Genomic DNA, 71,920 nt, shown 5'->3' on the forward strand with positions numbered 1-71,920 from the left:
CATCAATTTTTCCACCTTGCTGCAATCATCAGAACTACATTTCAAAGCATTTAAAACAAGTCAAAATTCTTTATATCTCCATAAACTGAAGAGCAAAAACAGTAGGTCTTTAGCATTATAAAAAAATATAATTTTGTTAATTAAAAAATGTTACTAGCTCAATGAACAATGGCTTCTTATATTTTTTTTAAAAAAACCTGGAAAAATATCATTGTTTTGTAACTTTTTCTGTTTAACCTTCCATCTTGCTGACAAGCACTAAACTGAACCTGTTTACCATCCTTTAAGATGAAACACTTATTTCTCATCTTTTCTTTAATCAAAGGGCCTTTTCATCATTGTAAAGGCAGGATTAAAAGAAAAGTTTTAAAACCCTCTGTTTCAGGCAAAGAACAACAACAATATCAGCCAACAATAACAAGAACCAAAAACGCCAATCGTTTTCTTTCATTTCTGGTATTTTTTTTAAAGATTTTTTTTTATGTGGACCAGTTTTAAAGTCTTTATTGAATTTGTTACAATATTCTTCTGTTTCATGTTTTGATTTTTGGGCCGCAAGGCATGTGGGATCTTAGCTCCCCGAGCAGGGATCGAACCTGTACTCCCTGCACTGGAAGGTGAAGTCCCAACCACTGGACTGCCAGGGAAGTCCCTCATTTCTGGTACTTAAGCTCATATTCGTCGATCTAACTTATTCTGTGGAACATTTTTCTTATTCTGTTTCTTAAATAGTGTCAGTTTTCCCCTGGCTTTCCTAAAAACCTTCATTTCCCCCAAAGTTTAAATTATCCTGCTTTCCCGAAAAGCTTATATTCTCTTCTAAAATTCATCTCTATAACCATAGTCCAAGTGCCACTTCTTTTTTTTTTTTTTTTTTTTTTTTTTTTTTTACCAGGGAAGCCCCCAAGTCCCACTTCTTGATGGCTTTCACACTTGAGATTCCTTCAGGTGTACAGCCAGCTCTGGGCTTAGCCAAATTGGCTTCGATTTTATAATACATGCCCAAAATTGCCTGGAGAAATATTGGTGCCCGGAACGAAATCCAAGCATTACTTATTTTTAAATTCCATATTCCTTTTCATTTAAGAACTCCTCTTCCTCTCCCTTCATCCGTTTCCAAATTAAATCAGCTTTCAAGTTAGGGCTCATTTTAGAGCCACAAAGTCTTGTTTATCCTAGAAACTTGGCCAGCAGGTTTTGAATTCTGAACAGTATGCCCTACTTAAGAGGGGAGTTTAGGGGAAGAGAAAATAGCTTTCCCAGAAACATGTGGCTAAAATTTTTACCAATCTACTTTTAAAATTTGGAATGATTTCTTCCTTCCTTAGTTTCCAAGAAAGCCAGGTTGAAGGCCATTGTTGCTTGATGACTTCCAAAAGCAGCATTGTCCTATGTTTGTAAACAGGTTGTTTCTTACTAAAGACCTTCATCCTCTATCTAGTCCTCAGTATCTCCTGCCTTTGGCCATTCATCAGTAGTTTATATTATATTTCTTGAAGGAAATTGTGATCAGATACTTGTATTGTAATAATTGAAAATACAAGTCAGCTCTAAAGAGATTGATGATTTCCTTCTTGGCGTTCTGCTTGTGATTATAGTTGACATTTCCAAGGAAATATTGGATCCTTGTATTTGGCAGTGATCCCCAATTGTAAACTTGCTCCAGATGTGATTGAAGTAATCAGGGTGATTTAACAACAAAAAGTACAAATATGAGCATAACTTTCCCACTTCCCCCACAACTATTTTGCTTAATATAAATAAATATTTGGAGTAAGACAAAGAAATCTATTCACCAAGGTACAAGTTAGGCTCTCTTCTCACATTAAACCCAAGCATGAAATATCACCATTTAACTATTATTTCTCCCATCAAGATTTTTTTAAACTTCTTCCATTTAGAGTTTGGAAATCAAATGCCTAACCATAGCTTCTGCCTGTCCTGATTACATCTGCCTTCACAGCAACTATATTCTTCATTTAATCACCTTGCTATTAATTCTAATCCTCTAATAAAGGACTCTTTCATGGGGTTGCATCCTGATATTCCTAAAGTCCAGATTTTTTCTCTGTGTTTTCTTTTCTTAGTTCCCCAAATGGAGAAAACTAAAGAACTTATTGTCTTGTAATAATCTCTTCTCTGTCAAGAAAAAATTCCTAAGAAGCCACATCTTCAAAGAACATGTCATCTCTTCCCAAGCCTCTTAATTTCTGTCCTATTTTCTATCTCTTTATTTCTCTGCAGTGCCGTCTTGGAATATCTTCCAATTTGCTTTCCAGCTCATCAGTTTTCTCTCCATCTATATCTAATTGCTGTTTAACCTATATATTTCAGGTTTTAGTTCAAGCATATTTGTCATTTTTAGAAGTTATATTTATTTTTCAAATCTGCCTCTTTGAAAAAATAGTACCTTGCTATTTTCTTAGGATTTCAAGTCTTTCTTTCAAGTCTTTAATTATTTTTACAATACCTGTTTTTTTAAGACATATTTTTAGTTAAGACATATGTTGTTGAAGTTGAAGTTCAACAACTGAAGTTCTTGGGCATTCCTACCCCTGCTGCAGTGCCTGCTGGTTCTTGCTGGTGGTAGATGGCTTCCAGAGCCACCCCAACACATAACTCCAGGAGCTTTGTTCTCATCACCGTGCATGTGCCCCTGCTGTGTGCAACACACAACCTAGGCAGGCACCTGTGGTGGGCCTAATGGGGTCTGCCTTGTTTGATACATTTCTATTGGTAAATTGAATGGGATATGGGATATTTTTTCCTGTGGTAACCCCATAGAAGTTGCTTTCCGGTTTCACATTATTTCTGCCAAGCATTCCAAGAGTATTATCAGGGATCTATTTTTTATATTATTTCTCACCTTGGGGGTTTCTGGACAATTCAGGTGGTATCAGTTCAACCCTCAGATCTGTGCAAGGTGAAAGACAGTTTCAGTTTCTTGGAAGGCTTCTCAGGAAACAGACTCAAGCTTCCTTTCATTTCCTTGAGTTGGGAGATTTCTTTCTCTCTTGTCATTCTTACACTGTTAGACAATACACTTCTATTGTTTAAGCCACCCAGTTAGTGGTACTTTTGTTATGGCAGCTCTAGTAAATTAATACATTACTATTAGTCCAGAATTGAAAACAACCCAAGTGTCTATCAAGTGGTAAAAGGATAAACATATAATGGTACATCTGTACTGTGGAATACTACTCAGTAGTAAAAAGGAATGAACTTCTGATACATGAAGCAACATAAATGATCTCAAAAGCATTCATGCCAATTGATATAAGCCAAAAACAAAAGGCTGTGTGTCACACATTTTCACTTTTATGACATTCTGGAAAAGGCAAATCTATAGGGACAAAAGTCAGATCAGTGGTTGCCAACAGCCAATGAAAAGGAAAAAGGGATTAACCACAAAAGGGCACAAGGGGACTTTTGGGGAGCAAAGGAAATATTCTATATTTTGATTGCAGTGTTGGATACATAACAATGTATTTGTCAAAACTCACACATAAAAGAGTAAATTTTATTGTATGTAAATTATACTTCAACAGCCTGACCTTTTTTTTAAGTCTAAAATATTTTTTAAATTGAGGTATAGTTGATTTACTATATTATATAAGTTTCAGGTGTACAACATAGTGATTCACACTCAATAGCTTGACTTTTAAAAATTAAATTATATTGCAAAAAAATACGAAGATGAAAACCACAGTATCATGTAATCTCATCACCTAAATATAATCACTATGAACATTTTGCTATATATGTCTAGCTTTTATATATAAAAATAGGTTTATAAACTTAGGTTCACATTGTATATACAGTTTTATAATTTATTTATTTCATTTAATAAAATATTGTAAATACTAATATTCTTCAGAAACTTTATTTCTGACTGTTCTACTTTATGGTATATGCTTTTTTCAACCAATTCTCTATTGTTGAAAATTAAGGCTTTCCCTGCAGTGTTTTGCTGTTATAAACAATGCTTCAATCAATATCTTTAAAACTTAGTTGTTATACACATTTAGAAAAATGGAATAATAATGTTTATTAAACAATAATTATAAAGGTATCATATGATATACTGATGTAAAGCTACTGGTTTAAAGTTGATCTGTTTCGTATATATCCCCATTGCTCTACACTTTTAAGTACTGTCTTCTTCCTGAGAGGAATTTAGAGAGGCTGAATAGCACAGTGGAAATTACATGGGTGCTGGAATCAGGGCACCTTAGTTTGTGTCCCCGCTCTGCCTCTTTGTGACTGAGTGATCAGCATGCACACTAGATTTCCCATCTGTAAAGAATCCTATGTGGTCCACACTGTTGGTTGGCTAACCAGATTTCCTTGCCAAAATGCTTCACTCTTGCTCACCTTCACTATAGATGACCTGGAAAAGCTGAATAGTTGCTTTCCCACTCTCCTTTGCAGCAAGGATGGCTGAGTGACACAGTTCTGGCCAATGAAAGGTCCTTTGGGAAAGTTTTCGTTTTTCTAATAAAAGCAAAGATGTTCCTGGTACCTGCTCCTTTCCTTATTCCTTCCAGACTTAAACACCATTGTGATGTCTGGAGCAACTGTCACATTATGAGGGTGAGAGGCCAACATTCTTATCAGAATAGTGAACTGGGAGGTAGAAGGAACATGTGTCCTTGATGACACTGTTGGGCCCCACACCAGTTCCAGAATGCCGCATCCCAGCCTCTCGTTAAATAAGAAAAACAACCTCCATCTATTTAGGCCAAGTTTCCCATTACATGTAGATAAAAGGATTCTAACTGACATATATTGTTGTGAAGGACAAATGAGGTGTGTATGGGATTGTGCTTTGGAAAATGGGAACCAACATAAACATTTCAGATACTAGTTGCTGGTCAATTAAATATAGAATTAATAGCATACAGACCATCTTTATTTGGGATCTTTTTTCTCTCTCTAAGCCTCTCATTCATCAAAAGTTTATATTACATTTCTTATACTCTTTCAATCTTTTTTCAGTTATTTACTACTGATTGATTATTTTCAGAAACTTTTTATGATTAAACCAAAGTATACTGTGCATTACAATTTTTGGAAAAGAAATAAAATTAGTTGCCTTATTCAGTGAAATGAGTGTTGTAAACAGTACCATACCTGTATCATTAAAAGTAAGATTATGAATTCCATTGTCAGATGAATGCATAAAGAAGATGTGGTACATATATACAATGGACTACTACTCAGCCATAAAAAAGAGTGAAATAATGCCATTTGCGGCAATGTGGATGGACCTGGAGATTATCAAACTAAGTGAAGTCAGTCAGAGAAAGACAAATACCATATGATATCACTTGTATGTGGAATCTAAAATATGACACAAATGAACCTATCTACAAAACAGAAACAGACTCACAGACATAGAGAACAGACTTGTGGTTGCCAAGGGAGAGGGGGTTGGGGGAAGAAAGGCCTGGGAGTTTGGGATTAGCAGATGCAAACTAGTATATATAGGATGGATAAACAACAAGGTCCTACTGTATAGCACAGGGACCTATATTCAATGGACTGTGATAAACCATAATGGAAAAGAAGATGAAAAAGAATATATATATATATAAAGCAGAATCACTTTGCTGTACAGTAGAAATTAACACAACAGTGTAAATCAACCATACCTCACTACAATAAATTAAAAAAAGAAAAGAATTCCACTGTCAAAAGCAAAGATCCCGATTGCCAGTATCATCTCAATCCCAACAGTTGAGTCAAACCTCTTTAGGAGGGTGGTGCAGCCAAACAGTCCTAAACTGTTGCTCCGAGAACATCATTTCCTGAGCTAGGAATTCTCATTCCACTTCCTTAGATGAGAAGTGTTGGAAACAAATGCTGATTATGATTTGAGGATGTAGAGCCCCACATTTATCATCATTCTTTACAGGGTGTTTAAAGAGAAAAGATGAAGACTTTGAACAAGCCTGTAGCCACAGAGGCTCAGCTTTCTCACTTTAATATAGGATTGCGGTTGAGGTATTTATCTACCTACCCTGAGGGATATCATTAAGTGTCACAGTAATGTAAATAAAGTCTTGGTACTTACTGGGTGCTCCTTAAACAGAAGCTTGGCTTGCATACCAGGAAAGGTAGCTACCTCTGCATTCCTGAATATCGCAGCTCAGATCCCCTTTATTTAAATCACCCTCATTGGGTGATCTTGGACAAAGCCTCACATTTCTTATCTGTAAAATACAATGATAATAATAGTACCTACTTTATAAGCATGTTGTGAAAGATTAGTGATGTGATCCTACTAAAGTGCTTAGCATGGTCCCTGGCACATGGCTATGTTTAATAAGTGTCAGCTGTTATTATCATCAGTACTTACCCTTCTGCTCTGTTGGTGCTTTCGCTTTAGCGTATAAACACATCAAGTTTTCTTCCATCTTAAACTAAAGTAATAGACCTTAGATATTACCTCTTATTTTTTTCACCTGTCCAGTTAATTCTTCTCTGTTCATATCCCCGCCCTTGCCCCTAGCCACATACACAGAGACTAGGTGAAGGCAGAGTCAGTCCCGCCTACCTGACCACAGCCCAGGGCCAGGGCAAGCACAGGGGAAGGAAAGGAGGTTAAGAGCCAGAGGGTCATCGCTCTGAATCTTGGCTCCACAACTTTCTAGGTGTGTTTACCTTGGGCAAATTTCTTGTCATCTCTGAACCTCAGCTGCGTCGCCAATAAGTTGGGGATGTGAACATCTGCCTTGCAGGACTGCATGCAGTGAGGTTAAAACAGATAATGCAAAACAAAACAAAACAAAACAGGGACTTCCCAGAGGTCCAGTGGTTAAGACTCCGTGCTTCCAATATGGGAGTTGCGGGTTCGATCCCCAGTCAGGGAATTAAGATCCCACATGCTGCACAGCATGGCCCATAAAACAAAACAAAAACAAAAACAGATAATGCACATAAAGTACACAGCACAATGTCTGGAACATAGCAGGCACTCAATGAGTGGTTAGATATAATTATTACCTAAAATATAAAACGCATTATAACTTGCAATCTATATCCGTAGATATAGAGCAGAAGGAAGGAAAGAACCCAGCTAAGACAGAGGAGAAGCAATCAGAGGGGCACAGGAGACGCAGGGAAGATGAGTGTTGCTACAAGAGTGAAGCAATATTCCAGAAACAGTGCAGAATCAATATTAAATGCTGTAATGATAGAAAAGAATATAAAATCTTTAAAAAAAGAAGAAAAGCAAAGTTATATTTAACTTGGCTGTGCTATGTTCTTAGTTTTATTTTTTCTTTGTTTCTGTTTTTAGCAGATTTACCTTTTTATTCAGTCTTCCTGGTGCTAATAGTAAAATCATTCTGACTTCCCTGACCACAGGCTAGCTAGATTTCGTGGAAAAGTTGCCTGAGAGATTGGGAGCTTGTTTAGGAAGCTCACTGGACCTGAGATACAGCTACAGATAACCTGCAAGACACATAATTCCCAGCAGGATGCTCAGGGGTCTTTGACATAAGGTCCTTTCCTGATTTGCCGCATTCGATATTTTTTCACTTTTACGTAGGGCAAAAAGCCACAGGAAGATAGCTCTTTCTTTTGCATCCCCCTCCTCCCTCCCTGGAACATTGGATATAACCTAGCAGCACTGGGTTTTTAAAGGACAAACTGTTCTCCCTTAAACCCAAACTGCCAACTTTAAATGAATGTGTGTGTCTGCCTCCGTGGCATTCTTTCATCATTCAGTTTTGCTGGTGGCAGATCACAGTTCCATCTTTAAAAATAAAATACATTGTAATAGTTTCTTAATTAAAAACCCTTTGAATCATGCTTACTGAAATCTATTACATGGATTTAACTGATCGGCAGGGAAGAGATTTTCTGTTCCCAGTGGAATAAAAGAATTCAGAAAGGAAATGAATGGCTGAAAGTGTTCCCACAATGAAATCCCTCTCTTTAACACATGTCACACTGAGAAATTATCGACTGGAAAGTTTACTTAACTTCACTCAAGTAAGAAAGAACAAACTGGTCACTCAGGGAGCCCAGGCCCTGGGGAAGAGTTGGGTGCACATCCCAGCTCCCATTCTTACCAGTGCGTTTTTCTTTGAGACTCAGAAACTGAATTTATTCAAAAGTCATGTGGGGAAATTACTAAGCGTCTAATAGGGTGGTTGAAAGGATGATTGCACCTAGTGTGTGATCCGGGCCATTTTATCAGGAAATAATTCTTAACTCTTGTATCATCCAGTCTCATAACAAGAATTCAGGAGAAACTTTCATCCTTATGGAGCCCCTTTGCTCCACTAGAGGTACAGGTGAGTGATAACGAGCATTAAAAATCCTGATGCTATGCTCTCAAGGTTCTCGGTCTAATTTGGCATCTGATCTTGACAAGAGCTTTTTCTGAAGCATTTTAAGTCCAGAGAAACTGAGGTATGACCATTTGACCAGTGCCCCAGGGACACAAGGAGTGAACAGACCAGGTAGAGATATCTAGGTCTCATTTTCTTTTGGTTGTAATATACTGACTCCTAAAGAGCAGAAATATAAGGAATAAATAAAAAGATTGGAAGAAGCTTAAAAAAAATTTAAGATAAGTTATTTAATAATCACTTAAAATAAGTTCAGGTTGATTATTAATCTTCTACTCTTAGACTAAAAGCAATACAATGGGAATATTTCAATAACTTTTTAGCATTGTCTATTGAAAACATTCTGCTTTTCTGTGAAAGTAAAGTTTATACTAATTACCTGCCAGGAAAAAAATCAGTATAAATTTAATATAGATCAGGGCTAAAATTGCTTAACTTTTACATGATTTCCATGAGGTGGAACAGCGGGTGAGTAGAAGCATGGGAGAATATGGGAGATGCCATGGTGCCGGGGGGGAGGGCGGTGCTAGACTCTGTAACCCATTCATGGATTGACAAGTCAATCTCCACAGTTTCCTCCTTTGTAAGATGGGGTTAATGGCACTTATCTCTCAGGATGGTCATAAGGTTCAAAACAAAAATGAGTTGGTAAATGTAAAGATATGTTTACATACAGAGGTACTATTCAGAGAAATAAGGCAATATTTTATCTATTTATAAATGTTCGCAAAAGCCCACAGTTTTTGCTCATGTGTTTTTACACACCAAGCTCAGTCCATCGTGTTGCTCTTGTGGCACGGGGCTCTCTGAGACCCTCATCACCCCTGCACTGAGTACTGACCATTTATTTAATTAACAGTAGATCAAGAACCACCTTGACTCCACCCCAAAGATCACACGTGGATTGTGCTCCATCAGTAATTGATAACCTTTTAGTGTATGAGAAGCCATATATACATGGCTTTATATATATTTATATATAGAAACTGAATCACTGTGCTGTGCACCTGAAACCAATACAACATTATAAATCGACTACACTTCAATAAAATATAAATTAAAAATAAAATAAAAAAGAAGCATGCTTTTCTTCTTTGATGCAAGCCATGAGAACTCAGCATTTTCCTACAGAAAAATGTAAATGATAAGTAGAGGCCCCCAAAACCCATAAAAGTCTATGTTACCTATGTTCTTACTATTGGCTATTGTGTACCCAGGTTTTTTTCCCTCTATGTGGGTGAGAAGGGAAGTCTAAGTCATCAGGAAGTTGTCTCTGTCTTCCCCTTTGCCCCTAACTTTGAGATATCTGTCCCATGCCTAGCACAGTCCTGCACACACAGGACTAGATGTCCCTAGAATATTTATTAGATGAATGTCCCACCATGTTTCCTTCCATGGTAATAAATATTGCCTAAACACGGTGAGGAAGATATTACTTTGGGGGCACTGAACTAGAGTTGCTAGCTATCTCTCACCAACTCACATCTCCTTCTAAGGGAATCTTTTTTGCCAGCAGTCTTTTCTTTTCGTTTTTTTCTTTTTAACATCTTACTGGGGTATAATTGCATTACAACGGTGTGTTAGTTTCTGCTTTATAACAAAGTGAATCAGCTATACATCTACATATATCCCCATATCTCCTCCCTCTTGTGTCTCCCTCCCATCCTCCCTATCCCACCCCTCTAGGTGGTCACAAAGCACGGAGCTGATCGCCCTGTGCTATGGGCTGCTTCCCACTAGCTATCTATGTTACATTTGGTAGTATGTAAATCCATGCCACTCTCTCACTTCGTCCCATCTTACCCTTCCCCCTCCCTGGCTTTTCTATTCTAAATAGTCCCCTCATCCCCACCCCCACGCAAAAACAAAACAAAACAAAAAAAAAACCACATAATTAAACGGATTGAAGTTGAATTTCTGTCTCAAGGGCAGAACTTCGGTGGGCCGCTGGACAACGTCCAACTGGTGTGGTCGGCTTGAATGAATGAGCTCAGCCAATCAAATCTCTCAAGAACATGGTCTGGGGCACTTCCCTGGTGGCACAGTGGATAAGAATCTGCCTGCCAATGCAGGGGACACGGGTTCGAGTCCTGGTGCGGGAAGATCCCACATGCTGTGGAGCAACTAAGCCCGTGTGCCACAACTACTGAGCCTGCGCTCTAGAGCCCGAGCACCACAACTACTGAGCCTGCATGCCACAACTACTGAAGCCCGGGCACCTAGAGCCCGTGCTCCGCAATGAGAAGCTACTGCAGTGAGAAGCTCGCACACTGCAATGAAGAGTAGTCCCTGCTCACCGCAACTAGTGAAAGCCCGCGCGCAGCAACGAAGACCCAATGCAGCCAGAAATAAATTAATTAATTAAAAAAATAAAATAAAATAACGTGGCCTGGGAAACAGAGACTGAGTCAGTAAGCAGAGCTGAAAGGCCCTGTGCTAGGAGGTAGGCTCAGGCCTGGGCTGACCATGGGGGACCAGATGAAAGCTGAAGTCAGCAGGAAGATACTGGTAAAGCAGAGAACAGAGCTGACACGCTGAGAAGCAGAGCCACCATGAGTAAGAATTCGCAGCTCTTGAGAAGCAGGGAAAGTAGCTCACCTGGTCATTTTTCAAAAGGTCAGTTTCAGTTTCAATTTAGGGGAACACTTCTCATATCCTGCTTCCCTACCCACCACTCCCCTCACACACACCCTTTTCTTTTCTCCTTGAGGAGACTTGAATGGAAATCTGTACCTTGAAACTAAAACAGGAGAATTTCTGTGCTCAACCTAAGGAAGAGTTATACCCTCAGCCCTCCCCTCACACATTTCTGGAGCAGTCTTGGATTGCCCTCAGGGTTAGTCCGGGACTCCCCGGTAACATCGCAGGCCACAGAGCAGCGGCTCATGTTTCTTGCGAGAGGTTAAATAAAACGATGTATGTGAAAGTGTCCTGTAAACTTTTCAGCCCTTATTCAGGTATGTGTCTTTGGCTGAGTGATAAAGAATTGAACAAGGAGTGTCAGCTCCAGGGAAGTGCTCAGGCTACATCTGCTCTTGTTTTTAGTGTCTGATGCTCCCCCTGACAGAAGCTGACCTTCAGGAAGAATGAGATTCCATAAGGTAAGTCCATTAAGGCGGAGCTAAGAAACCAAACACGACCAATTATGAGACTTGTCCATGTGAAAATCCCAGGAGAGCAAATAATAATGGAAAATGAAGTTTTCCCTTGCTTTTAACTTCAGGGGGAAAAAAATGATGAGAGGGGCTTCCCTGGTGGCACAGTGGTTGAGAGTCCGCCTGCTGATGCAGGGGACGTGGGTTCGTGCCCCGGTCCGGGAAGATCCCACATGCCGGGGAGCGGCTGGGCCCGTGAGCCACAGCCGCTGAGCCTGCGCGTCCGGAGCCTGTGCTCCGCAACGGGAGAGGCCACAACAGTGAGAGGCCCGTGTACCGCAAAAAAAAAAAAAAAAAAAAAAATGAGAATCAATAGTCAACGAGTAAGGAAAACAGCTCAGAAAAAGACATTTCCAAATCGATAATTAAGTACCTGTTCCTTAGGAAGGAACTTCCATGGAAACTTGAAGGAAAAATGGGAAAAACATAAAAAGCATGATCAGATCAGATCCCAAAGTGGATCCTTATTTAAAAAACAAAACAGGGGCTTCCCTGGTGGCGCAGTGGTTGAGAGTCTGCCTGCCGATGCAGGGGACACGGGTTCGTGCCCCGGTCCGGGAAAATCCCACATGCCGCATAGCGGCTGGGCCCGTGAGCCACAGCCGCTGAGCCTGCGCGTCCGGAGCCTGTGCTCCGCAACGGGAGAGGCCACAACAGTGAGAGCCCCGCGTACCGCAAAAAAAAAAAAAAAAAAAAAAAACAAAACAGAAGCAGACAGTGTCACGGTGCGGAGGCGAGCTCAGGAATGTAGGGCAAGAAAAGAACAACAAAATTCTCCAAATGCAGGAAGCAAATGGGGACAGGGCAGTCTTTCATAACAGAAGGTGATGAGGTAGTTAAACATGTTCATAACATCTCCCTGTGTCAGGAGACACAAACAATTGACTGGGTTAAGTCAGGCTTTTAAGGGAAAGATAAAAGAGCAGAGAGTAAAACAAAAGACTGTTTATAGACACCTAGAACATTGAGTGTATTCAAACCAGCAAGGTCTGATGGCAGGGACCCTAAATCTTTTTTACAAGTCCAGTTTTCTTAGGAAATCTCAAGAAACTCTCAAAAGAGACCTAATTTTAATTATTCTAAATTAAAAATAGATACAAATATGTGGCATATAATTAATTTAGTCAGGCATACAAGAATACTGTATCCAGCTTCTGATTGGTTAGAAATCGTTAGAAATCACTGTCCGACCAAGCCTAGTTCTTCTACCCTGATCTATCACAGCCCTTGTAACACAGGCCCGATGCTCTTTTTCAAACTGGGCTATTTGGTCTTTTGAAAGTGTCTCACTTTTTCTTTCTGTCCTTCCTTTCATATCTCCATATCCCACCCGCCAATCCCCTATAGAAATCCTACCCATCAATAGCTGGGAGAAAACCAGCTTAACATGCCATATAATAAGGCTTCATGGGATGTTCATGGCACTAGTGGTAGAATCTGTAGGATGAAAATTGCCAACAATGTTATTGTGATAACTTAAGTGTGGTTTGACACTATCTAGATGCTAGCATGACATTTGGAGCTCTCAGAACTGCCACGAGGGCTGTCCCTATATACATTCAGGTCTCATAAAAGCCTTCCTCTCCAGGCAGGGACAAGCTCCTGGGCTATACTTTGTAGCTGCAGCTGCTGGGTCCTACCCTTGTAAGTCTCTCTCTCTCCCAATAGGGAGAGGATGCCCCAGTGCCCAGGGCCAGCTCCCATTGGACAGCACCAGACAAGCACTGGATAGAAGAGAATGTGCAGGGCTCAATGGCTTAAGATCCACATCCCCCCCCCCAACCCCAGGCTTCCTGCTTTGGGTCAAAGGGTGGTGGGAGGCAGCCACAGAGGAAATAGACATGCTTAATCTGAAAGTGATTCCGCATGGCTTGTCATTAGACACAAGGTACACTGAAAGAACCCAAGGCAGACCTATAACCAGTCGCAACACGAGGACCTGAGCAACTGTTAACATGTCATCTCTTTAGGTCTCTTTACAGATGCATCTCCCCTGTGAAGCCCCCCGTTCACGAAGGACACCCACCTCCCCTAGGCTTCTCCAGCACTTAGGTTACTCCACCAGCCCCACCCAGCGTTACAGCCTGAGAGATCCTTAAGGATGGGGTCCACCTCCTACATATTCCTGTGTATGCCACAGCCCTTAGCACACAGTATGTTCTTAATAATGAATCACTTCAATGATGAACCACCTGGGAAACAGAGGAAAGCTGCCAGGTGGAGAATGGTGCCTTGAGCTCCCCAGTTAAGACTGCGTCTCATCAGTCCCTTCCCTGGTCCTCATTTTTGTGGTAGTAAGTTACCATTTTAATTCACCAGTGTTTTGTAGTAAGCCTCCTTATCCGTAGTGAAATAAAGGCATACATAAAATAATCCCAGTTGAGGCTATGTGTGTGCATTTGGGGGAGAGGAGTGTGCCCCCAGCAAAGGCTTCGTCTCCAGCTGGGAGAGCCCTGCTGGCAGACCCCAGGGTGGCGCCCAGAGGGTCCTGAGCAGCCCAGAAGATGGCACCATCCATGGCTTTACTCTCATGCCTGAGGGCTCTTTTGTGTTCTATTTCTGCTTGAATTACGTACCCATCCACGAATCCATTGAAAATGTATTGAGCGCTTATATCTGCCTGACCCTGGGGACAAGATGGTGAGCCAAGCGGTCCCAGCTCTACCCTCATGAAGGTTCCAGTTTCTCGTGGAAGAACTGCAGAAGAAAACCAGTAGCCAACCAGCTTAAACCCCAGGCTAAAAGAATGGAAATAAACACAACCTCGAAACGAATTATGTAACGGATGCTCCTTAAGCATGCCGCTCCCTCGTGCCCGCTGCTGCCCCCATCTTGCACGGAGGCCCCAGGCCAGCGCCTTCCGTGCCTGCTCCGGCCACAAACCTAGCTCTGTGGGCGGCCGGACGCACGCCCTTCCGGCTGCCGGGAGCACCTGAGCTGGAGACTCCCTGGCTCTACACTCCGGAAAGGAAATGCAACTGGAACACACAGTCTAACGGCGAATCTGGAGTGGGCAGGGTTTCGTCAGAGGGAAAGGGGTCTCCATGTCCAGGGTTCCAGGAGGTGGAGACTGGCGCGGGGAGTCGGGCGCTGGAGCGGGGAGGGTGGTGAAAGGCAGCTGGGTGAAAAGGGCAGGAGGAAGCCGACCACATGTTTATTGCTGTTCACGGGGCTGGAAAGTTTCCTGTGTCTTCTAGTGAGCCCTTTTCTCTGCTTTTAGGAAAATAACTCTATTTCATGAAAGGATGCAGTTTTGTAAAATCAGCTGTGAAAACTCAAAGGTATGCATGTGTTTGCTTCACAGAAGGCCTTTATTTAATGGGAATATAGGAAGCTAGCTCATTTCCTAGAGCAGTGATTCCTTGAAGAAGTGACTGGAGTCTTTCACGTATTCTGAGCAATTAGTGGGCCCTTGGGTAGACTAGGCTTAGGCGAGAAGATGGAAAACCTTGGAATCTGGAGACCTCGGTTTTCTTTCTGGTTCTGCCACTCATTGGCTGTGTGACCTTGGGCAAGTCCCTGTCCTTTCTCATCAGTAAGTACCCTGGTGGCTCGAGTGTTCCATGAGGGCTTTGAGAGGGAGATGCTAAGAGCGGGCAGCAGACAGAGCTCTGGCAGTGAGGTGTAAATAGGGGTCGTGATGACGGGTCAGGGGAGGAAGGCAGAATGTGAGGGCCTGGTCAGTCCTTATCATATCTGGCTCCAGGGGGAAGACGGGACAGTGAACCACAGTGATAGAGAAAAGGTCAATGAACCCAGCAGCCACATTTCTTTCCCTAAGCACAGTGGCATTTGCCAGGAACCATGCAGAATGTTGAGAATGTTTGCTTTTGCCTGGCAGTCAAAAACTGGGTTGGTCCAAGCAAAAATGCCAGGGATTGTTAAACTCTTCACCCCTGACAGGCACCCACACAACTCAACAGTGACTGGCCTGCAGCTTAGGGGAGATAAAGCAAAAGAGAGGGCTAAAGTGTGGTTGAAAAAGACAAAAATTCACTAAAGGGCAATGGGAACTGACTGGAAAAGCCCCGGGGAAATACAGATTGTGTGCTCCTGGATTATCCGAGGCAGTGCTGTATCACAAAAAGGAAATCAATTCAAGGGAAGTCAGAAAACCTGATTTCTAGTCCTATGTTCTTCCTTTACAAGCAGAGTTATCCTGAGCAAACCGAATGCAGCAAAATTACTTACGTTTCTCTTTATCCAGAACTCTTTTCCTCCATGGAGTCGGCAGCCCAGGAACGATCTTAGTCCTTTTAACGGAAAGAGAACATTCCTAAGAGTAAAGCCAAACAGATTTGAATCGGTTCTTGCTGACTATAAGATATTTTAAAAAATCATTTTGGTAATGTTTATTACCTGATTCAGGAACTGAGAATAGTACCCTTTAGTCAGCAGTAAACAGACACCCACTTGCAAGTGTCTCAAGTTCAAGTCTAACTTTAGAACCAATCAAATAAGAATAGAATTTTTAGAGCAAAATGTATTTTCTCAATCTCGAGCAGAGACTGCCAGGGCACATCTGAAATATTATATTTACTTCAAAAATACTGAAGATGGGCTTCCCTGGTGGTGCAGTGGTTGAGAGTCCGCCTGCCGATGCAGGGGACACGGGTTCGTGCCCCGGTCCGGGAAGATCCCACATGCCGCGGAGTGGCTGGCCCCGTGAGCCATGGCCGCTGAGCCTGCACGTCCGGAGCCTGTGCTCCGCAACGGGAGAGGCCACAGCAGTGAGAGGCCCGCGTACCACAAAAAAAAAAAAAAAAAAATACTTAAGATGTTATTGGTATCAGACAACATCAATTGCTTAAATGCAAATGTTATTTAAAAAGTTACCTGTGAGGCTGCTGCACACGTTCTGATTTGTGTTGACCTCGTCTTGGCATATTTGGTGGGGTTTTTGTTTCTCTTTAGATTTATTAATATAAAGCATGGATTATTAACCTAGGGTCCAGAAAGCTCATGAATTTGGATGGAAAAAAACTACATCTTTATTTTTACCACTTTTGAAGTAAAATTTGGGTTTAACATTTCCTTCCATATGGATCTAGTCATAAATCCAAAGTTGTGTTAGCAGTACCTGCGACTTTGTCACCACCAACAGAGATCACAGACATTTTACATTTCATTACAGTTGTTGCAGTTAGCATGCAATAGTATTTACGTGCAAAACTACTTTGAAATTAGATACCCCCCTGCTTGACCTTGTTTTTAAGACGTTAATAAAAAGGACATGTATATTTCAATTAAAAATTTTTTGATAGTAGTATTTCAGTATATGTTTCCTTTGCAATCCTATATATTTTATACATTTAAAAACATCTTCCTGGGCTTTCCTGGTGGCTCAGTGGTTGAGAGTCCACCTGCTGATACAGGGGACACGGGTTCGTGCCCCGGTCTGGGAAGATCCCACATGCCGCAGAGCGGCTGGGCCCGTGAGCCATGGCCGCTGAGCCTGCGCGTCTGGAGCCTGTGCTCCGCAACGGGAGAGGCCACAACGGTGAGAGGCACGCGTACCGCAAAAAAAAAAAAAATCTTCCTGAGGAGGCTTCCACAGATATCATCAGTGAGATCAATGGCATTTGCATGCACACGTACACATGTGGTGAGAACTAGTCTAGAGGCTAGCACTGACCTTGGTGCCTGAGAAGCAAGACTAGAATCAGAACGTCCTCCCAAAGATATAGCCACATATGTTTTAAAGGGAGGGGCGGGGGAAGAATTCTGCTTCTAACTGCTTTTAAAGCATTGCTGCTCCCTTAAGCCTGGCGGCATGCTGCCTTTGTATCCTGCCTGGCTGTTATTCATCTCTGTCACTGCTACAGGGACAAAGGGACTGTGTCTTAGGTATGGCTGTATCCCCGTTTTCTAGAACAGTGCCTGACACAGAGCAGGTTCTCAATAAAGTTTGCAGAGTAATGGAAATAGGAACTAGAAATAAATCCTTGTTGAAACAGACACACAAGTAGTCATGCTGGATGAGGTGGGTATGTGTGAGTGTATGTGGGAAAACAGGGTGGGGATATAAGGACTGCTATGGGGATATGGGGTGCATAAAGTGGGACATTCTTTTTTAAAAGAAATTCAAAACAGACTTCTGGAAGGTCATTTTCTAAGACTTGCTGGCAGTGTGAAAACAGCGCCCCCCCTTGTGCACGGCCTCACCCAGCCTCACGTGGCCGCATCATCCTCCCCCCACGCAGGGCTGCCTCCCCCAGTATATATAAACCTCTGTGCAGCCAGGGCAGGAATCAGCTGGGCCACCCAGCCAGACACCTCGCGGCGCAGGGGAGAGTTCCAGAGGGAGCCTCGTCCAGCGGCTGCTCTGAGGGCTCCTGTGCACGTTGCTGCCACTGCAGGCCCGAGATGCCAGCTGTCCAGCTGCTGCTGCTGCTGGCCTGTCTGGTATGGGGTGTGGGTGCCAGGACAGCACAGTTCCGGAAGGCCAACGACCGCAGTGGCCGATGCCAGTACACCTTCAGCGTGGCCAGCCCCAATGAGTCCAGCTGCCTCGAGCAGGGCCAGGCCATGTCGGCCATCCAGGACCTACAGAGAGACAGCAGCGAACAGCGCGCAGCCCTGGAGTCCACCAAAGCCCGGCTTAGGTCCCTGGAGGCCCTCCTCCACCGCCTGACCTTGGGCCAGGCTGCCATGCCCTGGGACACCCAGGAGGGGCTGCAGAGGGAGCTGGAGTTAGCCTACAGCCACCTCGTCCGTGACAAGTCAGCTCTGGAGGAGGAGAAGAGACGACTGGAGGAAGAGAACGGGGATCTGGCCAGGAGGTTGGAAAGCAGTAGCGAGGAGGTAGCGAGCCTGAGGAGGGGCCTGTGTCCCCAGGCCCGCAGCACCTCTGAGGACGTGCCACCAGGCTCCAAGGAAGGTAACACCATGGGGTGAAGGTGGCATGGTTCACGGAAACCTGTTACAGGTGGCCAGCCCTGCCCTTCCTGCCCTCTCCTTTCTCCTGGAGACCACGCATCTAGCGTGAGTCAGGCAAGTTAAGGAGGGCAAAGCAGTCACTTTCACATGTTGCTAGTGAGTTAGCTCCCAAGAGTTCTGTTGAGGTTCGTGGCTCTGAGTTCTTTTTTATTATTATTTTTTAAATTTATTTTTTGGCTGCGTTGGGTTTTCGTTGCTGCGTGAGGGTTTTTCTCTGGTTGCGGCGAGTGGGGGCTACTCTTCGTTGTGGTGCGCGGTCTTCTCATTGCGGTGGCTTCTCTTGTTGCAGAGCACGGGCTCTAGGTGCGCGGGCTTCAGTAGTTGTGGCACACGGGCTCTAGAATGCAGGCTCAGTAGTTGTGTTGCTCCACAGCATGTGAGATCTTCCCAGACCAGGGCTCGAACTCGTGTCCCCTGCATTGGCAGGCAGATTCTTAACCACTGCGCCACCAGGGAAGCCCCGGTTCTGAGTTCTTGTGCCTACCCATGACAGTTTTCACAATCCATAGCAAAATGAGAAATATAAAGACCAGGTGAGATGCAAATATATAGGATCAGGAGAAAGTTGCCAACTATCCTTTTTAGAGAACTGTCCTTTTGTGAATCTTTGTTCAGAGATTGTTGACGCTTACCTTTTGTTGTTAAAATGACCTCTGTTTATGAAATGACAATAGATTTATGAAATGATGATAGGTGGTAGGGTTTTTTTTTTAAAGTGTCCTTCCTGGGCAAAATAAAGAGGCAGCAACCCAGTGTGGGTTCCCTCAATATGTTGTTCTGGAAATTTTCCTGCTCTTGGTCCAATCTGAGAACCTCTGCTTTTAAGTCACTTTGAAGTGGCTTTTGCTACCTGAGATGTCATTCTGTTCATCCTGGTCCCTGCCAGGTGAGTCCATGAGTGTACACTGAGGGAGGAGAGACACTCTTCCCAGTAGTTGGGAAGAAAGTATTTGTGTCACTTTTTGTGAAACTCTGCTCCCAAATATTCAGTTTAATAAGTTTTCCAATCATGAGGGAACAAGCAAGCAAATCCAGTTACGGGACTATTAGCCTGGGCTCTTCAAAGATGTCAACATCAAGAAAGAAAAAAAACGGGAGCTGGGGGTGGGGGCCTTGTTTTCGATTAAAGGAGACTGTAGAGATGTAGTAACCAAAGGCAGTACATGATACTGGAGTGGCCCCTGCATCCAGGGGGACAAAGCTACAAGGGACAGGTTTGGGATCCTTGAGGAAATTTGAATATAGACTGCTTATCAGGTTGTGTTATTGGATTAGTGTTCAGTTTCTTGGGTGAGGTATGGTATTGTGGTTATGAAGAATATCCGTGTTCTAAGGAGATACATACTCAAGCACTTAGGGGTGAGGCATCAGAATGTCTACAATTTACTTTCAAATGGTTTGCAAAGACTGTAAATATATAAAGAGAGAGAGAAAGAAAGATGATACAAATGTGACAAAATATTAGCAGTTGGTGAATCTAAGTGAACAACACATGGGGGGTTTATTGTACTGTCTGTCAACTTTCCAAAAGCTTTGAAAAATCTTCAAATTAAAATGAAGGGAAATTATCTTCTAAAGAGGCTCTGCATGAAAGGCAAAATCTGCACAGATGTGACACCAGAAAACCCAAGGCTCCATGCCTGGGTGTGACCTTGGGCAAATCATTTAGTCTCTGCACCTTGGTTTCTCATCCATAACGTGGCAATGAAAATTCCTGTTGTGAATAATGATTTTTGTAGGGTTCAAATGAAATGACTCTAAGGTATAAAGGATTTAAAAAAATCCTGTATTGATAGAGTTGGAAGAGATCCAATTCTAAGTTTTACAATGAAGGGAAGTAAGATCACAAGATGCCAAGGGATCCCAGGTTGAACAGCTGAGCAGTGATGGTGCTGAGACTTGCTGAAGTTGAGTCTTTGAGCACAAAGAATCATTATTAATAAAAGTGTTATGAGGCATTACGTATTTCAGACTGTTAACTGAATGAACAGAACCCATGAGAGAGACACACACACACACACAGAGAGAGAGAGAGAGAGAGAGAGTGTGTGTGTGAGACAGAGAGAGAGAGAAAATAGAGGAAACATTTTTTTTATTGTCTTGTGGTCATTTAACAAGTTTTTGGGAGTTTATTCAATGTGTTCTCTGATTTTATATACATATATTTTTAAATTTATTTGTTTTATTTATTTATTTTTGGCTGCATTGTACCTTCATTGCAGTGTGCGGGCTTCTCATTGCGGTGGCTTCTCATTGCAGAGCACAGGCTCTAGGCACACGGACTTCAGTAGCTGTGGCACGTGGGATCAGTAGTTGTGGCTCATGGGCTCTAGAGCACAGGCTCAGTAGTTGTGGCGCACGGGCTTAGTTGCTCCATGGCACGTGGGATCTTCCCAGATCAGGGCTCGAACCCGTGTCCCCTGCATTGACAGGCGGACTCTTAACCACTGCACCACCAGGGAAGCCCTGATTTTATATTTCTTTTTGTCCTTTCCAGCTGCTCTACTTTTGAAATAAAGACAACAGCCCATTATAGTGAACTACAGACTTGGAAGCTCTTTTCTAGCAGTGGGTTTTTCATGAGCAGGAAATTACATTAGTACAAGAATGTATAGCTGGAAAGGGGGCCTCGAGAGCATCTGATGCCTCTGGCTCATTTGTGCAGATGTGGAACTTAGGCCCAGAGAGGCTGCTCAGAGGTTCCCGGTCACCAGCCCTCTAGTGGCAGAGCCAGGACTAGAATTCAAGCCCCTCCCCCGATGTTTAGTGGCTCTTCAGGACCCTGACATGACCTCTAGTTTATAGAACCTAAAGATGAATGACAGAAAAGTTACATTTAAACATCAGGGAAAGAGCGCTTGGAACAAAAGATGTGCTTCAAGGTCCTAGATTTGAGAGTAAAGGGTGTTTGGTGCGGCTGGGATTCAGGTGTAGGTGTGCTTTAGGCAGGAGAGGCAATAACTGAGGGATGGAGGGTGTGGGACTGAGGGCTTAGTGAGGCCGAGTGGGCAGAGGAAAGGCCTGAGGAGGTGGACTTTTCCTGACTCCACCTGTAATTCGAACTGCCACCACCATCTTCTTTATTGTGTAGTTATCACATAGAAAAAAAATGTCCTTAGAATCACGGAAGTCACTTGTTTATACGTGTGTGTGTGTGAGTTGAAATAATATACGCATATAAGATGTTGTAGTAATAATTCTGTAGTGAAATGTCTAGAAATCTTTTAAATAATCTTTTAAATCTTTTAAATAAATAGAAAATACAGATTACCAAAAGAGAAACTAGAGTTGCTTATAGCATCACAAGAGAAATCCCACCTTCCCCTTTATTTCTCGTCTGCTTTGGACTCTCAGAGAACAGAACCTGGGATGAGGGCTTGTGTGCAGTGTTTGTATGGGCCACGATCCCAAGGAGGAGAATCGGGGACAGGGGAGAGTGTGACAGGGAAGGAAAGAGAACCAGCATGGGGCAGTGGGGGAGGGCCCTTCCTCAACTGGTCCCCATGGTGAGCAGCAAAGACTGTACCCCATCAAGACTTCTGAGAATCTGTGTAGAATGCAACAGAGAAAGGGAGCATTCCTTCCCAGATTCGATACTCTGTTGGCCAAGGATCATCCCATGGGGTATATTGCACTTCCCTGATCCACAGATGTGAGCACCAGGCTTGTTCTTGCAGAGGTTGACACAGCAATGGCTAGAAAAAGGTGGGCAAGATATGCAGGGAGGGGCACCAGAGTTGCTCAACACAAGTGCTGCAGATTTACTTCGTCACTTACAGGATGGGGAGAATAATCCCCCCAATTAGAAGTAACGCAGGAAAGCATCCAGCACAGTGCCTGGCACTGAGTGACCACCCAGTAAATGGATTATAGCTACGAAGGGCTTCTTTTGCTTGAGCTCCACTACTGTTTAAAAATGTCATTTATAGGGACTTCCCTGGTGGCGCAGTGGTTAAGAATCCATCTGCCAATGCAGGAGACAGGGGTTGGATCCCTGGTCTGGGAAGATCCCACATGCCGTGGAGCAGCTAAGCCCGTGCTCCACAACTACTGAAGCCCGCGCACTCTAGAGCCTGTATGCCGCAACTACTGGGCCCATGCGCTGCAACTACTGAAGCCCGTGCACTCTGGGGCCCACGTGCCGCCACTACTGAGCCCACATGCTGCAACTACTGAAGCCTGCGTGCCTAGAGCCCGTGTGCCCGTGTGCTCTGCAACAAGAGAAGCCACAGCAATGAGAAGCCTGTGCACAGCAATGAAGAGTAGCCCCCACTCACCACAACTAGAGAAAGCCTGCGCACAGCAACGAAGACCCAGTGCGGCCAAAAAAAAAGAATGTCATTTATAGATCAAAATGTCGACGTGTACATATCATTTCTGTAACATGCATTGATTCCAGAGACAGTATATGTTGGAGCAGCACCCAGGACAGTAGTCTGCTAGCTAATATTCACCTTCTAGAGTATTCACGACAATCTGTGATTATGTTGGCACCCTTCTTTTTCTTCATCCTCTTCACGTATATAATACTGACCTAACTTTTCAGGCAGTGATAGAAAATAACTACAAAAATCATTACAATGTCATTTGCTTATATATCTACATATAAGTATATAAATAGGACAGAGCATGAAGAAAATATTTCCAAAATTTTATAAGACATGAACTTCTCAACCACAGAAGGACTGAATTTTCATAGAAACAAACAAAAGCCCTAAAATTTTTTAGCTGTCTGATACAATACAGTCCTTAATCTTTTCATAACCTCTTTTTGTTTTTCTCCCACATTCAGAATGAAATTTGAGTGATTTTGAAACATTCCAGAGAAATTTTAGTTTTGTTACATTTTTACTGAGGATCATTTCATTTATAGTTTGAGCTAAGAATTCTGAGGCTCAGAGAAATTGAGTAATTGCCCAGAGTCACACAGCTGGTACATGGCAGGACTGAATTAGGAAACTATGACTTCTGGCTCAGCCAGGCCCCTTCACGCAACGGCTTCCCTTCCTTTGGGCTCTGCATCCTCTCCCACAGGCTTTGCTTCTTAACGCCAGGCGACTCTACTCTGGGAATCTGACCGTTGCCAGGTGTTCCTGGCTGACACAGCCAAGCAGCACCCAGCAGATTTGCAATCCAGCCATCCCACCTGCCAACTGAGAACTGGCCTTACAGTCATTCTGGAAGTCATTCCCTGACCCTATGTTTGTTTGTTTGTTTTTTGCAGTACACGGGCCTCTCACTGTTGTGGCCTCTCCCGTTGCGGAGCACAGGCTCCGGACGCGCAGGCTCAGCGGCCATGGCTCACGGGCCCAGCCGCTCCATGGCATGTGGGATCTTCCCGGACCGGGGCACGAACCCGTGTCCCCTGCATCAGCAGGCGGACTCTCAACCACTGCGCCACCAGGGAAGCCCGAACTTATGTTTTATTGTGATTCTTGTTTACTCCAAAGAAAGCACATGAGGTGTGGTTCTTGCAAAGGGTTTGGGGGTTAGGGGGCCAGGGAGAAAGACCCCCCTGGTTAGAGCCCTGAGGACCTTGGTGGGACCAGGAAAGGAACTGGGCACCAGCCAGGCACGTGTAGGGGAGGAAGAGCTGACGGGAAGATGTCTCTCTGGGAAAATCGCCTGGGAGCTGTGTGTGCATGAGCCACCCACTGGAATCTGAGTCAACTCCAGGAGTGGGTCACCCCCTAAGGTGCTGAGCAGTGTAGAGCCTCTGGAAGCAGTCTCAGTTCAAGCAGGAGGCATATACCACATAGCAGGTTAAGTCAGGGATGTTCAATATAAAGAATTAACTGATGAAAGAGCAACTATGAGATAAAATAAACCCCACATGGCACCCTAGGGCTGAGGGAGGGTACAGAGGAAGGACAAACTTGGAATGGGTTCCGACATCATTGAGGAAGGTGGGGTTGAGCCCATCAGAGAGCAGAGACGCTGGGTGGTTAGCCCAGGCTGGAGGTGGAATGGACATCTCCTGAGTCTGGGAAAGGCTGCAGGAGCCCTGCAGAGCCAGGGTAGGGGCTTGCAGAGGTCTGCAGAGCACGGGGGTCCCCATGCAAGGACTCTGGGTGCGGTGTTGAGAGGGTCCTGGAAACGTTATGGCCAGGCTGAGGCTGCAAGGTCACAGAAGAACCACATCCTTGGCAAGTGCCTGAGGCAGAGCTCCACCAGATGTCCTCACACTCCTGCTGCTAGCCCAGCCCCAGCGGGACACTGCAGGAGACTGCCCCCCCGCCACCACTGTGTCCCTCTAGCGCCCTCTACTGAGAAAGCCTAACATCATACTCACTTTAAAGGAGAAATGTCTCTTTTTGAGAGAGCATCTATGGAAGGGTGCATTCAGCACTGACAGGCAGTACATTTATAACTGACCCACATCCCCACCACAGGGTGGAAAGGTTCACAACTGCCATGACGATGGCACACGTGGGTTCAAGTCCTAGTTCCACCACTTACCAGCTGTGTGACCTTCGGCAAGTAACTTAACCTCTCTGAGCCTCAGTTTCCTCTTCTGCAAAACGAAGATCATAACGTTCCCTCTTAGGACTGTTATGTGGAATAGGGGTAATGATAGCAAAAGCCTAGCACAGGACCTGGCTCTTAGGAGGCACTTAGTAAGTGGTGGCAATAGTTAAATTAGGGGCAGACTGCAGTTCTAAAGCCTTATTCTATTTCTCTAAAACTTTTGAAGGCATCAGATCACATAAATAATTTATATAAAACTGCTTTGAAATGTAGAAAGGGGCAAAAATACCTGTTAATCATCTCTTTTCACAAAGAAGCTGTTTTTCAGTATTTCAGTGCCAGTACTTTAAATGTCTTCAATGAAGTTACCTGGGAAAATGCCTGTTTGGGTTTGTTTCCCCCTCACTTTTTTTTTATTCCCTGTGGCTAAAGAGGGCATTTTCCTTTCTTTTTTTTTTTTTCTTTTGGCTGCACCACGTGGCTTGTGGGGATCTTAGTTCCCCGACCAGGGATCAAACCTGCGCCCCCCGCATTGAAAGTGCGGAGTCTTAACCACTGGACCACCAGGGAATTCCTGAGAGGGCATTTCCGCACCAGCATGTGGCATCTTAGTTCCCTGACTAGGAACTGAATCCGAGCCCCCTGCACTGGAAGCGTGGAGTCTTAACCACTGGACCGCCAGGGAAGTCCCCCATTTTTCTGAATTTTCTTCTCACTGACTTGCAGGTGTGTGCCTCTACTTTTCTCAATATACATCTTCTTTTCAGTAAAATTTCTCACTGAATTATATGACCATCCTAGCTACACTCACAGAGTGAAATAATTTGTATCAGATGTACAGAGGAAGGAGCCAGGTGCAGGGGAGGGCAGGCTCACAGTAGCCCTTGATGGATGGCAACTGCGAGTCAAGGAGCTGAAGGGCAGGGAGCTGGGGTGGGGTGAGGGAACTCTCCAGCTTGGTACAGATGTCACTGCAGTATTTCTCTCTCACTTCACGTTACTTGACACCAGCTCCTATGTTCTGAGAATTAATGGAAACAAAGTTTGAATTATCCTGAGGAACAGTGGTCTAAGGAAAGGTACAAAGGAAAGGAAAACAGTTCATCTCAGGGAACTCGCTCAGTGACATGACTTTGAGGAATGGCCACAATGTATGAGCCTCTGGTCAGTGTCAGAGGTTGCATAGGCAAGGCGGGGGGCGGTGGCTTCTGACAGCCAGGAGTCAGGGCTCTCTCCTTGTGTTTTAGGCCTAAGAGATAAGTCAAGTGGTTGGGAGAGGCAGACAGAGGGCAGAGGCCTGGGCTTCAGGAGGCTGGGACGGTTGAAGACAGCTCTGTCAGCCCCTCGTAAAGGAAGGGGCTTCCTCACACTTACCTATTCCTGGCAGCACAGAAGAACAGGGGACCTTGGGCACCCTGTTCCTCTCGCATGCTGCCCACGCAGGTCCCGACTGGTCTGGTCTAGGGAACCTACATCTGACCTAGTAGAGCAGCCTCTGCCTTGGGTACCCTCCTAGGTCAAGGCAATCTTTAGAGGGAAGAACGGAGGAGTTTCCTCACCTCCACAGCTCTTCAGACAGGGAGAAGGAGATTCAAGGAACCAAATTAACTTCCCAGGACTTTCCAGCAACTGTTTGGGTGGTCCAACCGATCCTGGTTCCCAAAGTAGCCTGGAATGAACCCATGTTACTTCCTGGCCAAGAGGACTTTGCCAGATTATCCATTCCTAGAGGGAACCATGGCCCAGCTGTATCTTATTCACCTTTTTTCTCCACATCTAGTCTTAACAGTTAATAGGTGCTCCAGAGGGGCTGGCTGACAGGATGGATAAACAGCTTCCCAAGGCTGCGGACACCGAAGACCTTCCACGTCCCTAGGGGTACTCCCAATTACCCCTGGAGTGTGGAGTGCATATCTAGGATGACCTCAGTTGGCTACACGTTTTGGCTTAGAGTTCATAACCGGTCACCCGGCCCGGTCTAGACTGAGGAACGTCCCAGGGTGTGAGCACACACCCCCTCCAGGGCAGTCACACTCCCCTGGAGGCCAGGCCCCTGCATGAAAGGCAGGGGTGGAGACTGCTGTGGGGTCGGGAGGGGAGGTGGAGGGGCTACACCTGAAGGCCAACCCCAGCGCGCTGGCCCAGCCCAAGCCTTAGTGCTTCTTAGCTGGGTGCTTTCCCTACCTCCTTACGGGAGCCTTTTCTAGTACTGTAGTTCACCTAAGCTGAATACCAGCGACTATAAGAGGGTACCTTGATTCCAGACATGTGAAAATGTGAAAGAATGTGCGGCTGAAGATTGATGAAATGTGGCACATCCAGGAGGGTTAAGAGTTTCATTGCCTGAGAGGTACATTTAGAAGAGTTAAGCTAACAAGTGATGAAAGACAGAGAATGTCTTCCTGACTTTCTGGGCTGTGTGGGAGCCCAGCCGCAGGCATTGCCCTGACTGCCCTCCCTGCTATTCGGCTGGGCTGGGGGCCAGGTCAGACTGCCTGAGACGTTCAGGAAGAGAAAAGGCCGATGTTTTAAGCATATCTTTTGACATCTGGGTTTTGCTGATAACAGGAGGGACTGCCCCTCAGAGGGTTAGCCAATTCTTAAAGATAGTAAATGACTCACCTGTAAGCACACCTTTCATATGCAAATGAACCAATTCGGAGCCTACACCCCCAACCCCTCCTCCATCGGGTCCCACACTCAGGGCGACTATTCTCCTGCCCTGATCAATGCGGGCCAGGTACCAGACAACTGGGGACAGCTCCTACGCTTCAGAGCCTGCAGAAATTATTCAGAGTAGCCAATCCTAAACCTGCTTACTCTGCCTCACTCATTCCTTCCCCTGGAAATCAAAACAAAGCTCTCACCCATGTTCCCCCTCCCTCCTGATGAACCCTGGTGCTTCACCGTGTGGCCCTCTATGGGGGTGGGGTCCCCCCCCTCTAGGGATCAGTGAGTATCACGAGCTATCTTTTTAATGGCAATTGTCTCCTGCTCTGCTGGCCTCATCATACCTGAACCATAATCCAACCTGCATTTTAAAACAGCTGCTCCTGTGGCTGTACTTTTTCCTTGTATTCAAGGGCTGCTGTATGCCATAATCCTAAGTCAAAGTAGCAATGCGTGGTACACTGTGATGACTTAATGTCTAACCAGTGTCATCCACACCTCTTCCCTCCTCCATGGCTCAAACCGTCTCCCAAATTCCTGCAGGAAACCTGCACACTCTCTTCCTTGTCTAAAACGGTCTTGGCAAGGGATCTGGCAGAATATTTCAGCCGAGCGTGTTGAAGCTTAATATGTTACTTCTTACGGGAACATTTGCATTATGACAGGAGACAAGAGCACCTAAGTCAGGCAGAGAATTGTTAATTGTTGAATTTCTGGCATCCCAGAAAATGCTAAGGATTTTCTCAGTATCCCTGCATCACACCTCACCTGCTCATAAATCAGACCTTCTAGTGGGAATTATTTTAATTTTGTACAAGCTTACTTTATTTTGAATACTCTACTCTGTGCTAGGCACATTGCTATGCAATTTATTATTTGTGAGCTTTTTATTATGGAATTTTTCAAACATGCACAAAAGTAGAGAGACTAATACAAACCCTAACATATCCATCACCCAGCTCCAACAGTGGTCAGCATAGCCCAATCTTGTTTCATTGTCCCTCCCCGTCCCTGAACCCCATTTATTATCTTAAAACAAATCTCAAACATCCTCATGTCTTTGGAAGCCTATTTAAATCCCATTCTCAACATGGTCTATCCTTAGGCCTTTTTCCTCACAGTACAGTTTTGCCTCTTTCTTTTAATGTAGTTTCTAAATGGAATTTGGAGAACGTGGACTTTCAGGAATTGAAGTCAGAATTAACTGAGGTTCCTGCTTCCCGAATCTTGAAGGAGAGTCCATCTGGACAACCCAGGAGTGAAGAGGGAGGCACTGGTATGGAGTTAAATTTCTCCTCTTCTGTACCAATGTGGTCTTTATCTGTGTCTAGCTCTGCATTCAGAGTTGCTCAGCCCACTATGGGGGAGTGGGGTGGACAAATAACCTCCCTGGGAGCAGAGGCAGGAAAGGGGAAGAGGAACAGAACCCCCTTTCTGCTCCCTTTCCAGGGCACACTGGCAGGACGTTGGTCTTTGCCTAGCAAAGCTCTGTATCTTATCACCTACACTTGGGATGGGGACTGGGCTGCACTGAGGGAAGATGAGAGATGTCTTTGTTCCACCCACTTGGTTGTCATATAGAATTGATTGCACCTGAAAAACAACATTTTTCAGTAGATCCTTCATATCTTTATCTTGGGGCCAGACAGACACCATGGACCATCCCAGCATAGTGTCTATTACTAAAGGTATCTTTTCTGAACTTTGGGTATTTAGGAAAAGTACAATTGACCCTCTGAAAGGTGTTCCCTGAAAGCCTGACTATAAGACAAGGGCTCTGTCTTTCAGAGACAGTGACTATCCATGTTGTTGACAGTTATTGCTAGTACAGAGGGCATGCATGAGGATGGAGAGTTTTGAGATATTCAGAATATGATTCTTTGAGATATGGGCACCAAAGAGTTTCCACTTTCTGTAAGGAAATTGAGATGCCCATTAAAATACAGAGGTTTATTGTGATTCGATCAAATTTAAGTTTTTCAACCAACTCTTCATTTAAAAAATCATACTGAGATTTTATTATATTAAAATGATGGCTGGGGCTTCCCTGGTGGTGCAGTGGTTGAGAGTCCGCCTACCGATGCAGGGGACACGGGGTCGTGCCCCGGTCCGGGAAGATCCCACATGCCGTGGAGTGGCTGGGGCCGTGAGCCATGGCCGCTGAGCCTGTGCATCCGGAGCCTGTGCTCCGCAACGGGAGAGGCCACAACAGTGAGAGGCTCACGTACCGCAAAAAAAAAAAAAAAAAAAAAAAAAAATAGTAAAATGATGGCTAAAGTATGTGGTCCATTGGGGAAGGGCTTGAAAAAGAGCCCTTAGAGATTATTATAATGACTTGATTATTGTCTCATTTTTTATAATAATGAAATAAATCAGACATGAAAGCCATAAAGAGTAATGCAATGAACATCATGAGACGTTGCCCGGCTTAAGTCAAATATTACAAATACAGTGTGAAGCCCTCTGTGCAGCCTTCATCTATACAACTGATACCGAGTAGAAGTATTTATTGAAAAGAATCCACGTATAAGAGGACCCATACTGATCAAACCCGTGTTGTTCAAGGGTCAACTGTACTTTGATATCACATAGTGATCACAGAAAATTTACTGGGCATTTACTCTATACCAAGCACTTAACATGTATAATTACATTTAAAACTTACCACAGCTCTACTACCCAAAACACTACTCTTATCTCCCCTTATAAATCACAAAACTGAATCTTAGAGAGCAAAGTAACTTATTGAAAGTCACAATAAGTGACAAAATAAGGTGATGCGTGGCAAAGCCCAGTTTAAACCCAGATGGTGTGTCTCTGGGGTTCTCACTTCTACTGGCTCTGCCATGATTCCACATTGTGGAAAGATGGTGGCTACATGGTATTTGTTTTAATTCACCAGGATGTGGAGAACTCATTTGGGTAGGAGAACCTGTCACTCTGAGAACAGCTGAAACACTCACGGGCAAGTACGGCGTGTGGATGAGAGACCCCCAGGCCGCCTACCCCTATACCCAGGAGACCACGTGGAGAATTGACACAGTGGGCACAGACATCCGCCAGGTTTTCGAGTATGACCTCATCAGCCAATTCCTGCAGGGCTACCCTTCCAAGGTACACGTGCTGCCCAGGCCGCTGGAAAGCACAGGCGCCGTGGTGTACCAGGGCAGCCTCTACTTCCAGGGGGCAGAGTCCAGAACGGTGATCAGATACGAGCTGCACACCGAGACGCTGAAGGCTGAGAAGGAAATCCCTGGAGCTGGCTACCACGGGCAGTTCCCCTATTCCTGGGGCGGCTACACAGACATCGACCTGGCAGTAGATGAGACAGGACTCTGGGTCATCTACAGCACTGAGGCGGCCAAAGGCGCCATTGTCCTCTCCAAGCTGAACCCAGAGAATCTGGAGCTGGAACAAACCTGGGAGACTAACATCCGTAAGCAGTCGGTCGCCAACGCCTTCGTCATCTGCAGCACCTTGTATACCATCAGCAGCTATTCATTGCCTGATGCTACCGTCAACTTCGCATACGACACCAGCACCGGTAGCAGCAAGGCCCTGATGGTCCCGTTCAAGAACCGCTACAAGTACAGCAGCATGATCGACTACAACCCCCTGGAGAAGAAGCTCTTTGCCTGGGACAACTTCAACATGGTCACCTATGACATCAGGCTCTCCCAGGTGTGAAAAGCCGCCAAGCGCTAGCAGAAAAGGCAGAAGGAAATGATGTTGAGGGTTCCTGAGGGGAAAGCCAGCCAGCCAGCCCATGCCCATGCAGCTTTTCTGGCTTTCCAAGCTTGCATTAACCCAGAAGAATGTGCATGGTCACCATGTCCAACTGGGCGGGAATAACTGTCTGGGGATTTAGATGATTCCACATTATAAAAGATATTCTTTTCTTCTGTCAGCTTTTAAAGGGATATTTAACCAAAATAGTTTAAGTTTTCTGGTGATTTGAGGCAAAAGCTATAATGCATAGTAGTTTCTTCATGAAAACCACAAAGTTTTTAATAAATGGCCCTCAATGACTAAATAACATATGTTTGGAGAATAGTTTGGGAAAAACATGTTTCCCCACGTGGAACCTGTTCCATGCATCACCTGCTCTTGCATGTTGCCTGATTACCATGAGCTATAATAACGAGCAGCACTCCTAAAGGCAGAGGAACAGCTACTGCAGCAGCGCTGAACATATATAAAATGTGTTTACTACAGGTGGCTTCTAATGCTACAGGTGGAATCCAGTTGGATATTACAGCAACTTTGCCCTGTGAAATAAAATAATCTTACACAATATTCTCCTTGAACTTTGTGGGATACTTTGCTGAAGAGAAAAGTACAGATTCCAACCATCAGATAATTCCTTTGGGTTGGGAGGTATGATTACAGGCTGCTAAAATTTTGGTGTGTGTGTGTGTGTGTGTGTGTGTGTGTGTGTAACTGAGAGGATTATGCCTGGTTTTGAGGTGTCACCCACGATGACAGCAGGCAAACAGTGGAATCCATACCTTCCTACGCCCATCTCCTTCTCGAACAATCTTTTTATCTTTTCTCCAACTTACCCTCTTTCACCCTAGCTCTATTTTGGTTCTTATTTGCTGTCACAGGTATGAATTTCATAAGCTGTAACCTCAGGTGAGCAGACCTAAGGAATTTAATTACCTCTTTACCTAAATTTAAATACCTCTTTAAAGGTCTAGCTCCAAAGACAGTCACATTCTAAGGTACTGGGGGTTAGGACTTTAACATATGAAGTGGCGGGGAGACAGTTCAGCCCATAACAACTGGGTATTACCACTCTACTCCACTGGTAGCAAACTCTTAAAACCTAGAAAACCCAGAAGTCAGAGTGCATAAAGTCATTCACCCTTCTAAGGACATGTAGCTGCCAGGTGTTGAATGAAAAGTGGAAGACGAGACACTTTTGGGTGATGAGATGAGTGGTCACAGCACACACATAGGTAAGGCCAACCCTGCTTGCACAGCCCTGCCCACGTTTCCTTTTCTTTCCCTCCACCAGCTACTGCTTCTGGCTTCAGGATGGAAGAAGAGGGTGATGGAAGGAGGAACAGAAGGGAGAAGGAAACTCTTCACTTAGCTTCCAGGACATTAAACTCCTACTCCATTATGGATTTCTCCTTCTTGGTTTTTATTTGTTTGTTTTGCTGGTTCTTCCTTTTAGTCTGTGTTAGGGTTCTCCAGAGAAATAGAACCAATAGGAGATATATAAGTATAAATACAGATTCAGATATAAAAAGAGATTTATTATGAGGAATTGGCTCATGCAATTGTGGAGAAGTCCCACTGTCTGCCACCTGCAAGCTGGAGACCCAGGAAAGCTGGTCCAAGTTCAAAGGCCTGAAAACTAGGGGAGCCAATGGTGTAAATCTCAGAGCAGGGTAGAAGACCAATGTCCCAGTTCAAACAGGCCAGCAGGGAGCAAAATGGGTGAATTCCTCCTTCCTCCACCTTTTTGTTCTTTTCAGGCCCTAAATGGATTGTATGATGCCCACCCTTACTGCGGAGGGTGATCTACTTTACTGAGTCCACCAATTCAAATGCTAACCACATCCAGACACACCCTCACAGACGCATCTAGAAATAATGTTTAATCTGGGCACCCCTGGTTCAGCCAAGTTGACACATAAAATGAACCATCACATAGCCCCAACCTCTTAAGATTGTAGCACCCCAGGGCTCACTTTAGGGTTTATCTACTCATTCGTCTGGTGATCTCGTCTAGCATCATGGCTTTAAATGCCATCTCTATGCTGACAATGCCTCAAATTTATATCTCCAGCCCAGACTGCTCCTGAACTCCCTCCAGATTCATACATTCATTTGCCCACTTGACTTCTCCATTTAAATGTCTGTTAGGCATATTAAGCGAACAAGAATGGAATTTCTGAGTTTTCCCATCCCACCCCCTCAGACACTCCAAATCTACTCGTCTTGAAGCTGATGGAAACTTCATCCCTCCGGTTGCTCAGACCAAAAATCTTGGGGTCATCCTTTACTCTTCTCTCTCGCAACCCCTCATCCAATCCATCAGAAACTTTTATTGGTTCTATCTTCAAATACATATATCTAGAATCTGACCACCTTTCTCACCATCCCAACTATTACTTGTCCAAATTATCATTGTCTTTTTCCTGGATTACTACAGTAGCCTCTGAAATGATTCTGTTTCCTCCCGTCGTACAGCCTGTCCTCCACACAAACAGCCAGAGCATGTGTCTCCTTTTCTGAAACCCTCCATGCCTTCCCAGCTCATTCAAAGTCAGTCCTTACACAGCCCCACGTGAGCTACCTCCTTCCGCCCCCACCTGTGACTTCATCTACTAATGGCCCCTGATTCACTCTACTCCAGCCAAGCCCCACTGGCCCCTTCTCCTCTTCTGGATACACCTTTGTCTTAAGGCCTTTGCACTGGCTCTTCCCTCTTCTCTGATGTCCACACACCTAACTCCATCACTGTCTTCAAGGTTTTACTCAGATATCACCTTCCTAATGAGGCCTACCCAGACCACCCTGTTTAAAACTGCAACTCACGGGCTTCCCTGGTGGCACAGTGGTTGGGAGTCCACCTGCCGATTCAGGGGATGTGGGTTCGTGCCCCGGTCCGGGAGGATCCCATATGCCGCGGAGCGGCTGGGCCCGTGAGCCATGGCCACTGAGCCTGCGCGTCCAGAGCCTGTGCTCCACAGCGGGAGAGGCCGCAGCGATGAGAGGCCTGCGTACCCCCCCAAAAAAATAAAAAATAAAATAAAATTGCAACTCACCTGCTTCTTCCTCTGCCACTTCTAATCTTTCTTACCCTGTCTTATTATTTTTAAATGTCTTTTCCATTACATTTAACATCTCCTAACATATAATCCGTTGTTTTTAAATTATATATACCTTTTGTCAGTCTTCCCACACTGGAGTGTAAATTCCACGGGGGCAGTGATTGTTTTGTTCAGTAATATGTCCCTAAACCCACTTGCACTGTTGGTGGGAATGTAAATTGATACAGCCACTATGGAGAACAGTATGGAGTTTCCTTAAAAAACTACAAATAGAACTACCATACGACCCAGCAATCCCACTACTGGGCATATTCCCTGAGAAAACCATAATTCAAAAAGAGTCATGTGCCACAATGTTCATTGCAGCTCTATTTACAATAGCCAGGACATGGAAGCAACCTAAGTATCCATCAACAGATGAATGGATAAAGAAGATGTGGCACATATATACAATGGAATATTACTCAGCCATAAAAAGGAATGAAACTGAGTTATTTGTAGTGAGGTGGGTGGACCTAGAGACTGTCATACAGAGTGAAGTAAGTCAGAAAGAGAAAAACAAATACTGTATGCTAACATATATATATGGAATCTAAAAAAAAAAAAAAAGATCAGAAGAACCTAGGGGCAAGATGGGAATAAAGATGCATACCTACTAGAGAATGGACTTGAGGATATGGGGAGGGGGAAGGGTAAGCTGTGACAAAGTGAGAGAGTGGCATGGACATATATACACTACCAAACGTAAAATAGATAGCTAGTGGGAAGCAGCCGCATAGCACAGGGAGATCAGCTCGGTGCTTTGTGACCACATAGAGGGGTGGGATAGAGAGGGTGGGAGGGAGGGAGACACAAGAGGGAAGAGATATGGGAACATATGCATATGTATAACTGATTCACTTTGTTATAAAGCAGAAACTAACACACCATTGTAAAGCAATTATACTCCAATAAAGATGTTAAAAATAAATAAATGAATAGACTCATGACCAAGATTTAACAAAGCCAAAATAATAATATGTCCCTAGAACAGTGTCCAGCTCACACAGTAGGTACTTAATATTTTGAACACATGAATAAACAGAAAAAATATCCTGGAACTTGCCCAGAAACAATCAGAAATAAAACTACCTCAAGGGGTACCCCTTCCCACCATCTTCCCTCCTTGATTCTATGCTTAACTGGCTGTGTGACCCTAGACTAGTCAGTTAACCTCTGTTCCAGCGGTAACGGAACTTTCTGTAACCACAGTATGCTCTATATCTGTAACATCCAGTATGGTAGCCACCAGCCACATGTAGCTATTGAGCACTTGAAATGTGGCTAGTGCAAGGAACTGAATGTTATATTTAATTTTGATGAATTTATGTTTAAGTAGTCACCTGTGGCTAGTGGCTACCCTATTGGACAGTGCAGGCTTGTTCTCTCATCTGACTGAGGATGAGGTCATGTGTGTGTTGAGCCCCCAGCTGGCGATGACAGGTGCTCCAGGCATGTTCCCCCTGTTTCACTGCTGCGGCAGCAGACCACAAGAAGGAACCTGACTTCCACATCAACAGCACAGCCCGCTATGTGGGGAGGGGACCTGAGCACACATAAGGGTGGGCTTGGAGGGAGAACACCCACAAGGACTCTGAAGAAGTGAATGCAATAAAAGATGGCCCTGTTGGGGGCCAGGGCAGGCCACCCCAAAATGTGCCTCAATGGCGTATGGATTATCTTAAATAAGTTACCTAAGCAACGGCCAATGCAAGAGGAATACTCTGACCCTCCTTTCTGTCTGACCCTTAAAGTAGGAAATAAATCTCTCACATAAACAGACACACTTATGGTCAGAGAGAGAATTCGGGCTGAGAAGCCTGTGTAAACAAATCTTGTTACTTCTTTTATTTACTACTCCAAGCCCAAACTCTGTTTAGATTCTTCATTAATTGAGCACCCCAAAACCTAAATTTCTTTGTCCTACCTATTCCTCACAAATGTATTGTTTCCTTGTCTAAAAAGTATAAAAACTGCCTGCTTTGGCCACTTCTTTGGTCCCAATTCCATGAGACCTCCAGGCACATGAATTAAAATTTATTTCTCTTTCTCCTGTTCATCTGTCTTGTCAATTTTACTATTAGTCTAACCACCAGGACTCAAGAGGAATAGAGGAGGAAATTTCCCCCTCCCCAACGGCAGCTGAGGACAGTGGATTTGAATGATCACCTCTTTAAATGCTTTCTGACTCTTCAGAAGAGTCCTGTGGGTCCTTAGAAGCGCTCTGGGGAGTCTTGAGCATGAGACCTGAGCAGTATGTCCCTCCTCCCTAACTAAGCCACTCTGCGCTTGGCTGCTGTTGAAGTTAAGTTTCTTCTGTTAGAGTTTGGAATTCACTTAAAAATCTCCAAGAAACAAACTTTGAAAATGTCGTCCATCAATGTGAAATGCAGCCCAGTCCAAGCCCAGGAGATCCCACAAAAGGCCACAAAACTGTCACGTCCCAGGCTGAGGTTTGAAAACCCAAAGCCCTCAGGGTTCTCCGGAGCTCAGATCTTTAAATTCAGATTTTCACTCATCCAGGTTTAGTAACAAACACTGAGGCCTTATCATTTTTTTTTTAATTCAAATACAACTGACTACCATAAGTGTTCTACCGTGTGGCATAGATTAAAGACCAAACAGAGACATCAGAGACTTGGCTTGAGAAACCAAAGATTACTCTAAGTGCATAAGTAAGGATAAACAATGCTCAACAGTGGTTGTAGGAGAAGAAAACTAGGAAAGAAAGAACAAAGATTTTCCAAGAGAGTCTTCAAAGCCAACCCCAGTGACTTCACGGAAACTGTTTTATGGAGTTTTCTGTCAAAGTCTAGTTCAAAATGATTGATGTTTTAGGTGCTTAAGAAGGAAACTTTGGAGTCTTCAGTTGGAGAAGGAGGTGGGGCTGGGGGTACTTCGGAGCCAGCTGCACTAGGAGGACGAGCTTGTCCCAAATCCATATCTGAGGGTATCTCCCCGGCTTCATCACTTTTCTTGGTAAATCTCTCTTCTCTGGGAAGAAAGGCACACTGAATGTCATTTAAAGGTGGGATTTTTAAAAAGAACCCCCAGATCCCAGCACCTAAAGAGCATACAGTATTTTGGAGGACATCCTGACTCACCTACCCACGTTTACAGAGCCATCACCTGGCAAAGATAAGATACACTCTATTTACACTTTGTGTGTCTGCTCTTCTCAGAGACAATTTAACCATCTCCACTGGTCCCATGGAACCAGTGTAGCTGGGGTCCACCCCTACCAGCCAGCTCTCTGTAGTTTCAGCCCAGGGCAGGCTTGCTCTCTCTCAATATTTTATTTGCATACCAGCTATTCTCTGGCTAGTTCAGCCTAGGCTCACTTCAGCTCTCCTTTCTGCCTAGTCACCCCCTACCCGCCCCCGTCCCCACCTCCAGCCTGCCAGGTTCTCCTTCCCATCTGCTAGAATGCACCAGGCATCTCCATTCTACTCAGGTCTGGGCAAACCCTGCCTTCAAGGGAATACGACTAGCCAGTTAAGTGATTAGAGATTCAGAATTAACTGTTTGCTGAATGAACACCTACTCTGGTCTAGGGACTTGGAAACTAACTAGAAACTAACTACATTCAGATTCTCAAGGACAGCTCACCCCTGTTAAGTTTTTCAGCTGAGAAAGCTGAGACAGAAGACGATTTACCCGGGTCATATGGCCAGTAAAATACAGAACTGGAGGGCTTCCCTGGTGGTGCAGTGGTTGAGAGTCTGCCTGCCAATGCAGGGGACATGGGTTCGAGCCCTGGTCTGGGAGGATCCCGCATGCTGCGGAGCGACTAGGCCCGTGAGCCACAGCTACTGAGCCTGCGCGTCTGGAGCCTGTACTCCGCAGCAGGAGAGACCGCGATAGTGAGAGGCCCGCGCACTGCGATGAAGAGTGGCCCCCGCTTGCCACAGCTGGAGAAAGCCCTCGCACAGAAACGAAGACAAACACAGCCATAAATAGATAAATAAATAAATAAATAAAATAAAGTAAAAAGGGAGATGGGTCACACACACAAAAAAAATACAGAACTGGAATCCAAACTCAGATTTCCTGATCACAAGTTCACTGCTGCATCTCCAGTGAGAGCTGATGCCTACCTAATGTTGCTGCAGGGATGTGGGGGAATGGGGAGGGGCTAACCAGGAAGGAAGCCAGGAGAGGCCCCAGAACTGTGGGATCTCTTCCTTCCTGAGTGGATTTTAGAACATAGTGACCACAGCACCCTGGAGACAATGCCCACTCCACAGTCTAACCAGTGGTGTCAAATTTGCCACGCAGCCCCATCTGTAAAAGTTTAAAACTCCATACCTATGTTAACTAAGAAATTGTACATAATTTTTAAAATCAATTCACTAATATCTTACATCCCAACAAACTCTAAAGTCAAGAAGCACTGTGAACAAACTGGACGGAGGTCCCTATTTCAAATCAATAATTTTTATTTTGAGCCAACTTGTCAGATTTCATAAAATCATTATTTTTAAGCTCATACTATACCCACAGAACTCACACCAAAAGTGTCAGCTCTGCCAATTGTTGTTTACTCATATCTGCATTATTAGAATGACTTCAATCCAGGTTTCTTGGCAGAAATTTGTTAGGCCACTTTTCTCTGTTGAGGGTTGCATTCATTAAGACTAGACACAATAGGGCTTCCCTGGTGGCACAGTGGTTGAGAGTCCACCTGCTGATGCAGGGGATACGGGTTCATGCCCCGGTCTAGGAAGATCTCACATGCCGCAGAGCGGCTGGGCCCGTGAGCCATGGCCGCTGAGCCTGCGCGTCCGGAGCCTGTGCTCCGCAACGGGAGAGGCCGCAACAGTGAGAGGCCCGCATACCGCCAAAAAAAAAAAAGACTAGACACAATAACTTATAAGTCCACTTAACTCACACAGACAAACTGCAACATGTTGGCATTTGCTGCGAGTGAGTGAAGCAGTCCAGTGAAGGTGGCCTTCCTCCAGCTTTGCAGCTCCCGTCCTCCCACGTGGAAAGTCTCAAGCTACACACAACCTCCTGACACACAGGGAAGGTGCAGCATCCAACCAAACATCAATTTCAATAGAGCTCAGTGTTCATATAAATTGGAATCCTAATGTTTTCTTTATATACCTTTATATATGAGATGTCTTGGGCACCTGACTGGATCTGGGGGATCTCAGACCAGAAAGAGTGCAGAGCATCCCACAGTGGCCATCGTAGGCTTGCCAGATTTAGCAAAGGAAAATACAGGGTGCCCAGTTAAATTGGAATTTCAGATAAATAACTTTTTTTACTGTAAGTATATCACAAATGTCACACAGACTTACTTAGGCCAAAAAAACCCCTTTTTGTTGTTCATCTAAAGTTCAAATTTAACTAGGCATCCTGTATTTTATCCACTGAGCCTACAATCAGGGGAAGGTGTCAGGCAGTGGATTTGTTGGAGAACTCCAGCATGCAGCTCAGGCAGCTAACTACTGCAAGGCAGGCAAACCCTCTCCTTTGCGCCAGATAAGCTGTCGAGGCCTCCCCTTTCTAAGGGCATGCTAGCACAGTCCTGGGCACCAGGTGCAGAGTCATGAAGGAGAAAAGCAGTCCTTGCAGGGAGCTTACAGCCTAGCTGGGAATGAGGACAAGCTTCGGGGAGTCCGTGCTGTTCCCAAACTTTGCAAAGTCATGCATTTTTACACTGAGAGGGTACATCATAACTTCCAGCTGATTATCAACGTGATCCTCACTCCCCAGTCAAGAGCCACTGACCTGAAGTTCATCCCAGCGCCCTTATCATTGCCTACTGAAGGATCACGTGACAAGGGTCTGTTTCCCACAGTGGGTGACAAAGTGTTTTCTCATCTGTAAAATCTGCCTTGCTAGAGAATGGACTTGAGGATATGGGGAGCGGGAAGGGTAAGCTCTGACAAAGCGAGAGAGAGGGATGGACATATATACACTACCAAATGTAAAATAGATAGCTAGTGGGAAGCAGCCGCATAGCACAGGGAGATCAGCTCGGTGTGTTGTGACCACCTGGAGGGGTGGGGTAGGGAGGGTGGGAGGGAGGGAGACGCAAGAGGGAAGAGATAAGGGAACATACGTATAACTGATTCACTTTGTTGTAAAGCAGAAACTAACACACCATTGTAAAGCAATTATACTCCAATAAAGATGTAAAAAAAAAAAATCTGCCTTGCTGCAATGGATGAATACATTTACATAAACCAGCATCTGGAGGCATTTTACGGAACTTGGTGAGGATCAGCATTTATGTTCCATCCTAACCCCCACCAGAGACCCCGGAAATACCTCATGGTCATGGTGATTCGGCGCTTGGTCACCTCGGAGGCCAGGTCTCTGTAGGGGAGGTTAATGCTGTTGCCCATGGAGCCTTTCTCTGCCATGGCCTTGCACTCAGAGGATTTAGATTCACCGCACCTGTGAATCTAAAACAAAAGCACCAGCAAACATGCTTCAGGGGTTGGGACTGCTCTGCCTGGGTCCAACATGGCAGAGGACTTTTTTTTTGCAGAGGACTTTCACTGCCATGTTCTCAGTGGGTCCTCCCTACAGCCCACCCCCCCTCCTCCCATTCCCCAGTCCCACCCCTGTCACGAGGCAGACATTTTCTCATTCAAATACCTGCTGTGGGGGAAGAGCAAGGTCCTCCCGACCTTAGATAGAACAGGTATTATTAACCCACTCTTGTGATATGGAAACCAAGGGCAGCTATGGCTTCCCCCAGGGAACAGCTGAGGAAACGGAGGCCCAGAGAGGTGAACTGTCTCTCCCCAGGTTGCACAGCTGGGCCCTGTCGGTGCTGCTTCCCCTCTAACGAGTGCCACTTCCATGGAGCCCTTCTCTCACAGGGCTGTTTGGCATCACTGACACACGCAGAGCCGCCCTCTTCCTGGAGCACTTACCTTCTCAAGAACAGGAAAGGGACATAGGATTGACAAGGCTACTTATTCAGATATGCACCTGGCAGAGATACCGGAGGCTTGATATTGAGAAGAAAAATAACAGCAGTGGGACCTCTTTAGTGTCGGATGTGGGATATCCTTTTACAGTATTCTGTTTGGTAACCACAGTAACTCTGCAAGGTAAGTTATTATGATCCCCCGTGAGCCAATGGGGAAACTGAGCAGCAGAGAAATTAGGTAGCTTCCCCAGGGGGCATAGACATAGAATCTCAACCTACGTCTGCCTGGCTTCAAAGACTCCAGTACAGAGTCAAGTGACCCTCCAGTTCTGCCTCGGTGCCAAGCCATTTCCAAAGGAGTAAGGGATGAGTCTTCATTCCTGGATACCTGGTCACACTTACGGGGTGACATGGCCATTCTCAGAACGTGAGTTGCAATGGCTTGAGCTCGCCAGCCTGGCCTGCTGGCTGGAAAGGTTTGTTCTTAGGAGGAAGCCCAAATGACTCACCTTTTGATTCCAGATCAGCTCAGGATATGACCCTTCCCACACCTCAGCTCATGGTCTTTGAAGAAATGCCCTCATTCTGTGCAGCCTCTGTTCCCACACGTCAGTTACTCCACCGTCTCAGAGAAGGAAAAGTCTAAAACCACCGCTACTGCCGCCAACTGCCTCCCAGACTTTTTTAATCCTCCTGTAGTCAATCTCTCTCAAGAGCTTGAGTTAATTGATTGATTTTTGCCCTTCAGAGGTAGCAGCTGGGACTTTCCTGGTGGTACAGTAGTTAAGACTCTGAGCTCCCAATGCAGGGGGCCTGGGTTCGATCCCTGGTCAGGGAACTAGATCACACATGTGTGCCGCAACTAAGAGTTCATATGCTGGAGCTCAGGAGACCGCGAGCTGCAACTAAGGAGTCCACCTGTTGCAACTAAGACCCAGTGCAACTAAATAAATAAGTTAGCAGCTGACACAGATTTTCCCTGCAGAATTGACCTTGATGAGAAATCCCCAAAGATGTTGCGGGGGTGGTGTGGGGGGAGATGGGTCTTGAGCGCAAAGCAGGGCAAGAGCCTTGGGCGACATGAGCAACGAGGAAGCACACAAAGAGGCTGGAAAGCATGACCTGTTACTACTGACTACATTTAAAAAGCTAATTCATGTACAGCCGTTCTCCCAGCAGCATCATAATAATTGATCCCACTCCTTCCTGATGACTCAGCACTTCTGCTGAGGCGGCAGGTGCTTTGACTTTGAAATAAAAGGTATTGACTGATTTCATGACTTTCACTTTTGAGGTGGATAATCTTGGGCAAGTAATTTAACTTCTATAAGCCTCGGTTTTCCTACCCGTAAAAGAGGAGTAATACTCACAGCAGTACTATTCACAATAGCCAAGATATGAAAACAACCTAAATGTCCATCGACAGACGAGTGGATAAAGAAGAAGATGTGGTGTATACACACACACACACACACACACACACACACACACACACAAACACACACAATGGAATACTACTCAGCCATAGAAAAGAATGAAATAATGCCATTTGCAGCAACATGGATGGACTTAGAGATTATCATACTAAGTCAGTCAGAACGAAAAAGACAAATACCATATGATATCACTTACATGTGGAATCTAAACTATGACACAAATGAACCTATCTATGAAACAGAAACAGACTCACAGACATAGAGAACAGACTTGTGGTTGCCAGTGAAGGGGGAGTGGGGGAGGGATGGAGTGGAAGTTTGGGATTAGCAGATGCAAACCATTATATATAGAATGGATAAAAAACAGGGTCCTACTGTATAGCACAGGGAATTATATTCAATATCCTGTGATAAACCATAATGGAAAAGAATTTTTAAAGAATGTATATATATATAATTGAATCACTTTGCTGTACAGCAGAAATTAACACAACATTGTAAATCAATTATACTTCAATTACAAAAAGAAGTAATAATCTCTACAAGGGCAGTTGTGAGGATTGAGAAAATATTTGCAAAAATCCCTAATTTAACCTTTTTTGGGCTTTTAAAATGTTTAGATTCGTGTTTATATACACATACACACACACATATATATACATATATATACATTTAGCCCAGGATGAATATGAATATGTGTGTATACTGCCCTTGATGTAATAACATGAATGTAAGCCTTTTCCTCACAAACTCAATTATATGCTTTTTGAAAGTAGAAGCCCTATTTTTTTTAAATTAATTTATTTTATTTATTTATTTTTGGCTGTGTTGGGTCTTCATTGCTGTGTGCAGGCTTTCTCTAGTTGTGGTGAGCGGGGGCTACTCTTTGTTGCAATGCACAAGCTTCTCATGGGGGTGGCTTGTCTTGTTGCAGAGCACGGGTTCTAGGCACGTGGGCTCAGCAGTTGTGGCTTGCAGGCTCTAGAGCGCAGGCTCAGTAGCTGTGGCGCATGGGCTTAGTTGTTACGCGTCACGTGGATCTTCTCGGACCAGGGCTTGAACCCGTGTCCCCTGAATTGGCAGGCAGATTCTTAACTACTGTGCCACCAGGGAAGCCCAGGAGCCCTATTTTTTCCCTCCCTCCTAACCCAGGCTTGGCACAGTGTTGACTTCCTAGTGGGAACCCAACAATTACTTAAATTAAATCGGAAACTGCAATAGCATTGTTGTTCCCATCTGTCTCCTTTAGCCATGTGATTACCAAAGTCTAACATAATCAAATTTCTCTATTGTGTTTGAATATGTCAGAAACCATTATTGGTTTGTTTGGTGTTGTTTTGGCCCAACGACTTTGGAGAACGAAGTCTGAGCTCTTAAGTAGGAACCCTTGGGAAGTTTGCTCTCGTCAGATATATCTGAATGATTAACAGCAATACAAACCTGGAAAAACCCCTACCTCCTATGCTAGCCATCCTTTATGATATTCCATACAAATCTAAAACATGTTTCTGAACCCTGACATCCAAACGTGAAGTTGACACTTCAGATGTGTAAGAAGAAGCCCTGGTAATAGAGCAGTTTGGCGGTAAGAGAGTCTGTATTTCTCTCCATTAACTATAATGAAATCACATTAGAAATTAGCTGCTACTTGTGAGATAACATGTGTTAAAGCTGGGGTTCACGAGGGGCAGGACCAGAATAAAGATGCAGAGGTAGAGAATGGACTTGAGGACACGGGGAGGGGGCAGGGTGAGCTGGGACTACGTGAGAGAGTAGCACTGACATATATACACTACCAAATGTAAAATAGATAGCTAGTGGGAAGCAGCCGCATAACACAGGGAGATCAGCTCGGTGCTTTGTGACCACCTAGAGGGGTGGGATAGGGAGGGTGGGAGGGAGATGCAAGAGGGATGAGATATGGGGATGTATGTATATGTATAGCTGATTCACTTTGTTATAGAGCAGAAACTAACACACCATTGTAAAGCAATTATACTCCAATAAAGATGTTAAAAAAAAAAAAGCTGGACTTCAAAACATGGTCTACCTGACACCCAAGTTCACGTATTTAATGACTGCGGTTTTCCACTCACAAAATAGAATAAAATGAAAACATGTATTCTCTAAAAAACAATAGAAAACTATACAACTACCAATATTACTAATTTTACAATAGGGGAACTGAAACTTCTCTCTTAGGCTCTCTCAGCTATGTGGAACAAAGACCAAGGGATAGGGATTGTTGGGAGGATATGCAGGCAAAAGAGGGACAGGAATCCTCCTGGAAGAACAGGATGGGTCACCCTGCTGTGCCTCCCAGGAAGACTTGAACTGGGAAAGCCAAAGTGGAGACACCTCTAGGGACTATATTATCTTGCCATCCCTACAGCTACAAAAATTTATGGCTCTAGCACTCTACCCTGAACGGGATTCAGTTATTCTCAATCTCTGCAAGATGTATAAGCTGGGTATAATTTTTATAGGCATAGATGCCTAGCTGAGGTAACAGGATAATTAGCACCAACACAGGTGTGTGAGTCCCTCAAGTCTACTCTCAGCTCCCTTGACCCCCCCTCTAGTCTGCATTTGCTTGGCTGAGTGCCAACCTAAGTTACATTCACCTCTCTACCTCTTGACGCTACAACACACACCTTGATGACCACTCACTTGAAATTCATGACTGCAAACTTCAACTGGGTACTTATCTCAGGCCTAGAAACCTTCTCATCTCTTCTCAAACCTCCAGCCCTTCTTCCTAATTCTCATTTTCAGCTGAGGAAAACAGACAATCAAGAGAACTTCCAAAAGTACCCACCACCCACCCACCTACCCACCTTCCAGCTTTTGCGCCATATTGTTTGCCTCTTCTCCCGTTACTATCGATGCCTTTTCAGAGACCAACGCTTGCACTCGGACACCTGACCCCATCCTCTCTCCTCCACATCAGGTCTTCACTCCAGTAATCCTCTCCTCTTGAATATCAAATGTCCCCTCTCTACTGGATCTTTCCCATCAGTGTTCAAACATTATTTCTCCCATCTTAAAACTCTGTCTTGAATCCAGTTTTCCCCACCGCAAAACAAGTCAACAAAAATTTCTTGAAGGAGAGTTGTTTGTATTCATTGTCTCCAATTGCTTTCCTTCCATCCTCTATCAAATCCACGCCAGCGGTGAATTACCAAAACATCGCTCCTCTCACTCAGCCATCAGTAGCGTTTGAAACAGTAAATCACTCCCTCCCCCTTGAAACATTTCCTCATTGGCTTCCAGGACACCACACGTCTCCTGCCCCAACCTCACTGGTTACTCTTTCTTAGTTCCCTTTGCTTGTTTCTTTTCATCTTCCTAAACTCTTAACATTAGAGCATCCAAGGCTCAGTCCTTGAATCTCTTCTCTACGCTCATTTCTCTGTTGATCTCATTTAGTCACATCATTAAATTCCATCTCTAGGATGATGACATCCTGTCTGTCTCTCCAGATCTCTCTCCTGAACTACAGACTGATACATCAACTGTCCACTTGACATCTCCATTTTACTTAACTCAAAACGCCTAAGAATGAACTCTTGATCAACTCCTTCAAACCTGCTCTACCTGCTGTCTTCCCCATTTCTGCTAATGGCAACCCCATCCATTCAGCTGCTTGAGCCTCAAATCTAGAAGTCATCTTTGTCTTATATCTCTCTCTCTCAAACTCACATTCAGTCCATCAACAGATGGATTTTGAGCTCAACTTTTCAAGTTATATCCAGAATCCAGCCACTTCTCACCACCCTCACTGTTACCTGCCCTTGTCCGCAACTCATCATTATCCTTGGCATGAATAATTGCAAAAGTCTCCTAACTGGCCTGTTTTCATCCTTGTCCCTCCTTCAACACATAGCCAGAGAAATCCTTTAAAAATATGTCATGTTTCTCCTCTGCTCCAAACCCTCCAATGGCTTTCCATTTTTACTCAGAGTAAAAGCCAAAAACCCTTGCAATGGCCTTCAGAGCTTATTACAATTTGCCTCCTTCCCTCACTCCCAATTTCTCTGACCTCGACAATTGTTACTCTCCCTTTTTCTCACTCTGGCTTCCTCGTGTTCCTGAACACCCAGGGACACTCCCTCTTCAAGCCAGGCTTTGCACTTGCTGTTGCCTCTGCCTGGAACACGCGGCCCCAAATATCTACATACCTTGTTTCCTCTGTTCCTTCAAGTCTTTGTTCAATTTTGCCTGCACAGTGATGCCTTCCTCGTGTACTCCACTTAAAATATAGAAAAAAACACAGGTTTTTGCCTGCTATACTCCCAGCTGTATCTCAACACCTGAAACAACATCCAGCGCATCGTAGCTGATGCTGTGGCACGTCATCCAGATCCTCTTTCTGGCTGAGGCACTCGTTTCCCCAGATGCTAGGAGTGTTGGTGGCTGATGGCTTTCAGGTGAGTCCCTCTCCAGGCATTGCTTTCAGCTGAAGACAGTTGCCTCAGCCCCTCCCCTAGAGACAAATGATAGCCCTCATCCAATGACTGACGAGTGTAGGGGTATGAATGCCCAGACCCATCCTACCTCAGGAGCTGCCTATAGAATCAACCAAGGCCTTTGTTGTAATTATTGATACATCGCAATTCAGCTTCTCTCTCCCATGGCTACTGATGCAGAGGGCACTCCCCCAATGAGCTTCCTGCACATAAATCTACATTTCAGTGTGTTTCCCAGGAAACTCAATCTAGCACAACGGGTGCCAGCAGTGGTCTCAGGAAGACGACTCTAAAAAGAGATTGTGGCTGTGGGTTACCAGGCAAAGAGAACCTTATCACTGATGGTATGTGGAGCATTAGCAGTCCCTGGCAAGCTGTAATGGCCAGTGGTTGAAATTTTCATTGATGTGCAAGAGGGAGGGAATACGGGGATATAGGTATACATATAGCTGATTCACTTTGTTATACAGCAGAAACTAACAACACTGTAAAGCAATTATATTCCAAAAATTTTTTTTCATTGATGGTGAATTGGGATGGGATTGTGGTGGAAGAGGATGAACTGGAAGGTTTAATATCTCAAGCTTTTGAGAGGCTCAGGGGAAGAACCAATTATAAGTACGATGCCTCTTTCTGAGAAAGATGATGAAAGATTGGGGTCATTAATCAGCAGTTGAAGGTGAAGTGAGAAAGTCAGAGGCCTCTTAGGCAACAGCTTAGTTTCTGCAGCCAAAGGACAGAAGACGTTGAGGATAAGGCTGAGGACGTAATTATAAAAGTAGCATTCCATGGGCTTCCCTGGTGGCGCAGTGGTGGAGAGTCCACCTGCCGATGCAGGGGACACGGGTTCATGCCCTGGTCCGGGAGGATCCCACATGCCGCGGAGCGGCTGGGCCCGTGAGCCATGGCCGCTGAGCCTGCGTGTCCGGAGCCTGTGCTCCACAACGGGAGAGGCCACGACAGTGACAGGCCAGTGTACCGCAAAAAAAAAAAAAAAAAAGTAGTATTACAGAGGAGGCTGACTTCTCAGTTCCAGCAAGGCTGGGAAAAAACAGGATCCTGAGACTTGGGATGAAGAAAATCCTCAGAGGGCTTTCCTGGTGGCGCAGTGGTTAAGAGTCTGTCTTCCAATGCAGAGGACACAGGTTTGAGCCCTGGTCTGGGAAGATCCCACATGCCGTGGAGCAACTAAGCACGTGCACCACAACTACTGAGCCTGTGCTCTAGAGCCCGCGAGCCACAACTACTGAGCCCACATGCCGCAACTACTGAAGTCCGAGCACCTAGAGCCTGTGCTCTGTAACAAGAGAAGCCACTGCAATGAGAAGTCCGGGCACCGTAACAAGGAGTAGCCCGCTCTCGCCGCAACTGGAGAAAGCCTGCACGCAGCAACGAAGACCCAACGCAGCCAAAAATAAATAAATAAGAAAATCCTCAGGGCCTGCCGAGATGGTTTAGTCCTCCCTATTGGAGACTAGCACTCCTCTTGATTAAAGATGCTGCAGAGGCCTCTGTGTTGTAGGGTAACACACACACCCTTCAGGATCTCCATTCTGGCTGCCAGACCAATACCTAGAGTCAAGTCACCACATAGCCTGCCAGGAAACTGCTAAGGGACCAAAGGGACTATAGGAAGAAACAGCTACAGCACTCGGCTAACCTGTACCAGCTGGGCCTGGTATTAATCTACATTTGAGACCGGATCCTGTGAATGCCGGCTCAAGGGGGGTTTAGGAGAGCTCTGTCCTGCGATACATGTTTTAACTCCCCAGCAAGGGCCCTGGGAGACAGTGCTCACCGGCTGCTATGATGGCTCTTGGAAGCTGGCAGTAAGAGATGGCCCATGTCAAATGAAGTACAAATTCCAGGATGGATGGTGGAAGGTAACACAAGGCTCAGAGAAATGGGCATTCTGGACTGGATATACTGTGTAGGGCAGAAAACCCAGTTGAGTAGGCTCTGGGGATGCACACGGCGGACATGCCCTTTACCAAAGGAACAAAGAATGTATTGCACAAAAGGGCTCCAGTGTCATTAGGAAGCCCAGGGGTGGCTGTCCTCTGTAGGCAAGGGCTGACAGTGGGAGATGCTATGACTGGAATTGGCCTCACGTATAGCAGCAAGCATAATAGATACTAAAATAAGAGAGGTCAGGTGGTTAAAGATCAGGAACAGGTGGATAATGTTATCATAACCAGCAGCAAAACCAGAGTGGCAGCTGGGTGGTTTGGCCCCCACACAACTATAGAAGTGGTTCATAGAACACAGCCTTCCCAGGAATGGTGAAGAGCCAGCAAGTATTGCTCAGTTTCTACAATCAAATCAGTGCTGGATGATGAGGCCGAGGGCAGCCACCTTAATAACCCACAGTCACTAAAAGAGAAATCAGGAATTTCCCTGTTGGTCCAGTGGTTAAGACTCCATCTTCCCAATGCAGGGCACACGGGTTCGATCCCTGATCATGCATGCTGCACAGAGTGGCCAAAAAAAGAAATTAATTATTTACAAATCAATAAATAAAAGAGAAATCAAGTTCTAGGAGGAGGTCCTTGCAATACCCTGGTGAGAGTGTATGATAATGATTCCTCATGGGGATCTAGGGCCATTTACCCAAGTAACCATACACTGGGAATTACCTACACATTTCGAAGATTTTTGGATGCAGGATTCAAGTTGACGTTGATATTTAAAGTGCCAACATGGTCCTTCTGTTAGAGTTGGGAACACATGGAGCCCAGGGATAGAGTCCTGGCCCAGGTTTGAATCACAGTGAGTCCACTGGGTCCAGGACCTACCCAGTGGTCCTTTCCACATGCTTTCCATATGCTTTTTATGATTGGAACAGACATACTTGGAAGTCCGCAGTCCTCTCCCATTGTGCCTGGGCCTGAGGTAGGAGCTGTTGTTGTGGGAAATACTAAGTTGCTAAATGAAAGTCTCTGAAACTGTCTCCTCCCAGTCAATATAGTAAATCAAATATCTTGTGCTGGGTGGTTATCGCCCTGATGGGTACCACCCTTAGAAATCTAAAGGGTGCAGAGATACTGGCTCCCATAATATCCCCATTTAATTCGCTCCTCTGGCCCTCTACAATAAAACCAGACTGAAGATTACTGCAAACTCAACCCAGCTGTAGCCCTAATTGTCGCTGCTGAGTCAAGTAATACATTTGTTAGAGCAGGTCGATGTGGGTCTGCCCCATCAGTGAAGTTTTTAGGGATCCAGAGATCTGGGGTCATGCCGTTCCATCACCTCCAAATTAAAGGACAAAATATTTCACCTTACACCTCTCACAAAAGCACAATTGTTGGACTCTGAGGCAGCATATTCCATACTTGGGAGTACTGAGTGACATGAAAGTCTGCCAAACTTGAGCAGGTTCTAGAGCAGGAAAGGCCCCTGTAGGTACAGACAGTGAGGCAAGTATACTCACCTGCCACTTGGTTGATAACTGACTAGAAGACCCCATCAAAGGTATTGATGACGGGAAAAAGATCTGTGCGGCAAGATACAGTAGGAAAATTACAATGCAAGACCATCTGCAATGGAGTTTTATGTATACAAGGCTCCTGGGAGAAACAGAACACCTGACCTCAGGACGTGAAGTGACCAAATGGCCAGGACTGTTCATCTTGAGCAGCTCTGTTAGGCCCTCAGGGTCGTAAGTTGAGCAGGCCAGCAGCAGTCTATCATAAGCTATATATCTAGAACTGGGCATAAGTAGGGCCCATGCTACAAGCAGGTGGCCCAGACCCCCACATCTTTCATTAATATTGCACAGCACCTCTCCCTCAGATCATCCCTACGTTTGCATGAAGTGTCCCTTATGGTCAGCCTAGAAAGAAGGGGAAAACTCAGGTTTGGTCCCGTCAATGTAATATGTGGATGCAAGCCAAAACTGGATGGCTGCTGTGCTGTACCTCTTGTTAGTCGTGGCCCTAAATGATAGGGACAAGGGAAAATTGTCCCAGTAGAGTTTTGGGCAATTCATCTGGCCATTTACTCTGTGTGGAAAGAGAAGGGGCCCAAGCCAAGAATATCTGCAAACTCATGAGCAATGGGAGAAGACTTGGCTCGTTGGTCAGGAGCTTGGAAGGAAAAATGACTGGAAGACTATCCAACCCTTTGGTGACTGGAACTGACCCATTCTGCATATGGGTTTGCCTTCGCTGCCTGCAGGACCTCAACTGGCACCATCAGAGAGCTTACAGAATGTGTGTTCTCCCCTCAAGGGTTCCTACCTCTCTTTGAACAAAGGAGCCCACCTTACCTCAAAGGAGATGTGGCAATGGACGCATAACCATAGAGTCCACTGTCCTATTGCATACTGTACCAACTAGAAGCTGCCACCCCGATAGTGCAATGGAACGGCCTTTTGAAGATACAATTGAGGCACCATCTTGGAGATAATACCTGCAAAGAATGCATGGGAGAAATATGCCAACATGAAAATAGCAAAGGAGTGAATCAGCAGTTTGCAGATGTAAAGAGAAATATAAAGAGAAAATGTACCAATAGAAACAGTTGAAATGTTCTGATAATTACCCACAATTTCCATATACTAGGTCCACTGCCCACTCTTATCACGGACACCATTGAATTTATTTATTTATTTATTTATTCAGAAAATTCCTCAATATTTATTTTTATTTTTTAAAATTAATTAATTAATTGTCTGTGTTGGGTCTTTGTTGCTGTGCACGGGCTTCCTCTAGTTGTGGCAAGCGCAGGCTACTCTTCATTGCGGTGCGTGGGCTTCTCATTGTGGTGGCTTCTCCTGTTGCACAGCACGGGCTCTAGGCACACGAGCTTCAGTAGTTGTGGTGCATGGGCTCAGTAGTTGTGGCTCGCGCGCTCCAGAGTGCAGTCTCAGTAGTTGTGGCACACGGGCTTAGTTGCTCCGTGGCATGTGGCATCTTCCCAGACCAGGGCTCAAACCCGTGTCCCCTGCATTGGCAGGTGGATTCTTAACCACTGCGCCACCAGGGAAGTCCCTCCTCAATATTTATTAATGGAAGCACGGTATGAAATAATTCTTGAGTAAAGGGGGAAATACAAACTGAAATTCCTGTTGTTTTTTTTTTTTAATTGGGGTATAGTTGTTTTACAATGTTGTGTTAGTTTCCTCTGTAGAGCAAAGTGGAGTTCCCTGTGCTATATGGCAGGTTCTCATTAGTTATCTATTTTATACATATTAGTATATATATATTAGTCCCAATCTCACAATTCATCCCACTCCCCCTTTCCCCCCTTGGTGTCCATACGTTTTTTTCTCTACATCTGTGTCTCTATTTCTGCCTTGCAAACCAGTTCATCTGTACCATTTTTCTAGATTCCACAAATGTGCATTAATATAGAATATTTTTCTCTTTCTGACTTACTTCACTCTGCATGACAGTCTCTAGGTCCATCCACGTCTCTACAAATGACCCAATTTTGTTCCTCTTTATGGCTAATATTCCAGTGTGTATATGTACCACATCTTCTTTATCCATTCGTCTGTCAAAGGACATTTAGGTTGCTTCCATGACCTGGCTATTGTAAATTGTGCTGCAATGAACACTGGGGTGCCTGTGTATTTTTGAATTATGGTTTTCTCTGGGTATATGCCCAGTAGTGGGATTGCTGGGTCATATGGTAATTCTATATTTTGTTTTTTTAAAGGAACTTCCATACCGTTCTCCATAGTGGCTGTATCAATTTGCATTCCCAGCAACAGTGCAAGAGTGTTCCATTTTCTCCACACCCTCTCCAGCATTTACTGTGTGTAGATTTTTTAATGATGGCCATTCTGACCAGTGTGAGGTGGTACCTCACTGTAGTTTTGATTTACATTTCTGTAATAATTAGTGCTGTTGAGCATCTTTTCATGTGCCTCTTATCCATCTGTATGTCTTCTTTGGAGAAATGTCTATTTAGATCTTCTGCCCATTTTTTGATTAGGTTGTTTGTTTTTTTGATGTTGAGCTGCATGAGCTCTTTGTATATTTTGGAGATTAATCCTTTGTCCATTGATTAATTTGCAAATATTTTCTCCTATTCTGAGGGCTGTCTTTTCGTCTTGTTTATGGTTTCCTTTGCTGTGCAAAAGCTTTTAAGTTTCATTAGGCCCCATTTGTTTATTTTTGGTTTTATTTCCATTACTCTAGTAGGTGGGTCAAAAAAGATCTTGCTGTGATTTATGTCCAAGAGTGTTCTTCCTATGTTTTCCTATAAGAGGCAATTTTTTCCTCTGCATTTGTTTTTCCTCTGCAATTTTTGGGAATAGTTTCAGAAGGATAGGTGATAACTCTTCTCTAAATGTTTGGTGGAATTCACCTATGAAGCCATCTGGTCCTGGGCTTTTGCTTGTTGCAAGCTTTTAAATTACTGATTCAACTACAGTACTTGTAATTGGTCTGAACATATTTTCTGTCTCTTCATGGTTCAGTCTTGGGAGACTACCTTTCTACGAATTTGTCCATTTCTTCTAGGTTGTCCATTTTATTGGCATATATTTGCTTGTAGTAGTCTCTTAAGATCCTTTGTATTTCTGTGGTGCTGGTTGTGATGTCTCCTTTTGGATTTGTTTTTATAGGTCTTTTTTTCCTCCTTTCTTCTTTTGTTCTCTTCTCTTGTGATTTGATGACTACCTTTAGTGTTATGTTTGGATTCCTTTTTCTTTTTTTGTGTGTATATTTATTACAGATTTTTGTTTTGCTTTTACCATGAGGTTCTTGTATAGCAGTCTATATATATATATGCACTTGTTTTAAGTTGCTGATCTCTTAATTTCAACTCTGTTTTAGATACCCTGCATTTATATTCCCATCTCCTCATGATTACTGTTTTTGGTATATTTTCCATCTAATTGTTCTGTGTATCCCTTAATTGCTTACTGTGGATACAAGTGATTTTTACTACTTTTGTCTTTTAACCTCCCTGCTAGCTTTGTGTGTGGATGATTTCCTACCTTTACTGTGTTTGCCTTTACTAGTGAGCTTTTCCTTTTTGTAATTTTCTTGTTTCTAATTGTGGCCTTTTTTTTTTCCACCTAGAGAAATTCCTTTAGCATTTGTTGTAAAGCTGGTTTGGTGGTGCTGAATTCTCTTAGCTTTTGCTTGTCTGTAGAGCTTTTGATTTCTCCATCAAATTTGAACGACAGCCTTTCTGGGTAGAGTATTCTGGTCATAGGTTTTTCTCTTTTGTCACTTTAAGTATATCATGCCACTCCCTCTGGCCTGTAGAGTTTCTGCTGAAAAATCAGCTGATAACCTTATGAGAATTCCCATGTATGTTATTTCTTTTCCCTTGTTGCTTTTAATATTCTCTCTTTAATTTTTGTCATTTTGATTACAATGTGTCTTGGTGTGTTCTAATGTGGGTTAATCCAGTATGGGACTCTCTGCACTCTCTGGACTTGGGTGAGTGTTTCCTTTCCCATATTAGGGAAGTTTTCAACTGTTATCTCTTCGAGTATTTTCTCAGGCTCTTTCTCTCTCTCTTCTCCTTCTGGGACCCCTACAATGTGAATATTAGTGCATGTGGTGTTGTCCCAGCAGTCTCTTAAACTGTCCTTATTTCTTTTCATTCTTTTTTCTTTATTCTGTTCAGTGGCAATGATTCCCACTACAGTCTTCCAGCTCACTGATCAGTTCTTATCCTTCATTTAGTCTACTATTGATTCCTTACAGTGTATTTTTCATTTCAGTTATTGTGTTCTTCAATTGTTTTTTTGTTCTTTATATTTTCTAATTCTTTGTTAAGAACTTTTATTTCTCGCTCTGTGCATCCATTCTTCTCCTGAGTTATTTGATCATCTTAATGATCATTACTCAACTCTTTCTCAGGTGGATTACCTACCTCCACATCACTTAGTTCTTCTTCTAGGGTTTATCTTGTTCCTTCATCTGAAACATATTCTGCTGTCACTTCACTTTGTCTAAATTGCTACTCGTATTTTTATGTATGTGGTAGGTTAGTTACATTTCTCGACCTTGGAGAAGTGGCCCTCTGTAGGGGACATCCTATGTGTCCCAGCAGTGCACTCCCTTATTACCACCCAAGGGCCAAGGGCCAGCTGGTCCCAGGGTAGGGTCTGGCCTGCATTTGCCGACTCTGTCTGCAGGCCGCAGAACTGTAGTTTTCTTGCTTCTGTTTGTCCCCTGGTGGGTGGGGCTGGTCTAGAGGCTTGTGCAGGCTTCCTGGTGGGAGGGGCCTCTATCTGCCCCTTGGTGGATGGTGCTGGGTCTTGGTCTTCTAGAGATGGTGGGCAGAGCCATGTCTAAGGACGTGTGTAGAGGTGGCTGTGCTCACGAAGACTTTAGGCAGCCTGTCTGCTGACGGGTGGGGCCGTGTTCCTGCCCTGATGGTTGTTTGGCCTGAGGCATCCCAACACTGAAGCCTACAGGCTGTTGGGTGGGGCCAGGTCTTGGTTCCAAAATGACAGCCTCCAGGAGCGCTCACACAGATGAATCCTCCCTGATATGTCTGCCACCAGTGTCTATGTCCCCAGGGTGAGCCACAGCTGCCCCCCACCTCCCCAAGAGACCCTCCAAGACCAGCAGGCAGGTCCAACCCAGGCTCCTATTGAATTATTGCTTTTGCCCTTGGTCCCAGTGCACGTGAGAATTTATATGCACCCTTTAAGAGTGAAGTCTGTATTTCCCACAATCCTATGGAGCTCCTGCAATCAAGCCCTGCTGGCCTTCAAATCCAGATACTCTGGAGGCTCCTCTTCCCAGTGCCAGACTCCTGGCCTGGGGAGCCTGATGTGGGGCTCAGAACTCTCCCTCCTATGAGAGAACCTCTGTAATAGAATTATTCTCCAGTTTGTGGGTCACCCACCTCGGGGGTATGGATTTGATTGTATTGTCAGTCTGCCCCTCCTACTGGTCTCCTTGTGGTTCCTTCTTTATGTCTTTAGTTGTAGAAGATCTTTTCTGGAAGGTTTTAGTTTTTTTCAGTGATGGTCGTTCTGCAGACTGTTGTGATTTTGGTCTGCTCATGAGGAGGTGAACTTAGGGTCCTTCTACTCTGCCATCTTGGCAGCTCTTCTATAACTTATCTAGTTCTGGAGGCTGAGGTCAGGGTACCAGCGTGGTCAGGTAAGTGTCCTCTTCTGAGATGCAGACTTATTTTATGCTCACATAGTGCAAGGGCTAGAAATTCCAGTTTTCTGAAGAGCACAGATACTAGTTTAGATTAAGCTATGTGGATTTAGCAAGGCATGAATCACGTTATTGCAACCTGCCAAACACCAGGCATAGTGTGTGTGGATATATGTGTGTGTATGTATATATATTTTATTTCATTTAATCAAAACCTGTGAGGAAGACTGAATCATTTCCGTTTTACAGCTGGAGAAACAGACATAAGAGTTGTGATTTTCTTAGTAACTTCAAGCCCAGTGCTTTCATAGCAGTTCAGCTCAGTAGTTAAGAGCTTGTGCTTTGAGAATCAGAGACTTCCTGGACCAAATCCTGGCTCCTACACTTACTGCATATCCTTGGGCAAGTTATCTATGCCTCATTCTCCTCAAGTATAAATGAGAATAAAAATACCTTTTAAGGGTATTGGGAGGCATCAGTTGATACATGGTAATTAGGACAGTCCCTGGCACACTGGCATTTTCTGTTTCCTACTTTTATGCAGACATAGCAGGAGGACTAAGGAAGAAGCTAGTTTTGGACACGTGTGGCCAGAGAGTGTTACTCTTTGTGTTACCACTTTTCCCTGTGTTCTCTGGTCAAAACGTACTTGGGAGAAGCCTTTGTACTATGGATGTGGATGGGAACTTTAGAAGGAGTATGAGCATGGTCTGGCACTGGTCGCTAGGTCCTGTCCCTTCAGTAACCTAAACCACCAGGGAAGTACCACTACTGTTTGGTCACACTGTCTCTTAAACTGTGAGCTTCTTGGAGGGTGGAATCATGCCTTTGGCTTTAAACATTTAGGACCTAGCAAGGATGATGCTTCCCATGTGTTAGGTGCTGCACAAATGTTTCTGGAATAAATAGGAGTGCCCGTGTGCCTTTCCCTATGGTTAGGAATAGGATTGCTTTATGTGGGAGGCCTACTTGGCCAGAAGGGTTAAAACAAAACTCAAGCACCTGAACTATGCCCTGATTCTGGGCTGCTGAGGAAAAAAAGGTGGTAATGTCTATGAAAATTGTTTTTCCCCCATGAGGCTTTACGCTGGACATAAAATTCTGGTAACTGAGTTATTTAAGAGGGAACTTTATAACATCCATTTCTATTCCCAGGTTATAGAAATTCAAGACCCAATCAATCCCCCCAATGGGTATCACTATCAGCTTCTGTGGGAAGTGTGGCTTTACTCTTGGTACAATCGTCTTTTTGGCTTCTCATATTAAAGAGTTTGAGAGGGCAGCTCCCCTCTGGAATCAATTAACCTTATTCATGTTAATGCTTGTGTTTTGTAGCAGATGAATCCCTTGGCCAAAATTTTAAAGTAAAACTGCTTCGGTTGAACAGTATGTGTACTTGCAATTTGAAAACCACAACCCTAACTCAGTAAACCACGTATCATTCCACACCTAACAGCGTGAAATGAACTGAAATCGAACACTTCCAAATCTAACTCCAGAGGGCCAAGATACATCTGTCCATCCTTTTTCTGTCCCTCTACATCATCCTTGAACCTGAACCTAAGTCTTATTCATCTGGAACCTCAGGCCTGATTAATGAAATTTCCTCACTCTAATTCTCCACTGAACATTAACTCATTTAGGGACTCCCTTTTCATCTCAGATGAACAAATTGTTGACTTTGCTTTTTTTGCTCAGAAACCAGTAAGACCAAAACTTACATATGATTCTACTACTTACTACCTAGTGTATCAAGAAATGGTAAGAAACAAGACCAGATTAGTATTACCTAAATACTTTTAGAAGGTTTTAATCATACTTAGAAGTTAAGCAGTATGGATATATGGCAGGGGAAGGGAGAGATTGACTGGAAGAAGACGGCTTGAGGGACCCAGGAAATAGAGGTCAGGTATCAGTGATGGCAACCTGAAAGACCTCAAGCTACCACTAGACTATGTTGAGGTAAGAACTGTCTTCTATATTCTCAGCAAGTTGATACTTGACTCCTTGCCTAATTATAACAGAGCCTCATCGCTTGCTTAAACTCTCCAGTGCAAGTAAAATTTCCTTCTCCTTTGGTATGATATTTCCCTGTCCAGGGAAATGTGTATTTTTGACAATAATTCTTTGGAGTAATTCCATGTTGGAATATGGAGTTAAGTTGGTGAATCTTACCCAAACTTTTTAAACCATTCCTAGATAACAGCCTACTAGCAATGGGCATTAGTCAATATGTGTTGTCTATATTGTTTGATATCTACCAATTTTCACTCTAAAAAATTCTTGTCAAATTAGGTGTGGAAAAAAACTGACAGAAAGTATCTGTAAAAATTCAAAGAAATTCTGTATTCGCCATATGTAAAAGACTCTAGCAGACATGTCAAAGAAACGGCATAGGCTTTGTCAAAAGGTTGGATGGAAAATAAATGTACACCTAAAATCATGCAATTAAAGTAGCCATATTTTCTGATTTCCCACTCTAAACAGCCCCCAGTTCAGAAAGACAGATCTGAGGGCTTCTATTAAGAATCTAAGTGATGCCATGTCACGGTCACCCTACCACAGAAATAAGCTTTTACCCATTATAACTCAAGAAAGGCTGCAAATCAATAGCACTCTTGGCTTAACATCTGTTGCCACCATCTTCTGGATATTCCAGGAAAACCAGTCACTAATTTGAGCACCAACAGCAGACCCAGCCCTACACCTGAGGGTGTGAGGACCAGCACACAGAGGAAGGAAAGGGGCCAAGGAACCATTTCCCTTTGGCAACGTAAAAGAAACATGCAAATGCTAAGATAGCCAGTGTAACATTAAGACATCTTTGTCTAGTTCTTTTGTTTCATTTCACAAGCAGAAATTTTATGGCTAAAGTTTCTTAAAGTACCTAAAATAGAATTAAGATGCTTTTCACAAATAGGTCAACTGTGGTTAACTGCTGACTATGATTGGAATGGAAAAGTGAAAACACTGAAAATGCCAAGAAGCTATGAAATATGATCAGTGGCAGCATAAAAAAAAATCACTGATGGGGATTTCCCTGGTGGTCCAATGGTTAAGAATCCGCCTTCCAACACAGGGGATGCGGGTTCAATCCCTGATCGGGGAACTAAGATCCCACATGCCACAGGGCAACTATGCCTGCACGCTGCAACTACTGAACCCGTGCACCACAACTACAGAGCCCATGTGCTCTTTAGCCCACGTGTCACAACTAGAGAGAAGCCCGCGTGCTGCAACTAAGAGACCAGACGCAGCCAAAAAATAAAAATAAATATTAAAAAATAAAATGGATTATTTGCCTTAAAAAAAATCACCGATGACCTGTTAGAAAAGACATACCTCATACATTTAGGTTCTGACCATCTACTCTCAACTTTTTTAAACCTATGATATACTCTGATCCTACCTTCTACATCTTGCCCCCAACCAAGAGTATGTTGGAGATTTGCTTTCTGTAATTTATACTGTGAAAGCAAGTAAATTGAATGCCTTTTCAGACTATACTCATCTCATTCCCCAACACAGCCCCTGATCATTTTTCTATCATAGAGCACAATCTGTATTAACTAAGGACAAAATCATGCCCCTTCCCTCTTACCAGAGGGCTGAAGGGGCAGAAGGTTATGTGACCAAGTCTACTGTCAACCACTAACTGCAACATCTTTTGGGTTATTGTGTCCTATGTTGGAGAAGCCAGAGATAAGATTTATATGACCAAACTGTGGAGAAGCACTTATACAAATATCTTTCATTGGCTATACTTTCATTGTCATTTTTTCCACTGTAGATCCTAGCTAATAAAGGGCCTAAGGTATTAATGGTTTCAAATTAACACAACCAACTGAACAGCACATACTTGGTGGCTTGTAAGTGAAGACGGTGCAAACTATACAGCTGGTTGGTCACTCTGTAAGTCCTAAAATTTAGGAGGACTGAACTTAAGGATGAGAATATGAAAGAGTGGTAATGGAAGTGAGTGAGAAGGCACATATGTGAAGTAGTGACTACAGCATTTTGGTAGAGGCTTGTGTTCCCAGCCTTCTCCATCATACCAAATTAGAGCACATTTAGAGAAAAACCTGAGACTAGAAAACTTGGACATCAAGGTAGGGTTTATTAGTACTTGCATATTTTCAATGTTTAAGAATCACAGCATCTATGAGTAAAGAAGGCACACAGGTTATTAGTAACTGAATTTACTGGTTTTCCTAAAGCTGGATCTGGAAGCCACGCGTTCTGGATACAGGATTTTAGGCAATTGAAATCCCTCAGTACTTCACTTCACAAATTGAGTGAATGATAAAACAAACTCCCTTACTGTCTGCTTGTGTGGGTGATAATGGCTATGAATGTGCTAGCAAAAATAAGAAAAATACAAATATAAGTACTGAGATCTATTTTGGGTCCTTCCATTTCCAGCCAGAAGCATGGCGATTCTATTTTCTACATTCAGCACTTTGCATCATCAAGAAAGACTTCTCTTCTCCTCCTCCTTGGCAGACTGCTTTCAACAGGAGTATGGCTACCTTGAGAACAGGAGCTATAAACATTATCCTCTGAAACAATCTTTACTTTGATTGAATAAGCTTTATAGTTTTTGAAAGTTAGAAATCAAGTCTTGGGATGATGACTTTTTTCCTAGGAGAGCATGATGTAGTCTTGATCACTCTTTTTGGTATGTGACAAGCCTTCTTGCTTCAGATTTTAGGAATGGATAAGAAGCTCCAAGACTCATTATTTAGAGAATACTTTATTAGTTTCTGTAATCAAACCCATGTAGATAAGACCTTACATATTTAATACAGTGCGTTACCCCTGTACAAATGGAAAAAATTATGTTTAATGTTTCTAGACCAATATGGCTGTTGATTTCTGTACAATGCCAACCCAACACGGTACAACTGGGATACTTCTCCAAAGTTGACAGCACAGCTAAAGTTTCCAAAAATTCAAATTATATATATATGTATATATATATATATATAGATTTATTTATTTATATAAAAAGACCAATAGCAGTATGTTATGCATCAATAGCAGCAACAGCTTTTCCAGGTTCTGCAGTCATCTGAACAAAATTAGAGAGACATCCAGCGCACTCCATTAAAAAAAAAAAGTAAAAAACAAAACCTCAGAAAACAGCAAATTCTGTTACTGTTGTGGTACCTGGCACCATTTTTTTTTTTTTAATTAGCTTCTCAATTATCATCTGGAAAGAAAACATTCTAGAATAACGTCATTAAAAACAGATCTGATAAAGCACGGTCACTACTACGTATCATAAAGCAGGTACAAGATATTTTACATTCACAGAGGTATGATACAGTACTGTCCTACATCTATAATACTAGAGGATATAATTAAAAAGGCATTATTTGAGACTTGATTCTACTTTTCCAGCAGAGGGCCCAAAGGATGGTTATAACACAGCTCTGGTGCAGAAATGCACCTTCTTAGATAGGATTTCCTTTCTTTAGTGGCACAGTTCTAGGTACTCACTGATCTTCATGAACATCAGCTAAAAACCGTTTTAAAAAATAAAAAAAACTACTGGATTCATACAAAGATGACTGAGTAGAGGCAAGCAAGATTCAACCTAACTAGTATTTGACCAACTCTGTTGTATCTGAACCGTAAGAGCTCCACGGAAGAAAGAAAACGCCAAGTAGCACATCAAACCTTTGGGCCACAACCAAAACACAGCATCTTTTCAAACAGAAGCAGTAGCCAAACACTGCCCACCTGGATATGTTCAAGGATGCTGACGACAATATTTCATCATCTGCTCACTCATTCAGGAAGAAGGGGAGATCAGTTACTGTACTTTGATTGTGTTCAACTCAATCACCACGTTACAAAAATAGCAAGCTGCCATAATAAAAAATAAGGCTCCTCTATCCAGCACCAGTTATCTTCTGTTCTTCACCACCAAGCCTATAAATGCTATAACCATATCCAAAGAACATAACGGAGCAAAGAAACCACATCTGATGTCTTAGCTGGGATCATTGCATTGTTCAGGCTGAGCTATTCCTCTGTGATGTTACTGCCCTCATATTTCTGGTGTTTCATCTAACCATAAGGATTTTAGTTCTAAATTATATGCACTCAGGAATGTGTGCACGTATTCGTATATAAATTTCTGACTGAAGATGCATGGCCATCAACAGAGTGCATGTTATATAGTAGGTGCAAGCTGGCAAAGCCTCATTTTTACTGGTGCAGCAGCTGTGTGTCAGTGTAAATTGCTCCTATGTCCCTTGTGCACCTCCAAGCTCTGGACAGGATAACGTCAGAGACCATTTTATCCCCTTGGCTGCTGGCATTATCTGACTTCATCCTCCCTCTTTCCCCTCTCCCTTCCCCCAACCCCCTGCAACAGCCCACAGCCTTTAGGATTTTGTTTCTTCGGTTTTGATTGCCTGAGGTTTGATTGGTCCAGTTCTAACAGGTTTGGTGGCTATGGTGGGTGCAGGGGGTGGCTTTTCTTCTACTTTTTCCTGACAGACACCAGGAGGGTCGGTCAGTGTTTCAGGAGGTTTACTTGAATCACTGTCCACTTTCTGGGCTTTGCCTCCTATCTGTTTGTTCTGTTGCTGTTCAGAGAAGAACCGCTGCGTGGACTGAAGAACCTCTGCTCTCTGCTTTGCCTTAAAAAATGAGAAACAACAACTGAAAATGCTACAGTATTACCAAAGCTTGTCAATCAAGCTCAGTTCAAATTCTTTTACCAATCACAAATCAGTTTTCCCCATGTTGGTTTGGCCCCAAAGTACCTCACTGATCTTTTGGCTTTTAATGGATAGATTTCTTCCTGTTTTTGAAAACATTCTATGTGATTTAAAAAAAAAATAATAAAAAATATAAAAAGAACAGGACCACCTCCCACCATCTTTTCAAAGTTTGCCCTTTTATAAAATAATAAAATAGAAATTGTTGTTGGTTTGTATCTTTTCTGGAACAAAGCTTATTGATATTAAATTTTATTTAGGGAGCCTGCTTGCAAATTTGAAAACATATATGTAATACTTAAAACTTCTAGTTATCAATATGTGGTCTACAATAAAATGAAAAGGAAGCACTTATATTGTGGCATTACCAACACCTAGGACCAAATGTCTTGTGGCTGAGTCCTCTTCCCACAGCTCTCTTCTGCAGGGGAAGAGCATCAGAAATTAGTAACTACAACTTCACTTGATCACTAAGTTCTGATAGCTCCTACCATATTCTGAGCTGGTAAAATAATTTCCTAGTTTTATTGACTCTGTGCCCCCACAGAATATACTTACGTCAATCTGTAAATTATACCATTGTATAACATACAAAATTAAAACTAAAGTTTCTACACCTCTTGCATATAACAAAAGCCCTTCATGTTCTATAGGTAACCTGTACTATATTCAAAGATCTGAAGCAATTTTCATGAAATCTGTATCCTTCCCCAGCCCATTCATTATTAAGCTCTAATGTCATTTCCAACATGGGGATGTATGAAAATCAAGTGCCAAGGAGGCAAGAGAACTGGAAACCAAGGCCAAATGGTTTCCAAAGATTTCTACACATACTAGTATTTTTAATGGTTATGAATGGATGGAAATCCTAGGCACATAGCCTATTTAAAAATGGATAACATTTAACAAGCATTTCACTGCAGGGCAGTCTTTAAATTTGATTACTCAGCATCAGAAACAAGGGATATCCACCCAGAAAGAAACTTTCCTCAGTCAACCGAATTTTCTAACAGGATTGTCACAAACATGTTTCTAATTCAGAGTAAAGCATTTACTATGGACATTTCTCATTTGAAAGCAGTAAGCTTTTCTTTGTTCTTGTTCTTGTCTGACCTGATATATAAAGTGACAAAACTGGCAAAATTATTAAGACCTCTGAAGTTAAGTGTAGAAACAGAAATAAACTGATTCAGCTAGCTGTACAGGCAGACAGGTAAGGTTTATGCTATAAAAACTGTCCCCACACAGACTCCTAAAGGCACCCTTCTGCATTAGCAAACCTCAAGTTTATCAGCGCCTTTTATCATGAAGGATCCCAAAGTGCTTTTTGAGTTCTTCATCTACAACTATACAATCTGTTGTGGAATATGGCTGCCTCAGGTGGCAGGCAAAAAAAAGGGTATGAAACCAGTTTGAGAAGAAAACTATACTTGGATGACCCATGAAGGAAGAAAAATCAAGATAGGTAAATGCCTCACTCATTCCAGAGTTTTCACATAACCATGATTTATATCTTGGGATGGGGGGATGGGGGTGGGGGTGGAAAGGGAGAAAAAAAAAAAGAAAATGGGGAAGCCTATAATTATTCATATTACTTATTTGCTCTTCCAAAAAATGTAGTAGCTAAACTTAGATCTCCCTCAAATATTTATTTTGTAAGCAATTCATTTGGCCACAGAATTTAAAATGTTAACTTGTTTGCTGACTATAGCTGCAAAAAACAAAAAACAACAAAAACATTAAAAAAAAGAAAGAAAAAAGTGTGGGGAGGGTAGGGAGAAAAAAAAGAAATTAAAAAAGGGGGGCGGGGTAGGATGAATAAAAGTAGTTAGTTTGGTTAAAAGTCTGCTAAGACAATGAATGCCTGGATATGCAGTTATGGGTCCAGAGGCATCTTAAGACATGGTTCAGAGACAGATTCTTGCTCTGTTGGCTGTTAACACTGTACTAACCTTCATGTCTTGTTCAGCCTTCAACGCAGCCTGGGCCTGATTACCTCTGACTCCAGATAGTGATCCACAAGGACCCCTGGCTACATGTGGCAAACGAGCATGGCTCATGAGGCCTGTGGTCAGCGGAGGAGGCATCTGACTGGCCAGTGCCATTGGTGGCCTCTGAACAGGCGCTGGGAAGGTGTTAGTATGTGGGGCTCTTACCAATGGAGGGACCAGGTTAGGCTGAGAGAGAATCTGAGTGAAAAAAACAAAACATACAACATTGAACTGTTAAAAAAAGAAAAAATTTGCCAACTAGACCAGGTTGGCTTATCCCAGAGTAAATCTGTGCCCATTCTGTCAGTGAAAGGAAGTGTATGGGTTTGTGCCATTCTATTATAAGAACAAATGGGCCATGCTTGGAGAATCTAACAGAAAAATTAGGCAAAGCATGCTATGGCACTTCAGTTGGTTCTAGCATTTCAGCTACAAATTCTGAAGGGGAGACAGAAAGGCTATTAATTAGGATATCTTTAAAAAAAGATATAACTGCAGAAAAGGCACATACCTATACCAAATATAATCTGAAGATAAATGAAAATAATACTAATTCAACAAATATATGAGCGTGCTTATTAACTTTAGTTAGTCCTTCCATATGATTAGCAAAGGGAAGCCAACATTTTTACACATACAATAGAACACCTTTTTGAATTTCCAGCTCAACTACATATAGTTATCTTAAAAAACAAAAACCAACCCTCCAACCCCCCAACTTTAAAACTAGAAAACGTTAAGCACTGGGACCCTTCTCTGAAAAGTCATCTTCAAAAAGATAAAAGGATCAGGACTGAAATGAATGATCAGAGCTGTGTGGGGAATCTTTTGACTATATTTCAATTGTCTGCTTTAGAACTATATGGTTACTACTTGTGTCTAGCTAAAAATTGTAGAGAATATATTTGAATGTCATAAATTTACTAAAAACTGTTTCTAAACTGGTTATAATACGGCAAGATTATTAAATCAGAGAATTAGCCAGATTAGCAATCACCTGCAAGTAAATAATACTCATTTCTCACTTATATCTGCCCACCTGGGGTGCAAACTGTGTAGGAAAAGGTTGTGTCATTCTCACAGTGGCAGGGGCTGACTGGAACTGCTTCTGATAGACAATGCTGTTCATTTTGCTGGACTGGCTGTTCGGACTTGTGGAAGTAGCCCTTGGAAAGAAGCCATCACTGGTCAGTACGGTAGTGCCACATAAATGATGCTGTTAGATTTTTAGAGACATTGCTCTTGGTAGATTCATCATACTTGGTAGTTGATGCAAATTTACCAAGGTGAGTTACCAAACATTATGGTGGTAATGAAGAGACACTGGAGGTGCAGATGTGAGAAAGCACACTAGCTAGATTTTCCCTGGGTTAAATTTTTTTTTCTTAAAATAGAGTACAGCAAATACATTCTTAAAAATTTAATAGCTTAACATTTTGGTAAAACTATCAGAATGTCTTATACTTACTATAGGAAAAGTGGCATTAAGTATCTAACAAACAAATGGTGCTCAGTTATTCAGATATTCTATAAGCAAATTTAAAGGCCCATTTTACCGGAAAGGACTAGACGTTGGTGTGGTGCTTCTACCGCTGATTGGAGGTGTGCCTGGTTTTATATCAATGCCACTTCCAAAGGCTTTTAGTTCCATTTCAGACATCTGAGAAAGAGCATAAAGTAAACTTAATATTTCTGCAATTCCATAAACTAAAGTGCTGTGTTTAGTATTCTATACATGATAACTTCATCTGGCAAAGTGCAAAGAACCTTAGTACAAAATTCCTCCACAAAATTTATGAATTCTTTGTTATTAGGTAAAAACCAGAGGGGACCAAACACATTAACAGAGAGTAGATAAAAAATAAGTATATTGAGTTTGACATTTCTTGGAGGGTGGTAAAAACTGATGCATTTTATTTTTATATACTACACAGATGCATATCTAAACTCATAGCCTTAAATTCTCAAAGAAACTGCGTACATTTCTCTTCACTTACTTTTCCTGTGGTTGCGATCATGCTGTGCTGTGTTCCAGCAGGGATTAATCCCCTGAAAGGCTGGCTTACTTGTGCAGGACGACTCATGCTCTGGGCCTGTGCTTGTGGGGTGGTATGCTGTAATGGGGGCTGAAGAGTCTGAGGCAGAGCAATTAAAGGCTGCCCAGTGGATCCAAAATTAGGCAAGGAAAGCTGGGAGGCTGGTAAAGGTACTGTAACCTAGAAAATAAGCAAACAGAAACTGTAACAATTTGCTTAGACCTGTTGTATATCCCTTTTACTATATATTATACATGACTCTTCAAATACTTTTGAGTAATGTTTTAAACAGAATACTTCAATCTATTACTATATTTCACATATAAATAGTTTGCTTAGTGACTATCTCCATTCTTTTATTAAATGTGCAACAATAAAACAGATTAGCAGTAGAGAAACTATACATATAAAATAATTATGACTATCTTTGAATTAACCCATAGTACATGCCTAATAACCACAAAATACAATAAAATTATGAATATACAATTTAAGAAAGCAGTTACAACTTTCATTTTTATAACAGACATTTTTATACTGTTTTCAGGTGTGGTCAAAATGAGCTTTGACAAAAAAATAGTGTTTCAGTTTTCATACAAATAATATTTAATTTGAACGTCAATGTGGTGATATTTTTTGAATTCTCACCCCTTAAAATAGCCACCAAAAATAGTTATGAGAAAATGACTAATGGCTTGCCTCTCTCCTCCAGCCCTCTACCAACTTTCAAAGAGTAAGCTGATTAATGACATTGCCAGAGGAGATAGTTTCATAAAAATATACATTTTTCACTGAAAATTATTATTACATTCATATACTTAAGAAATGTGTTTGTCATTTTTACTGTCATAACTCTGCCACACAGTCCTATGTATTATATTAACCGGTGTGGTGGTCTTCAAGGTCTTCCTTCACCTCTAGCACGAATGGGTAAAGCATTTATCACACTTACACGTAACTGCATATCCTGGACAATGGTTTTCAAATTTTTACATTTGTGGAATCTTTTGTTAAAATAAATGATTACACAGAAATCCATTTTAAAAAGAGGTAAAAAGCATAATGGATTGAAGTGGGGGTGAGAAGAGGGGTGGTATAGGACTGAAACATGTCCCACTACTAGTGGACCCCATGGAATTCCGAGACATCTCAGAGAGAAGTCTGAAACCACTGCACCACTTCCTCATCTTGGTTCTATTTAAATTCCCCAACAATAACAAAAGCAACAGCAACAGCAGCAACAACAACAATAATAGTAAAGAAAATTGAGGAAATTTACCATGCCATAGTTTACCTGCTGGAGAGCACTTGGTGACTGGGCAGTGTTATAAAAATTTGTCTGACCAGGCTGTTGTACTTGTCCAGAATAAAGATTTGAAGCCTGGGTAAGATTCGCTCTAGCCTAGAAAATATTTTGTAAGAAGTAAGATTGAAATATTTTTCAATTCAGATATCAAGATCATGACTTCAAAGTAATCTCTCTTAAGAATTTTAGCATTAGATAGAAAGGAAGATCTTGTTTTTTCCACTGCGCCATTTAACATTTTTTCTTTCAAAACTGTTTTCTTAAATAATTTGCTGCATAGGAATACAAAGACAGTGCATGATTCTAGCTCCTGCCTTACCTGGAGAAGATGTGTATCAATCAGTTGGGAACCCCCTAGTCCTGATGCCTGACCCAGCTGATGTTCATACAGTATAGGAATAGGCTGAGTATTTGAAGTTTGCTGAAAGGCAAGACCCGACTGTGCCTTGGCAAGTTCCTGGTGTTGGACAGCTGGGAAGTTGTGGATGGCAGTACCAGAAAGTACCACAGATGGCTGGGATAGACTGCTTTGCATGAAGGCTGGCTGAGATCTACAGAAGTATTAAAGAGAAAAGGCTTGTGTTAGAAGTTAATTCTATCTGGAATCTTAAGAATGAGTATCTCAAATGACCAAATACTCTAATCAGCACAAGGCAGAGTGTGTCTAAAGCACTTGTTTCAAGATTTAGAGCCCTGTATACAGCAAAGCTCCCCATGTAAAAGTTCTGGGAAAAGGCTTGCTCTTCCTGAGGAAATGGTAAGATTTCCTTCTCTTTAACAATGAGAATACTTCTCTTTTCATGTGTTCATTAGCTAGCTCAGAACCAAATCTGCTATTTTTCTCTTTGGTATTGACATTCTATTCAAATTTATAGACCCAATAGCTCTGACTTTAGTTATTTGTATTTCATTACTTCCACATATATGTGTGTGTATATACATACATACATATACATGTATATATATTTTTCCTCTAAGAGGTCTCAAGACCTCTATGGAATGAAGCAGAGTAGTAGTTAGCAACAGGATTACCCACAAAATTTTGTTTTGTTAATTGAGGTATAAGGGACTTATAACATTACACTAGTTTCGGGTGTACAACATAATGATTTGGTATTTGTATATATGCAAAATGATCACAATGAGTCTAGTTAACATCTGTCACCACACAGTTACACATTTGTTTTTTCCTTGTGATGAGAACCTTTTAAGATCTGTTCTCTTAGCAATGTTCAGATATGCAACACACTACTATGGTCAAAGGGTATAAACCTCCCATTATAAAATAAGTCATGGGGATGTAATGTACAGCATGGTGACTATAGTTAATAATACCGTACTGCACATTTGAAAGGTTTCAAAAAAAATACAATGCTGAAATCTAACCTCAGACTGCCCTATTATTGCTGGGATGGAGGTGTCCAATCTTTACACGTGACAGGAACAAAACCCATTAAGCAAGAGCACTAGTCTAGGGTCACAAGTATTCTTTACAATGTCCACTTATAATCTGTTTCAAATATAAAATGTAAAACATAGGCATACTGTTAAAACTACCCCGGTCCTGGCAGAAATTAATTCAAGGATTCCCTGTTAATAAACACTATGCTAGTTACGTTCAGAACAAGAAACAGCAGAATGATGTGGTAGGGATATAAACAACTACTTTCAAAGTTGAAACTGGTGCCTTCCAAGTACCCATTTGCCACAATTACATATACAGCTTATATTTCTATTTAACAGGTCTGGTCTTAAAAAGTACATCTTCTGGGGCTTCCCTGGTGGCGCAGTGGTTGGGAGTCCGCCTGCCAATGCAGGGGGACACGGGTTCGTGCCCCGGTCTGGGAAGATCCCACATGCCGTGGAGTGGCTAGGCCCGTGAGCCATGGCTGCTGAGCCTGTCCTCCGCAACGGGAGGGGCCACAACAGTAAGAGACCCACGTACTGGGGAAAAAAAAAAAAAAAAAAGTACATCTTTCAAGGCAATTGTTAAAATGGGGGTTACAAATACAGAATTGCATTGATAATCCATCTCCCATGGCTATGGAAGACATTACTATTAATTACTAAACTCTTTTTAACAGAGCTGAAAAGTTGCAAACTTTTCAACAATGTTTCAAACAGCCAGTACCAATTAAAAGGAGATTAGTTCTGAGATTAAATCTATTTGCTATTTCTAAATCTACTGAAGTTTTAAAATTTTAATTTTTTTAAAAAAAAAAAATTTATTTATTTATTTTTGGCTGTGTTGGGTCTTCGTTTCCGTGCGAGGGCTTTCTCCAGTTGCGGAGAGCAGGGGCCACTCTTCATCGCGGTGCGCCGGCCTCTCACTTGTCACGGCCTCTCCCGTTGTGGAGCACAGGCTCCAGACGCGCAGGCTCAGTAGTTGTGGCTCACAGGCTTCGTTGCTCCACGGCATGTGGGATCTTCCCAGACCAGGGCTCGAACCCACGTCCCCTGCACTGGCAGGCAGATTCCCAACCACTGCGCCACCAGGGAAGCCTTAAAATTTTAATTTTTACCACAAATTTCAAGATAACCTCAAATTTAATAACATGAAAGAGATTGCCTATAATTCCAGTTGGGGTAAATAATTTTACTTGTAGTGAGAGAGAATTTCTTGGAAAAACCAAACCCAAACTGTCATACTATACCATTACTCTGGTATGACAGAATAATACCAGAAAATAAAACATACTATATAATTATACAGATATACTAAATTCTACTGAATAATCTTTAATAAAAAATGAAGTGAGAGCCACATTTATTAAGTTTACTAATAACTCCGTTCCTTTGAGAAAGTTTGATTAGCTGAGCCTAGCTTCTTTAGGAGTAAAACGTGATCTGAAAGAAATGAGCTGTATCAATTGATGCCAAGTTTAATCTATAAAGTATGGAAATTCTACCTGAACCACTTAAAAAGCAAAATTCTAAAAGGAAATGCCTAGTTTTGCAACCTTCTTTACAGTAAATGTCCTGAAAGGAATTTTTTTTTTTTAATATTTACTTATATATTTATTTGGTTGCACCAGGTCTTAGTTGCAGAAGGCAGGCTCCTTATTTGCAGCTCACGGGCTCCTTAGTTGCGGCAGGCGGGCTCCTTAGTTGTGTCATGTGAACTCTTAGTTGCAGCATGCATGTGGGATCTACCTCCCTGACCAGGGATCGAACCCGGGCCCCTGCACTGGGAGCGTGGAGGCTTATCCACTGCGCCACCAGGGAAGTCCCTTATTTTTCTTTTTGATGGTTTAGGGCCATTACCATGAGTATCAATGACAGGTATACCATGATGATGACTGAGTTATGCCATGATCACTGCTGTCATTCAACTCTTACCCCACCCTTCCACTCTCAGTAAGCTGGAGATGAGAGACACCTGGGTTAAATCCAGGCTCTGCCACTTATTTGCAGTGTAACATTAGGATAAAATACCAAAGAATCCAAAAACAAAACAAAAAAAACCCCCACAACTTCTTCGAATGTCAAATGGGGATGACTTAATCTACCGTATATGGTTTTGTGAAAACTAAATAAGT

At 43.2% G+C, this 71,920-nt stretch overlaps 2 protein-coding genes across 17 annotated transcripts in view; one reads left to right on the top strand and one right to left on the bottom strand.

The window, feature by feature from the left end:
- Positions 1-17,830: 17,830 nt before the first annotated feature.
- On the top strand, positions 17,831-31,857 carry MYOC (myocilin). Of its 2 annotated transcripts, XM_024739831.1 has the most exons (3): positions 17,831-18,398; positions 28,746-28,871; positions 30,498-31,857. In XM_024739831.1, exons 1-3 carry the CDS (start codon positions 17,885-17,887, stop codon positions 31,280-31,282), a joined length of 1,425 nt encoding a protein of 474 aa, XP_024595599.1. In that variant the 5' UTR covers positions 17,831-17,884; the 3' UTR covers positions 31,283-31,857. The 2 variants fall into 2 exon arrangements, with proteins under 2 accessions (XP_024595599.1, XP_024595600.1); XM_024739832.1 differs by lacking the exon at positions 28,746-28,871 and having other exon boundaries at positions 17,963-18,398.
- Positions 31,858-61,054: 29,197 nt separating this feature from the next.
- The window catches only part of PRRC2C (proline rich coiled-coil 2C), a 97,781-nt gene continuing 86,915 nt past the window's right edge, over positions 61,055-71,920 (bottom strand). For 5 of the 15 annotated variants that reach the window (XM_024739810.1, XM_024739815.1, XM_024739808.1 and 2 more), the window contains 7 exons: positions 68,701-68,932; positions 68,355-68,477; positions 67,037-67,255; positions 66,596-66,699; positions 66,079-66,205; positions 65,001-65,237; positions 61,055-62,967 (listed from right to left, as the gene is read on the bottom strand). In XM_024739810.1, the coding sequence (XP_024595578.1) occupies positions 62,710-62,967; positions 65,001-65,237; positions 66,079-66,205; positions 66,596-66,699; positions 67,037-67,255; positions 68,355-68,477; positions 68,701-68,932 (1,300 nt within the window). In that variant the 3' untranslated portion in view covers positions 61,055-62,709. Of the gene's footprint in view, positions 62,968-63,416; positions 63,470-65,000; positions 65,238-66,078; positions 66,206-66,595; positions 66,700-67,036; positions 67,256-68,354; positions 68,478-68,700; positions 68,933-71,920 lie in introns of all 15 variants that reach the window. The other 10 variants (XM_024739813.1, XM_024739811.1, XM_024739821.1 and 7 more) reach the window with 8 other exon arrangements.

The sequence above is a fragment of the Neophocaena asiaeorientalis genome, unplaced genomic scaffold (assembly GCF_003031525.2).
Source record: "Neophocaena asiaeorientalis asiaeorientalis breed wild unplaced genomic scaffold, Neophocaena_asiaeorientalis_V1.1 scaffold589, whole genome shotgun sequence".
In the NCBI taxonomy this organism is placed as follows: domain Eukaryota; kingdom Metazoa; phylum Chordata; class Mammalia; order Artiodactyla; family Phocoenidae; genus Neophocaena; species Neophocaena asiaeorientalis.

Excerpts from the sequence above, each read along its gene's own strand:
- MYOC (XM_024739831.1), top strand. The coding sequence starts at position 17,885 with ATGCCAGCTGTCCAGCTGCTGCTGCTGCTGGCCTGTCTGGTATGGGGT. Across the intron at positions 18,399-28,745 it reads GCCACCAGGCTCCAAGGAAG|TTTCTAAATGGAATTTGGAG; the intron begins GTAACACCATGG and ends CTTTTAATGTAG. Across the intron at positions 28,872-30,497 it reads GAGTGAAGAGGGAGGCACTG|GATGTGGAGAACTCATTTGG; the intron begins GTATGGAGTTAA and ends TTAATTCACCAG.